This window comes from Aquarana catesbeiana, linkage group LG04, assembly GCF_042186555.1.
Source record: "Aquarana catesbeiana isolate 2022-GZ linkage group LG04, ASM4218655v1, whole genome shotgun sequence".
Taxonomy (NCBI): domain Eukaryota; kingdom Metazoa; phylum Chordata; class Amphibia; order Anura; family Ranidae; genus Aquarana; species Aquarana catesbeiana.
The window spans coordinates 85,082,444-85,154,532 of NC_133327.1; the positions used below are offsets into that span (position 1 = coordinate 85,082,444).

Here is a 72,089-nt window from a genome sequence, read left to right on the forward strand (position 1 = left end):
TGGAAGAGAGTTCCACATCCTTACCACCCTGACAGTGAAAACCCCCAATGCAGCTTAACCTCATGCCAACCAGCGCACAATGATGTACGTTGGCACAATGGCAGGGCTGGGCAATTGGGCGTACAAATACATCCCCTTTATATTGCGGCATTGTGGGTGCGCGCCGCGTGCTCCGTGACCGTGCCCGTGGGTCCCGTGGACTCGATGTCCACCAGGGGCCCGCGATCGTGTCACGGAGCGGAAGAACGGGGAGATGTAAACAGGGCATTTCCCCGTTCTGCATAGTGACATGACAGAGATCAACGTTCCCTGTCATCGGAAGCAGTGATCTGTCACGTCAGTGGAAGCCCATCCCCCCACAGTTACAATCACTCCCTAGGACACACTTAACCCTTTGATCGCCCCCTAGTGGTTAACACCTTCCCTGCCAATGTCATTTACACAGTAATAAGTGCATTTTTATAGCACTGAACGCTGTATAAATGTCAATGGTCCCAAAATGGTGTCAAAAGTGTCCAATATGTCCGCCATAATGTCACAGACACAATAAAAAAAAATCACAGATCGCCGCCATTACTAGTAAAAAAAAAAAAAAAATTATAATAAAAATGCTATAAATCTATCCCCTATTTTGTAGACGCTATAAATTTTGCGCAAACCAATAAATAAACGCTTATTGCAATTTTTTTAACCAAAAATATGTAGAAGAATACATATCGGACTAAACTGAGAAAAAAATTATTTTTTTTATGTAGCGCTTACCCCCGAAGGAGCGGCTGATTAATTATTATATCCGTAATTCACGTTTACCACCTGACTCATCGCAGCCCATACAATCAGAAACAGTCCATATTGCGTTTTTCTCTTGCTTTTATTAAAGTAACATGAACTGGGATAGGAGAAGGGTTTCTTTTGAGATGCTCTTCTGTTGCTTTGTAATCTTTTCTTTGCCTCTCATGCAAAGACCTAGCATCATTGCGGATAATAGGAAATCACTCTATGTGATTTCTTCATCAGGGAAGATGGAAGTAGATTTGATAGAGAATAATCGATAAAGAGTCACTCTGAATAACTTCTTCATCTGCAGAACTTTTCAAGAACAGTCTGTATCTCTATATGTGTGCTTGCAGCTTTACTGCTACCTTTTTACCACTACTTCCCATCTGCATGGTACTTCCAAGTTGAGCTAAAGAAAAGTCACTCTGAATAAACTCCTCCCGCTTGACTGATTGGAATCCCGGGGCATTGCTGAACCCAAAGTCACAGGTCATCATCACCTCTCACTGACTTGCGTACCAACATCCCTCAGCCTCTGGCAGTACAATTTGGTTTTCACTCATGTGATCAATAGTCCATGTGCCACTCATAAACGATTGATCACCCAGTTTCCTTCCGCTTAGTTGCTACTTCTTCTGCAATGATTCTTTGTTCCCATTTCTCCTTTCTGGCACACTCCCTTCCCCGCAGGGGCGGCCAACGACACCAGCGACTACATGCTGTACGGTGTCATCTACTCCTCTACAGATGCCGGTTCCCCACCCTCCTCGCAGGGGGCTCCGTTGGCTCCCCGGAGGGGGAACCTCTCCTCTCCGGGAACCAGGCTGGGCTTCTCTCCAAACTCGAACCCCTCACTCACCATGTGACCCGTCTTTTTATATGAGAGTCCCGCCTCCTGCCAAACAAATTAATAATTGGCCAGAACTCGCACTCAAACTACCTGTCACTTAAATCCCAAATAAACAAACAGGCCTGCTATAATGGTACAAGCCTGCCTAAATTTACCTGAAACTCTAAACTAGCAAAAAGGTCACATACTCAAAAGTAGGTGCCCGCTACATTTATATATTTTTTGGGGGATATTTATTATAGCAAAAAGGTAAAAAAAATTGCTTTTTTTTCAAATTTGTCGCTCTTTTTTGTTTATAGCGCAAAAAATAAAAACCGCAGAGATGATCAAATACCACCAAAAGAAAGCTCTATTTGTTGGAAAAAAGGACATCAGTTTTGTTTGAGTGCAACATCGCACGACCGCGCAATTGTCAACTAAGGCGTCGCAGTGCCAAATCGCAAAAAAGGGCCTGGTCAGGAAGGGGGTAAAATGGTTAAACTGCATCTCCTCCAGTCTCATTGTGTGGCCCCGTGTCCTCTTACACTCCCTGGGACTAAAACGTTTCATACTTATAGAGCATAAAACACATCAATATATCCGTGTATATACTGTATATATATATATATATATATATATATATATATACACACACACACATACATAGAATCTCGTATGGTAATAATATTTCCCCACGCGGGTCACCCTATGCCCCTCCCCCTTCTGTACCTGGCAATACCTGAACCCATGTAGGGGGTATCAATCCCGGTTACAGCCCCCTTGATGTCCAGGTGCCCTGAATTCTTCCTGAACCCCCGAGATGTGACATACCTGTACATATTCTGCCTGGTCTCATCCTGGTACCCATATGTCACCTTTGACAGCTTCTATCCATGCATTAGCCTGCGATAAATGCACAGACCCCACCACAGCCCTCCCAGGCACCCCTCCAGTCCACACCTTATAACATAAAATATATGGAAGGATTGGGGCTGATATGTGTAGAGACCAGCAACCAGAAGGATTGGGGCTGGTATGTGTAGAGACCAGCAACCAGAAGGATTAGGGCTGATATGTGTAGAGACCAGCAACCAGAAGAATTGGGGCTGATATGTGTAGAGACCAGCAACCATAAGGATTGGGGCTGATATGAGTAGAGACCAGCAACCAGAAGGATTGGGGCTAATATGAGTAGAGACAGGCAACCAGAAGGATTGGGGCTCATATAAGTAGAGACCATCAACCAGAAGGATTGGGGCTGATATGAGTAGAGACCAGCAACCAGAAAGATTGGGGCTCATATGAGTAGAGACCAGCAACCAGAAGGATTGGGGCTGATATGTGTAGAGACCAGCAACCAGAAGGATTGGGGCTCATATGTGTAGAGACCAGCAACCAGAAGGATTAGGGCTGATATGTGTAGAGACCAGCAACCAAAAGGATTGGGGCTGATATGTGTAGAGACCAGCAACCAGAAGGTTTGTGGCTGATATGAGTACAGACCAGTAACCAGAAGGATTGGGGCTAATATGAGTAGAGACAGGCAACCAGAAGGATTGGGGCTCATATAAGTAGAGACCAGCAACCAGAAGGATTGGGGCTGATATGAGTAGAGACCAGCAACCAGAAAGATTGGGGCTCATATGAGTAGAGACCAGCAACCAGAAGGACTGGGGCTGATATATGTAGAGACCAGCAACCAGAAGGATTGGGGCTGATATGTGTAGAGATCAGCAACCAGAAGGATTTGGGCTCATATGAGTAGAGACCAGCAACCAGAAGGATTGGGGCTTATATGAGTAGAGACCAGCAACCAGAAGGATTTGGGCTCATATGAGTAGAGACCAGCAACCAGAAGGATTGGGGCTTCAGCACACATGAGCTCTAGGCACAGGACCTGACCAGGGTGTATTTTTGCAAAGACTGGGCAGCGCTGGGCGGGGGCAGAGTGGAGAATTTGGGGGGCAGAGCAGGAGGTATTTTAGTATGCAAGTAACACCGAGGTCAGAATATTTATTACATTTTCTCAGATCTCTTCCATGGCATTTTATCCTCTTTTTCTTTTTTTTTACTTCTTTGAATTTCTGCATTTCTCAAAGCAACGTCTACATGACATATCTGATAGAATTTGGCATTGTTCAAGTCTCTTTCTGGTCATTAATGAGTGTGTGATTTGTAGCGGGGTGTCGGGGAAACGCATTGGAATGGCAGGAAAAGTTATTGATGGGATATATGTTCCTCCACGAATTCTTAGATTTGCAATGTAAAGTAATGCCAGCAAAGATGTCATGGTAAAGAAAGTTCGTTCTTATTCCTGTATTAGTAAAGTTCCTTCCAGGTCTGGATTTACTGGGAGTCTGATAGAGCTCTGGGTGGGACAGACTCCTAATTCCATGGACCACATTTTAATGTCTTCTCCCTAAGCTTTGATTAGAGCCGCTGGTCCTAGATCTCCGAGAGAGTCTCCATGTGAGGAGGTGACTTATGGCGGCTTTTCCCTGAACTTGGATACAATTATTTGCGGTTGTAAAGCACACTTACCTTCAACCAAGGACTACGGACACAGTAAGGCTCAGTAGAGCAAGATGTTTACTTTCGTTTGATTTATGGCAAGATGCCCGTTTCTTCTGTTTATGAATATCCTGTGGATTAAATATGAGTTTTTTTTCTGAAGAAACTAAGTTTGTCCCTGCATTGAGTCCAGTGGCAGCTGATGCTCCACATTTTTGGGGGGCGCACACAAACTGAAAAATGAATTCTGAAAAAACCCATCAACTGCAGCCTCACTGTGCCCATCAAACGCAGCCACTGTGCCCATCAATTGCAGCCACTGTGCCCATCAATTGCAGCCTCACTGTGCCCATCAAACACAGCCACTCTGCCCATCAGTTGCAGCCACTGTGCCCATCAATTGCAGCCTCTCTGTGTCCATCAAACACAGCCACTGTACCCATCAAATGCAGCCACTGTGCCCATCAATTGCAGCCTCACTGTGCCCATCAAACACAGCCACTGTACCCATCAAAGGCAGCCACTGTGCCCATCAAACGTAGCCACTGTGACCATCAATTGCAGCCACTGTGCCCCTTCAAATGCTGCCACTGTGCCCCATTAAATGCTGCCATTGTGCCCATCAAATGCTGCCACTGTGCCCCATCAAATGCGGCCACTGTGCCCAATCAAATGCTGCCACTGTGCCCATCAAATGCAGCCACTGTGTCCCATTAAATGCTACCACTGTGCCCATCAACTGCTGCCACTGTGCTCCATCAAATGCTGCCACTGTGCCCAATAAAATGCTGCCACTGTGCCCATCAAATGCAGCCACTGTGTCCCATCAAATGGTACCACTGTGCCCCATCAAATGCTGCCACTGGCCCCATCAAATGCTGCCATTTTGCCCATGAAATGCTGTCACTGTGACCCCTCCCCTGCCCGCTGTCTGCCTGGCACTTACCCTGTCTCGGTGGCGGGTCAAGCATGTGGGTGACGGCGACGAGCAGTGGGACCTTGCAACGGGTCAGACAGCGGCTCCTTTGTCCTCCATGCATCTCTTCCCCTCTTCCTGATTGGCTGAAAGGACAGGCTCTGCGATTGGCGGTTCAGTGTTAGGAAAGCGAATGAATAATCGCTTTCTTAACACACCTTTTTTAAACCAATATAATGCTGCGCTATCCAAATATAATCATACGGTAACCGTATTAAATCATAATATGACTGGTTGCACTTAAATAGTGGTGGTGAGATATTCTAATCCTATATAAAAAAAAATCTAGTGAATCTAGTAAAGCAATCTTATGCGATTATAAGTTGCGATCATGAACAATTAAAAATTTCAATCCTATGCGATCCTCCCAATGACAACCTGTATAGCATGCACACCTCTATATACACATGTAGCATTCATATGCAATACAGAAATTTGCAACCCTGTGCGATAATTGCGATACTGCAATAATTGCAGTGACAACCTGTAATTTACATCGATCTATATAAAAGTGCATCAATATACAATAATCAATATAGAAATAAAGTGAACCGTGTTTAAAGTGCTCTTGTGTCAAAATAATTCATGCATTAATCTGTGTCCATAAAATCGCAACATAAAGTCCATTCATAACTCCTCCATTCTTCTGGTGCTCATTGCAGATGATATAACAGTAAAGTGCTCGTGTCCTCTCTTGTGCTCCCCTTTGGTGTATGCGCTCACCTCGGAGCGTGTGACCTCGCACCTAAGCTTGGTCAAAACACACTTTTAAACCACCTCTGGGTTTATGGTCAGCATTTAGATCCTTGGATGGTTGCTTGCAACAATATTCATATGGAAAACAAAGGAAACTGGATAGTGTGTTACCGTTTTAAAGTTTTATTTAAAATGACAATATTACCTATATTAGGGTACTCACATTTTTTTTTAACAGTAATTAGGGTACTCACATATAATAGGTGCTATGAGCACACCACTCTGTATCAAGCCAAACATATAAAAAGACTCTGTGCTGATGTGTCCTCTCCCACTCTGAGAACACTCCACTGTCTCACAAACCATCCTGTCCCCTCCCCAACATGTGTCGATACCTGGAAATGTCATATCTTCCTCAGGGGGAAGCCTATTAGAACCTGTGGCTCTAATCAGCTGCTACAGAAACACCCCCCTCTGCTGTAATTCAGGTGCCCGGCGTCCAAAAAGGGTCCAGACGCCTGAATAGGTGGTGGCTACAGCGGCCATGGATAGATTCATGCAATGCATGAATCTATCCACTAGTCATAGAGGGGGTGGCTGGAGAGAGGAGGAGGCGCCTGTGTGCCCTTAATGGACGCACCGCCACTGATTGAGTCTGATACCCTACAGATCCTACATTGGCCATGTCTTCTTCTGTTCATTAATGAGTGTGTGATCTTACATTGGCCAAGTCTTCTTCTGGCACAGCACTATCGGCGCGATTACATGCAAATATGCGGCCGCTCTGTGCCAAGGCCCGACCGCATATTTGTGTGTACTCAGCGCCAAGTGCTTAATGAGTGTATGATCCTACATTGGCCATGTCTCCTTCTGGTCATCACTGAGTGTGTGATCTTCCGTTGGCCAAATCTTCTTCTAGTCATTAATGAGTGTGTGATCTTCCATTCAACATGTCTTCTTCTGGTCATTAATGAGTGTGTGATGTTACATTGGCCAAGTTTTCTTCTGGTCATTAATGAGAGTATTATCTTACATTGGCCAAGTCTTCTTCTGGTCATTAATGAGTGTGTGATCTTACATTGGCCATGTCTTCTTCTGGTCATTAATGAGAGTGTGATCTTACATTGGCCAAGTCTTCTTCTGGTCATTAATGAGTGTGTGATCTTACATTGGCCATGTCTTCTTCTGGTCATTAATGAGTGTGTGATCTTACATTGGCCAAGTCTGCTTCTGGTCATTAATGAGTGTGTGATCTTACATTGGCCAAGTCTTCTTCTGGTCATTAATGAGAGTGTGATTACATTGGCCATGTCTTCTTCTGGTCATTAATGAGTGTGTGATCTTACACGTCGATGTGCCGATGTAAGACTCATTACCCCGAATGACTAGTTTTTCTTGAACTGTAATATATTCTTTCCCAAAGGCATCCATGACGCACTCCATATGTGATTATATCATAAGAAATATAACTCGCAGCATGACAGCAGAAGCTTCTCCATTATTTCAGTATCATTTCCATGTGCAGTCATATGTTATGCTGTGTTGGGAAAGTATACTGTTGGCACATATCTGTTGGTTTCTCTTAGTAATATGGGGAAATTTGTCTAGTTTTATTCTATTTTTGTTCTTTTTTCCTGTTGCTCGTGCACACAAAGCCGCAGGTGGATGTTGCCCAATTATCTGACCGCTGGAGTTGTCCACGTGATATCTTCATACTCCAAACAATCTTCTGCGATACGGACAATGGACTGATAGGTTGCGTATCTCTACCAGACGAGTTAATGTGAATGAGAAGCTCTGGGATGAGTTTTCACCCACCAGTGCTGCACATTTCCAGGACATCTAATACCGGGCCCTTCTCCAATCAGAGGTGCTTTATATCCTCCTTATATTTACTATAATCTAATTCAGTTGCGGCTGGTGCTCCAATATTTTGGGGGGCAAACAAACCTGCCCCCCCCTCACTCGCACCGCTGCCAACGCCCCCCTCCTCACTTGCACTGACACCCATATGGAGAAGCCACCACTGATCTAATCCATCCAAGCCATTGTCCTCCTACCACCATCCCAAAATGTCTACATACAACTTGGACCTCGAGGGATTTTGAGGGATAGGAAAGCTGCCCACCTCCCGCTGCATAGCCTGCACCGATCTTCCCTGCAAACTGCCGCCAAATTACCAAGCTACTAAGGAGTGGCTTGGTAATTTGGCGGCGGTTTGCAGGGAAGATCGGGCTTGGCAATTTGGCGGCAGTTTGCAGGGAAGATCGGTGCAGGCTATGCAGCGGGAGGTGGGCAGCTTTCCTATCACTCCATCCATCAGAGCGAGATTGGTGGCTGCAGGCTTCCATACACTGCACGATATCATAGACTTGGCAGTCAGTGAAGTGGCTGGAGGGGTTTAACAAGGATCACTCCCGTTCTACCTAGAGGTAGAGGAACGCTTTGGGAACAGTCACAGCAGACACCGTGGTGAACTGATCGCATTGTCTATATCTGCATGCGTGTTGCCCCTGTTGGGGTGATTGAATTAGGTGAGTGGGGACCCTTGAGGGGGCGCACAAAAGTCACCTGAGGACACTGCGAGCACTCAAATCACCCATAGGTTTTCTGCCTCACAACAGAGCATTACCAGACTTAGACTTTATACGAACTGTTTTTTACTCATTTATATGAGGACTGATTCTGTATCATGCATACGGGTGCTTTATGCCTTTGCAGTGTGGTTTAACCCTTTCAGACTGTACTACATGCTTATAATGGGGTTAACACACCCGTGACCATCTGACACAAACAAAAATGTTTTCCTTTGGATGTGCTTTCACTTACTAATATGTATTTTGACTATTTTTTATTTTTCACTTTGACAGTTGGATTAATATCACTTAGAATCAACTTTTATATTTATTGTACTATATGTATCACCTGTCATGCACTTGTGGTATGTAGTTGTTAAGATGTACATACTACTCTTTAGTTTTCAGGCCTGCACTTACACAGGTACTAGGTAATTTTGGATCGTGGTTTTTACCTTCCACATTAGGGGTGTACCTGCACTGCAGTTCATGTACACACCTGACAGTGTGTATGCCCTTCACTACTATACTTATATATATCACACAGGGATACCTATACATGAGGTATTGATTTTTTATTTATTTATTTTTTATTTTTGTTTGGGGTTTCAGGAGAAGCACGTCAGTGAGGCTTTTACAACCTTTTCTCTCCTACCCTTATCCTAAGCGCGGTTGATTTCTCTATAACGTGATCAAAGGGCCACATCTGGCCCCTGGGCCACAGTTTGGAGACCACTGCTCTAATCTGTTCTTGTGCCCCCATCGACCTCGTTATTTTATGTGTTTTCACAGAAAAGAGAAAAACTGATAATGAAAAAAATAAAATGAGAAAGAAAATCCAAAGTGACGGTTCATCAATAATCATCAATAATCATCAAAAACACAAATAAGGACAAAATACGAAATTAAATAATAACTAAACTTCCCAAAATACACCCCCCACCCCCCTCCCCTCTAAATAAAGGGAGAAAAGGGTCGACTTTTTTAAAGCCAATGTTGCCAGTGCAGCTCAGCAAGAAATACGGAGAAAGCTCTTTTTGCCAAATTTAGTTGAAATTGGTAATTTCATGGAAAACCAGTTTTGCGGAAATCCCTAATCCCTCCGCCCTTATTATAACAAAAACACATTTCTGTGATACGGATTGCGGGAAGGGCAGACGACACGATGAAGTGACCGCCATTGGCGATGGGCCAGTCAGTTTCCATGAGTCTTTGCCGGGACACCGGGCTGCGGTGTGGTTATAGATGAGTAATGACCGCACACAAAGGATGAACCTTCTGCATGACCTGAAGAGCAAATAATGAGATGCGAAGGGGGGGTCTGATTTTATACTCGGCTTCTTCCTTCACCTGAACATTACATATGATGACCTCCTAATAGCTCAGCTCTAGGAAAAGGTCCTCCACCACCCATCCTGAAGGTGCCCCACCCCCACCATTGGTGTATTTCCCTGTTGAGGAGGGAGAGGACACACAGGGAGTGGAACTTTTAATTATGAATTTAATGTTGTGCTCAGTGCAGTCCTATAAACCGTTCTTCCTGCAAATAGACAGGAAAACAGTAGCAGATTCTGGACCTCAGCAGGGAGACGGATCGGAGCTCATATCCTCCCGGGTTGGGAGCGTTAGCGTGCTTTGCAGCCCATTCATTTTATATGGATGACCGATGCATCCCGGTATGAGAGGACACACAGAGAGTGGAACTTTTATTTATGAATTTAATGTTGTGCTCAGTGCAGTCCTATAAACCATTCTTCCTGCAAATAGACAGGAAAACAGTAGCAGATTCTGGACCTCAGCAGGGAGACAGATCAGGGCTCATATCCTCCCGGGTTGGGAACATTAGCGTGTTTTGCAGCCCACTCATTTTATATGGATGACCGATGCATCCCGGTATGTCTAAAACCACAACCAACCACAGCGCACTACCATGCATTACAGGGCACTGCAGCACAGGGATGTTGTGTTGGGGGATGGGAAGCGAACAGCCTCTGCTGCTTTAGTAAATAAACCTCTTTCAGTCAATAATCAAAGCCATTGATTACAAGGTAAGTCCGGACTTAGTGATTATATTGGTCATTAAAAAAGCCATGTGATGTTTTCCCCATGACAAAGCTCCCACCATGATACATTGTGTGCCTGGCCAAAGTGCCCACCATGACAAAGCTCCCACAAAGATACATTGCCTGCCTGGCCAAAGTGCCCACCATGACAAAGCTCCCCACCATAATACATTGCCAGCCTGGCCAAAGCTCCCACCATGAAAAGTACCTACTAGTACTATTGGTCATAGTTAGTCTTTCTATGGTGTGTGATTGGTCAGTTATAGTCTATCTATGGAGTGTGATTGGTCAGAGTTATAGTCTGTCTATGGTGTGTGATTGGTCAGAGTTATAGTCTGTCTATGGTGTGTGATTGGTCAGAGTTATAGTCTGTCTATGGTGTGTGATTGGTCAGATTTATAGTCTGTCTATGGTGTGTGATTGGTCATAGTTATAGTCTGTCCATGGAGTGTGATTGGTCAGAGTGATAGTCTGTCTAAGGTGTGTGATTGGTCAGAGTTATAGTCTTTCCATGGTGTGTGATTGGTCAGAGTTATAGTCTGTCTATGGTGTGTGATTGGTCAGAGTTATAGTCTGTCTATGGTGTGTGATCCTAGCTTGGCCTCATAGCATCATCTCCCAACTTTCTGAGATGGGAATGAGGGACACCTATTAGGAAAATGATGTAGGCATAAGATACACACCTTGCCACGCCCCCCTTAAAGGAGAATTGTACAAAAAAAATTATTGGTTAAACCCACAATTTTGTATTTTACCACTACGATTCCTTTATATTGGCTCTTGGAGTTTAGAAGTGCAGCAGTTTAGAAATTGGAAAGGTTTAGCATTGGGAAACACTTTTTGGTAGATAAGTAGTGTATTTTATATACAGCTATATAGATCAGACCAAAATGAGGGACAAATGATGAGGAAAGAGGGACAGAAGGACTTTGTCCCGAATGAGGGACAATCCCTCCAAACCAGGGACAGTTGGGAGCTATGCTCATAGACACGGTGCATACAGCAGTGTCCACCCATGCAGGGCACACACAGGGATGTACAGGTGATCCATACAACCCCGTTCAGGCAGTCCCATTCTTATCAATTAGGATGCAGTGGCTGAACGGACATGGCCATTGTGTTGGGACATAGTGGGGTACGCCATTGGTGTGGGTTCGGGTCCCGAGATGCAGATGGTGGGCATTCAGGGCCGTGGTGGAATATAAATTCTCTATATAGATAAATCTCTCTTCTCTGCCGGTGTTGTCTGTGTAAACGTTGTGCAGAGCCGGTCGCAGTCCACCATGGACAACACCTAACAATGGCGCCTCCAACTTCTCACTGGAGATTCACCCCATTCATCATTACACATCTTCCCCCGATGTAGAGGAGACACAGAATCCCAGAACGTGATTGTAATAGTCTACTAAAACATCTTTGAATAAGAACCAATTGCCCATTTTCTCTGTTATTGGGCTTGGTCCCTCTGGATTGAAGTAGGGTATTTTGCTGTACCGTAATTTACTTTCCACTATATAAAGGCCCCTTTGGGCCATCACTTCTGTGTATGTGAGCAGTTCATATCTTGTCATACATGACGGGTCTGGTTTTTCCCCAAACTTTTCTTTTCCTTGAAGCACTAAAAATGATAGTGCTGATGTAACCAAATATTCTGCACACCACCCCACCCTCCCCCACCAGGTAACAAAGGTATCTTTATATGTGACATTGTATCCTCATCATCTCACAGGAACCTTCATCATCACAATGTAAGGAGGTCACGGTGCATGGCTCAGAATTACAGCAGAATTTTTATAAATAGATTCTGAATTGTGGTAGAATCTCCTTCCGTGTATTTCATGTCTATTTTTATTTCTTATCTTTATTTGTATTGAACACTCAGACAATGACACTATGTATATCTATGTTTGTTGAGTATTGGGAGATTATGTCCTATCTTTGTATTATAACGGCTGTTTATTGCGGCAGTTAGAAGTCTGGTAAATAGATGGTGGATGTCATGCAGACTATGAACACAAAGAATTCTTGGTTGGATATGGAGGAAGAGGTTTACTTCAAATACCAAAAGGAAAACCCCAGCTAAAGCTTCCGTCATATCACATAATATAAATCTGTATTACCCCCTACAATGGTAAATGTAAATCCCCAGGGAGGCATCTACATGTTGTCACCAACAGTCAGGTCATCTATGGGGCAGGTTTGATTTCTATGTGATGATCCATCACAACACCCCCCCCCCCCATCAATGGTTGGGTTGTGGGGTTCAGTAGATCCACTTGATGGTTCTGTTGTGGGGTTTAGTAGACCCAATGGTTGAGTTGTGGAGTTCAGTACACCCCATGGTTGTGTTTTATGAGTTTAAGAGACCCCATGGTTGAATTTTAGGGTTTATTAGACTCGATGGCTGAGTTGTGACGTTTAGTAGACTCAATGGTTGTGTTATGTGATTTAGTAGACCCCATGGTTTGTTGTGGGATCCAGTTGACCCAACAGTTGAGTTGTGGGGTTCAGTAGAGCCAATGGTTGAGTTGCAAGGTTTAGTAGACTCAATGGTTGTGTTGTGGGGTTCAGTAGACACCATGGTTGTATTGTGGGGTTTAGTAGACCCAACGGTTGAGTTGTGTGGTTCAGTAGACCCCAATGTTGAGTTGTTGGGTTCAGTAGACCAGATGATGGAGTTGTGGTGTTCAGTAGAAGGGATTGGAGGTTCTGGGTCATTGTGTATTGCTGTCTTTTTATTATTGTTTGTTGGTATTGGTATCTATAGCCCATCTAGCTCTGGCTAGCCCATGGTCCATCCCGTTGACTGTCCAATATTTAATATGTAAAATAACACACATTTGTGGACTGTCGCTTTAACATTATTTCTTTCTGTATAAAAACCGTATCAACAATATGCAGAACATGCAGAACCAAACAACTCAACCGTTGGGTCTACTGAGCCCTGCAGTACTACCATGGGGGTCTACTGAGCCCCACAACACAACCATGGGGTCTACTGAACCCCAAAACTCAACCTGCAAGTCTACTGAACCCCACAACTCCAAAGACATGCTAGTAGGTTAATTGGCTTCTGTCCAAAATTGGCCATAGTATAAGAATGTGGGTTGGGGACCTTGGATTGTGGGCTCCTTGAGGGTAGGGAGCGATGTATGTGTGGAGTGCTGCGTAAATTGACAGCACTATATGGGTACCCTAAATAAATAATGATATAATAGATGAGTATCTTAATGAGACACAATGTACAGGGATAGGGACAATTGTAGACACTCACTCAGGTTGAACTGGATGGACTGGTGTCTTTATTCAACCTGAACCTGCGAACGGACCGAAAATTTGCACGAACGTTAGAACCCCATTGACGTCTATGGGACTCGAACGTTCGAAATCAAAAGTGCTCATTTTAAAGGCTAATTTGCATGGTATTGTCCTAAAAAGGGTTTGGGGATCCGGGTCCTACCCCAGGGGACTTGTATCGATGCAAAAAAAACTTTTAAAAACGGCCATTTTTTCGGGAGCAGTGATTTTAATGATGCTTAAAGTAAAAAAAAAAAAAGTAAAATATTCCTTTAAATATCGTACCTGGGGTGTGTCTATAGTATGCCTGTAAAGTGGCGCGTGTTTCCCGTGTTTAGAACAGTCCCTGCACAAAATGTCATTTTTAAAGGAAAAAATCTTGTTTAAAACTGTTTGCGGGTTTAATGAAATGTCGGGTCCTGGCAATATGGATGAAAATCAGTGAGACAAACGGCATGGGTACCCCCCAGACCATTACCAGTCCCTTTGGGTCTTGTATGGATATTAAGGGGAACCCCGCACCCAAATTAAAATAAGGAAAGGTGTGGGGCCACCAGGCCCTATATACTCCTAACAGCAGTATACAGGCGGTGCAAACAAGACAGGGACTGTAGGTTTGTTGTTAAGTAGAATCTGTTTGTAATTTTTAACAGGTACATTTTTAACGTGTTTAGCTCCAGCCAAAAAATCTTTTTTAAGCTTTTTGGAAAACATAGGGAAGGGTTATCACCCCGTGACATTTGTTTTGCTGTCTTTCCTCCTCTTCAGAAGATTTCACCTCACTTTTTGTCCCAATGATAAATGTTTTTTGAAAATTTGGGGTTTTTTGTGGAACAAGGATTGGAAAGCATCAGTGGAAAGGAGAAATGTTTTTCCCATATTAACTCTTACAGGAGAGAATTTCCCTTCCTAGGGGTAGATTTCATCTCACTTCCTGTTGTCTCCTTCCGTTTGCAAGTAGGAGTCGTTTGTAAGTAAGATGTTTGAAAGTAGGGGCCTGCCCTATATACTCAGCAGAAATTTGGGCCTTAGGTGTTGTTGTGGCCACAACACTGTAAGCCCTCACAGGGCCCTGCTGTGAAATATTAGATCAAGAATTGAAATTACATGCCCCTGTTGAACAAGGGCAGAAAAATTGGGCCTTTGGTGGTGGTGGTGGTGGTGCTGGTGCCACAACACTGTAAGTCCTCACTCGCTCTTGGTGGGTGCAGAAATGGGCCCTGCTGTGAAATATTAGATCAAGAATTGTAATTACATGCCCCTGTTAAACAGGGGCTGAAAAATTAGGCCTTAGGCACTGGTGCTGGTGCCAAAACACTGCAACCTCTCACAGATACTCTAGTTGGAACGCAGAAATGAGCCCTGCTGCAAAGTATTGCATCAAAAATTGTAATGACACGCCCCTGTTAAACAGGGGCTGAAAAATTGGGCCTTAGGCACTGGTGCTGGTGCCTCAACACTGCAACCCCTCACAGATACTCTAGTTGGAACGCAGAAATGAGCCCTGCTGCAAAGTATTGCATCAAAAATTGTAATTACACGCCCCTGTTAAACAGGGGCTGAAAAATTGGGCCTTAGGCACTGGTGGTGGCGCCCAGAACCAAAAATGTTCTTACAAGCTATCAGCGTGATGATTGAGGAGGAAGAGGATAATTACTCAGGGATAGTCACTCAGCATCAGCATAGGCAGTCTTTGAAGGGATCTGAGATTTCAAAAAAATTATTCGGTTACATCAGCATCAGGTGCTTGGTAGCTGGTGGTGATCCAAGACTGATCCATTTTTATGAAGGTCAGTCGATCGACTGAGTCGGTGGACAGACGCACCCTGTGATCGGTTACAAAGCCTCCAGCAGCACTGAATGTGCGTTCCGAAAGAACGCTGGATGCAGGACAGGCCAGTAGCTCAATTGCATACTGTGCAAGCTCTAGCCAGTGATCCATCCTCAAGACCCAGTAACCCAGAGAATTTTCAGTGGGAAAGGTGTCCAAGTCAGATCTTGCCCCTAGGTATTCCTGCACCATGTAAAACAGACGCTGGCGATGGTTGCTGGAACCGACCATACCTTGGGGCTGCGGACCAAATAATTGTCTGAACGCATCGGTCAGACGGCCACCTTCTCCACCGCTCCTTCTTTGACTGACCGAAGCCTCATCAACACGTTGTCCAGAAACAGGGGTTTGTAACCTCCCAGTCTCTGGGAACGCGTTGCACAGACCTTTCTGCAAGGCCTCCCAAAGATGTTTCATCCTCTGCTCCCTCTGCGATGGCAAGATAAGGTCCGCAACCTTACCCTTGTAACGTGGATCAAGGAGGGTTGCCAGCCAGTATTGGTCCTTCTCCTTGATACCACGAATACGAGGATCCTTCCGCAGGCTTTGCAGGATCAGGGAGGCCATGCAGCGTAGGTTTGCTGAGGCATTCGGTCTGGAGTCCTCTGGGCCACTAAGGACGACATGGTCCGCAGCCACCTCCTCCCAGCCACGTACAAGTCCATGTGTTTCTTGGGACTGATCCCTTAAAGACTGCTGCTGATGCTGAGTGCCAGGCTCCACCTCCATACTGACACAATCTTCCTCCTCCTCCTTCTCCTCTTCCTGTGTGATCGGCGGGCATGCAGGAACACTGTCTGGATAAAGGGGGCCTTGAGAGCTAAGGAAGTCCTCCTCTTCCTGCCTCTGTTCTGCCTCAAGTGCCCTGTCCATTATTCCACGCAGCGTGTGCTCCAACAGGTGGACAAGGGGGACAGTGTCACTGATACATGCACTGTCACTACTCACCATCCTCGTGGCCTCCTCAAATGGTAACAGGAGAGTGCATGCATCCCTGATCATGGCCCACTGGCGTGGGGAAAAAAACCAAGCTCCCCTGACCCTGTCCTGGTGCCATAGTCGCACAGGTACTCATTGATAGCCCTCTGCTGCGTGTGCAGCCGCTGCAGCATGGCCAACGTTGAGTTCCACCTGGTGGGCATGTCACAGATTAGGCGGTTCTTGGGCAGGTTAAACTCCTTTTGGAGGTCCGTCAGCCGAGCACTGGCATTATATGACCGGCGGAAATGCACACAGACTTTCCTGGCCTGCCTCAGGACATCCTGTAAGCCCGGGTACCTGCCCAAGAACCGCTGCACCACCAAGTTAATGACGTGAGCCAAACAGGGCACATGGGTCATTTGTCCCTGTCGGAGGGCAGAGAGGAGGTTGGTGCCATTGTCACAAACCACCATTCCTGCCTTAAGTTGGCGTGGCGTCAACCACCTCTGAACCTGCCCCTGCAGAGCTGACAGAACCTCTGCCCCAGTGTGGCTCCTGTCCCCCAAGCACACCAGCTCAAGTACCGCATGGCATCTTTTGGCCTGTGTACTTGCGTAGCCCCTTGAACGGCTACGGAGCACCGCTGGTTCCAAGGACAAAGCACAGGAAGAGGCCATGGAGGAAGAAGAAGAGGAGGGGGTGGAGGAGAGAGGTGTGTCACAATCATTAGCATTTTGGAGGCGTGGTGGTGGAACAACCTCCAACACTACTGCACCTTGTCCTGCATCCTTCCCAGCTGCCAGCAGAGTCACCCAATGCGCTGTGAAACTTAGGTAATGTCCCTGTCCATGCCTGCTGGACTATGAGTCAGCGGTAATATGCACCTTACCGCTGACCGCCCTGTCCAGCGAGGCATGGACATTGCCTTCCACATGCCAGTAGAGAGCCAGAATCGCCTTCCGTGAGAAAAAGTGGCGTTTGGGTACCTGCCACTGAGGAACCGCACATTCCACAAACTCACGGAAGGGGGCAGAGTCTACCAACTGAAAAGGCAGCAGTTGAAGTGCTAGCAATTTTGCCAAGCTAGCATTCAACCGCTGGGCATGTGGATGGCTGGGAGCAAACTTCTTTCGGCGGTGCAGCAGCTGGGGCAGGGAAATTTGCCTGGTACAATCTGACGTCGGTGTACCAAAAGCAGATTGCCCACAAGTACTTGGCTGTGACACACCTAATTCTACACCTTCATTCCTCTCAGTGCAGGTCTCAGAGAGGACTGAAGGTATAGTGGGGTTGGAGATCTCAGCTGATGAGGAGCAAGGAGAGGTCCTCTTTGTTCTTTGGTGTGGGTCTTTTAGATACACTTGCCAATGAACTGCATGGCAGGTCAACATATGTCTGGTCAAGCATGTGGTACCCAAGTGGGAGATGTTTTGGCCTACGCTCAAGGTGCTGCCCTTAGGCTGGCCCCTGGAGGGCATCCTGCCTCGTTGGTGATGTGCCGCCTCCTCCTCCTCCTCTCTCCTATCAGGCACCCACGTTGAGTCAGTGACCTCATCATCCCCTCCCTCCTCATCACTGGAGCAAACCTGGCAGTATACTGCAGCAGGGGGAGCATGACTGCCAGATTGCTGTCCTTCTTGGGCACCCCCTCTGTCCGTGCTCACGTTACTGCCTTCATCGAGCTCAGTATCATCATCAGAGCCTTCCAAACGCTGGGCATCCTCCTAGAGCATGTACCCAACACTGTGGTCAAACAGTTCGAGGGAATCCTCAGGAGGACATGGTGGGGCTAGGGAAGGAGTCACTGATGACATTGAGCCAAGGGAAGAGGCCGCTGCTTTGCCAGACAAAGTACCCTGGGCATGGGTGAGAGAGGATGAGGAGGATGAGGACGGCTTGGTCATCCACTCGACCAAGTCTTCCGCATGTTGCAGCTCAACACGGCCAGCTGCCAAAAAAAAGGCCAAGCGTGTCCCACGGCCACATGCTGATGAGGATGCACCGTCTCCACGACCAGCACTAGACACAGAGCCTGCTTGCCCTCTCTTATTGGCTTGTGACTGTCTGCCTCTCCTTCTTGGCCTTCCAGACATACTAATGGCCTGTATATATGTACTGATACTGCAGCTAGCAAAATCAACTGCCTGCCTGTAGTATGAGAACACCACCAACCTTCTACAGGTAGCTTTAGCTGAACACTGTGCAGAGCTCGCAAAAAACTAACTTGTAGCTTTTTTAGCTGCCTGCGGTAGTGATAGGATCAGGAAAACACCACCAACCTTCTACAGGTAGCTTTAGCTGAACACTGTGCAGAGCTCGCAAAAAAATAACTTGTAGGTTTAGCTGGACACTGTGAGGAGGACCCACCACACTAACTTGTAGTTTTAGCTGAACACTGTGAGCAGGACGCACCGCAGTAACTTGTAGGTTTAGCTGAACACTGTGAGGTGGACGCACCGCACTAACTTGTAGTTTTAGCTGAACACTGTGAGGTGGACGCACCACACTAACTTGTAGTTTTAGCTGAACACTGTGAGCAGGACGCACAGCACTAACTTGTAGTTTTAGCTGTACACTGTGAGCAGGACGCACCGCACTAACTTGTAGGTTTAGCTGAATACTGTGAGGTGGACGCACCACACTAACTTGTAGGTTTAGCTGAACACTGTGAGCAGGACGCACTGCACTAACTGTAAATAGTCTAGCTGCCTGACTGTGGTACTAATAGGATCAAAAGAACACCTCGGCTTTGGCCAATTACAGCTCTCTGTTCAGACGGCGCTGTGATTGGCCAAGCATGCTTGGCCAATCATCAGCCAGCAATGCACTGCGATGCCGCAGTGAATTATGGGCCGTGACGCGCCACACGAATTTGGCGCAAACGGCCCATATCGTTCGCAATTCAGCGAACGGGCGAACAGACGATGTTCGAGTCGAACATGGGTTCAACTCGAACACGAAGCTCATCCCTACCGCTGTGTATACCATGTCATATATGTCTTCTATTATTTCTATACCCGCTGTATATACCATGTCTTATATGTCTTCTATTATTTCTATACCCTCTGTATATACCATGTCATATATGTCTTCTATTATTTCTATACCCTCTGTGTATACCATGTCATATATGTCTTCTATTATCTCTATACCCTCTGTGTATACCATGTCATATATGTCTTCTATTATTTCTATACCCTCTGTATATGCCATGTCATATATGTCTTCTATTATTTCTATACCCTCTGTATATACCTTGTCATTTATGTCTTCTATTATTTCTATACCCGCTGTATATACCATGTCATATATGCCTTCTATTATTTCTATACCCTCTGTGTATACCATGTCATATATGTCTTCTATTATCTCTATACCCTCTGTATATACCATGTCATATATGTCTTCTATTATTTCTATACCCTCTGTATATACCTTGTCATTTATGTCTTCTATTATTTCTATACCCGCTGTGTATACCATGTCATATATGCCTTCTATTATTTCTATACCCTCTGTGTATACCATGTCATATATGTCTTCTATTATTTCTATACCCGCTGTATATACCATGTCATATATGTCTTCTATTATTTCTATACCCTCTGTATATACCATGTCATATATGTCTTCTATTATCTCTATACCCTCTGTGTATACCATGTCATATATGTCTTCTATTATTTCTATACCCTCTGTATATACCATGTTGTTGTCGGTGAAGGAGTTGAGTTTCTCTTCCACACCCGGTGACGGGGAAGTGAGGAAATCAGACTGGCAGAGTTGGTTCTTGGAGGGCGTGGTACCGGTAATAAAACTACAAACTATAATTACCTGACACACAATTCATGGCGACTTTCAGGAGTTTTCATCTCGGCCACTTTCATCATTCCAGAAATGTGAATATTGAGATAATGATTTCTTCATAGATCACATTACAATCATGGAAGCTGCTCTATCATTGTAGGTGTCTGTATAGACGGGTCATGTTAGGTGATCGGAGGTCACAGATAGAACGTTTTCCTGTCTCTAAACCAAACCCCGGACTTACTGTGTATAGATACACTATATTGTCAAAAGTATTGGGACGCCTGCCTTTACACACACATGAACTTTAATGACATCCCAGTCTTATGCCCCGTACACACGGTCGGATTTTCCGACGGAAAATGTGTGATAGGACCTTGTTGTCGGAAATTCTGACCGTGTGTAGGCTCCATCACACATTTTCCATCGGATTTTCCAACACACAAAGTTTGAGAGCTTGCTATAAAATTTTCCGACAACAAAATCCGTTGTCGGAATTTCCAATCTTGTGTACACAAATCCGACGCACAAAGTGCCACGCATGCTCAGAATAAATAAAGAGATGAAAGCTATTGGCTACTGCCCCGTTTATAGTCCCGACGTACGTGTTTTACGTCACCGCGTTCAGAATGATCGACAACTTTGTTTGACCGTGTGTATGCAAGACAAGTTTGAGCCAACATCCGTTGGAAAAATCCTAGGATTTTGTTGTCGAATGTCCGATCAATGTCCGACCGTGTGTACGGGGCATAAGTCCATAGGGTTTAATATTGAGTTGGCCCGCCCTTTGCAGCTATAACAGCTTCAACCCTTCTGGGAAGGCTGTCCACAAGGTTTAGGAGTGTGTCTATGGGAGTGTTTGACCATTCTTCCAGAAGAGCATTTGTGAGGTCAGTCACTGATGTTGGACAAGAAGGCGTGGCTCGCAGTCTCCACTCTAATTCATCCCTAAGGGGTTCTGTTGGGTTGAGGTCAGGACTCTGTGCAGGCCAGTCAAGTTCCTCAACCCCAAACTCGCTCATCCATGTCTTTATGGATCTTGCTTTGTGCACTGGTGAGCAGTCATGTTGGAACAGAAAGGGGTCATCCCCAAACTGTTCCCACAAAGTTTGGAGCATGAAATTGTCCAAAATGTCTTGGTATGCTGGCGCCTTAAGAGTTCCCTTCACTGGAACTATCCAAACCCAACCCCTGAAAAACAACCCCACACCATAACCCCCCCCCACACACACACACCATAATCCCCCTCCCCCTCCCCCACACCATAATCCCCCCTCCACGAAATGATATGGGCCAATGCACAAAGCAAGGTCCATAAAGACATGGATGAGCAAGTTTGGGGTGGAGGAACTTGACTGGCCTGCACAGAGTCCTGACCTCAACCCGATATAAGACCTTTGGGATGAATTAGAGCGAGTCAGGCCTTCTCGTCCAACATCAGTGCCTGACCTCACAAATGCTCTTCTTGAAGAATGGTCAAACATTCCCATAGACACACTCCTAAACCTTATGGACAGCCTTCCCAGAAGAGGTGAAGCTGTTATAGCTGCAAGGGGTGGGCCAACTCAATATTGAACCCTACGGACTAATGCTGGCCATACACTATACGAAAAATCGGCCGAACACATTTTCGAAAAACGAACGTTCGACCGTGACTGCAAACGATCGTGCCATCATGTATTGACCGATAAATTGTTCAGTGGACATGAATAAATAATTTTTTGTTCGTTTTTTTACATATACCTAGTGCAGACAGTTCGGACGGGAAACACATTAACCTTGCAATTTATGGTACGTTCGGCAGAAATTTTCCCGTTTGTTTTTTTTCCACAAAAACGTCACAAACGATTATCGATTTGTGCCCATTAACTTGCCGAAAAACGAACGAAGTGTCTATATGAACGATTTTTCGGCCGATTTTTCGTATAGTGTATGGCCAGCATAAGACTGGGATGTCATTAAAGTTCATGTGCGTGTAAAGGCAGGCATCCCAATACTTTTGGTAATATAGAGTATATATAATGGTAATACTATATTGTATATTGAATTGTATTTTATGGTATCTCACTACTTGTTATCAGCAGTACAATCCTTCCACTCATATTTATTAGGATTACATTTGTGTGTTGAAGGAACATAACCGGCAGATTATTTGGTAGTGTCGGGTAAACAGTAGAGCTGCACGATTCTGGCCAAAATGAGAATCACGATTTTTTTTGCTTAGAATAAAAAGATCACGATTCTCTCGCGATTCTTATGGCGTAAAATCTTTCACATTATACAAAAAAAAAAAAAAAAATGGGCTGACTTTACTGGTTAGTTGTTTTTTTTTTAATTCATTAAAGTATTTTTTTCCAAAAAATACTGAAAGACCGCTGTGCAAATACAGAGTGACATAACATATTGAAACAACCACCATTTTATTCTCTAGGGTGTCTACTAAAAATATATAATTTTCTAGCAAAAAAAAAAAAAAAAAGATTTTGACTTTAAACCAACAAATGTCAGAAAAAGGTTAAGCCCTGGTTCACACAGGGGCGACTTGTCAGACGGCTTAGCCGCCTGACAAGTCACGTTCCGTTCTGTACTATGGAACCGTTCTAATAGAAACGACTTAGAAAAAGGTTCCCGTACTACTTCCGGATGACTTCAGGGCGACTTGCATTGACTTCTATACAGAGTCGTGCTGCCCCTGTGTGAACCGGGGCTTAGTGTTTAAGTGGTTAAACTTTCCTCACTTACACAGAAGTCTATTCCATTGACAAATTCTTTGCATAGAAAAAAATCGGGAAACACTTTAGTCAAGATCGCAACAGGGAAAAAATCACGATAACGATTCTTGACGATTAATCGTGCTTCTCTCGTTGATTTCTATGATCTCTTGGGGAGTTCTGTGACCTTCATTTCCTGGAGAATGATCTCCCCAATGTGTGATTGTGTCTCTCCATGTAGACCCCTGGTGGCCGGTACTACACCCTCCATGCAGACCCCAGGTGGTCAATACTACACCCTCCATGCAGACCCCAGGTGGTCAATACTACACCCTCCATGCAGACCCCAGGTGGTCAATACTACACCCTCCATGCAGACCCCAGGTGGTCAATACTACACCCTCCATGCAGACCCCTGGCGGCCATTACTACACCTTCCATGCAAACAAGATATTTGGGGGGGGCACACCCTAAAAGATGCATTAAAGCTGGTGCAGCCATAAGACCATACAACAGAACAAAATATTACAGCGCACACATGCAGAAAAGACATTTACCTCCTGCAAGGCTTATTAAAACACCTGAACATTTTCAAATAATATGGTGCTTGTCTAAAGGACTCCACCTATAACACAGGTGGACACTAATGAGAGGCAATGATGGGGGAGGGGGAGTCCTTTATTTCTCCCATATAGAGGAGTGTATGTCTCCCATGGTTCTGAGAAGAAGGATCCTCCATTCTATGGATAGTGGAGGACCCCCTCATAATGGGGTACTTTGTTGCAGTAAGTGGTCTTAAGCACCATATAGCAATATAGTGTGAATAAATCCCCATATTTTTTGAAAATATTCAGGTGTTTTAAATAGCCTTGCAGGATGTAAATTTCTTTTTTGCATGTGTGCGCTGTAATATTTTGTTCTATGCCCCCCATGCAGACCCTTGATGGCCGGCACGGCTCCCTCCATGCAGACCCTGGTGGCCGGCACTACTCTCTCCATGCAGACCCCTGGTGGCCGGCCCTGCTCCCTCCATGCAGACCCCTGGTGGCCGGCCCTGCTCCCTCCATGCAGACCCCTGGTGGCCGGGACTGCGTTCTCCATGTGACGGTGGGATCACCTCTCGATGGATTTGGCACACAAGGGATGGGCGAGGTGGAGAACAGATATCACCTCTGAGGATTTTCTGTTTCCTTCTTCCTTCTGATTCCAGACATGAAATCTTTTTATTGGCACAATTTTCATCTCCCAGAATAATGACAGTGGAATTCACAACGCCGGATTTTCCCGTCACCCAGACAGCAGAAATTTAATGAAAGAGAATGAGAAATATAAAGAATTTCCTCCTCGGATTCCTCACAGATCTGACTGCCCAGGAAATCGGTATTTTCAGGGTGATAAGTCTAAATACTCCAATATTATTACCCCCCTCCCAGAAGATTTACCCCCCTTCGTGACCAGGCCATTTTTTTGTGATGCGGCACAGCGTTCCTTTAACTGACAATTGCGCAGTCGTGTGACGTTCTATCCAAATAAAATTTATGTCTTTTTTCCCCACAAATAGAGATTTCTTTTGGTGGGATTTGATCATCTCTGCGCTTTTTATTTTTTTGCGCTATAAACAAAAAAACTCAAATTTTGAAGAAAAAACAATTTTTTTACTTTCTGCTATAAAACCTCCAATAAAAAATCTAATTTCCTCCTCAATTTATTCCAATATCTATTGTTACATGTTGTTGGTAAACAAAATCCCAATAAGTGTATATTGATTGGTTTACAGAAATGTTATCTACAAACTATGGGAGATTTTTATGGAATATTTATTTAGTTTACTAGTAATAGCGGGACTGCGACATTGCAGCGGACACTAACTGACACTTTGGGGACCAGTGACACCAATAAAGTGATCAGTGCTAAAAATATGCACTGTCACTGTACTAATGACACTGGCAGGAAAGGGGTTAACATCAGGAGCGATCAAAGGGTTACCTGTGTGCCTAGCCAGTGTTTGTGTACTGTGGGGGAGGGGCTTGTACTAGGGGAAGAGATGGATTTTATTCTAATGATCGGAAGGTGCCGGCAGACATCGGGTGCCGTGCATGCGCCGATCAGCTCCCGCTGTGTGTAATCGCAGAAGAAGTGAGCAGTAAAACTGCTTTAGGTCCGACCTTAAGTGCTTTAACAGCTACTGGCTTCATGGCACATTGATCACGGCTGTAAAACAGCTATGGTGCCGGCTATGCGGGGGGGGGGCACATGAAAAGATATGTCCACCGTGGTATTTGAAATATTTGATCGAGGTCATCAATGGATTCTATCATTGGCCCCTTTTATGTATCCAGGTCAGGATGTTGGATGTATGAGGAACGCCCTAAGAAGCTTCAAAAATCTACACTATATTCCCAAAAGTATTGGGACGTGTATGTGTGTGTGTGTATATATATATATATATATATATATATAACACCTCCTCTATACATACACTATATCAGCAAAAGTATTGGGACGCCTGCCTTTACACACACATGAACTTTAATGACCTCCTAGTCTTAAGCCTTGTACACACGATCGGATTGTTGGCCAACAAAAATCGTGGACTGTTGTCCGAAGGGCGTTGGCCCAAACTTGTCTTGCATACACACGGCACACAAATGTTGGCCAACGATCACAAACGTAGTGACGTATTACATGGTTTTTCAGCTCTTTAGCGCCACACTTTGGGCTCCTTCTGCTAATTTCGTGTTAGTAGAAGTTTGGTGAGTGTTTGATTTGCACTTTTCAGTTCGTTTCTGAACTTCCGTCCCTCAACCAAACATGTTGCGGAATCGGAGGTGATAACATGTTATTTATTATTGGCCTTGGAGTTATTGCTTTGACATTATTTTGTTGGTTGAATAATGATTTGATTTGTTATATTTTTGGATGTATAGAATGCACTTTTTGGTTAAGTTCTATTGGCAGATAGAATGTCTAATTTTATTTGTTTTCTTTTTTTTTTAATGCACAATAAAAAAAATTGTGTAGAATAATACTTGGCTATGTGTTTTACTTCAAATGACAGTTTGGGAGTAGGCAGATACATTTTATAAAATACAATGTAACATTATAAGGGACACCAACATAGTTGTATCTTTGTTCTTATAAACTCTGGGATAATGGTGTTGTGGTAACTTGACCAAAAAAATTTAAAAAAGCATAATATTATTCTTTATCACTAGAAAAAAAAAAACATCTAAAAAATACATTTGGCAGAACTCCATCAGTATCACCAGCAAAGCAGCTTCATTATTATCCCATTAAAGAAGAAGAGAATTGTGCGCTGCATTTCCAGATTTCATAATTTTCATAATTTGCCGCATCACGAATGTTAATTCTCAATTATGAGGGATAGTTTACAAGACCGACTACTTCCGGCTCGTCCTTGCTTCCGAGCATGTGTGTTTGCACTTTGGAATTTTTTGTCCGATGGACTTGTGTACACACGATCGGAAAATCCGTCAACAGTTGTCCGATGGAGCGTACAAACGGTCGGATTTTCCACCAACAGCCTGTCATCGAACATTTCCTGTCGGAAAATCCGATCGTGTGTGTGCGACCCTAGTCCGTAGGGTTCAATATTGAGTTGGCCAGCCCTTTGCAGCTATAACAGCTTCAACTCTTCTGGGAAGGCTGTCCACAAGGTTTAGGAGTTTGTCTATGGGAATTCTTCCAGAAGAGCATTTGTGATGTTGGACAAGAAGGCCTGGCTCGCAGTCTCTGCTCTAATTTATCCCAAAGGAGTTCTATCGGGTTGAGGTCAGGACTCTGTGCAGGCTAATCAAGTTCCTCCACCCCAAACTTGCTCATCCATGTCTTTTATGGATCTTGCTTTGTGCACTGGTCCAAATCATTTGGTGGAGAGGATTATGGTGTGGGGGGGATTATGGTGTGGGGGGAGGGGGGATTATGGTGTGGGGTTGTTTTTTAGGGGTTGGGATTGGCCCCTTAGTTCCAGTGAAGGGAACTCTTAAGTCGGCAGCATACCAAGACATTTTGGACAATTTCATACTCTCAGCTTTGTGGGAACAGTTTGGGGATGGCCCCTTCCTGTTCCAACATGACTGCTCACCAGTGCACAAAGCAAGGTCCATAAAGACATGGATGAGCGAGTTTGGGGTGGAGGAACTTGACTGGCCTGCACAGAGTCCTGACCTCAACCTGATAGAACACCTTTAGGATGAATTGGACTGGAGAGTGCGAACCAGTCTTCTCGTCCAACATCAGTGCACAAAGCAAGGTCCATAAGTGATGATGGCAATCTTATCTCCAATCAATGGGCCCATGATGGCAGTAATGTGACCCTCGCTCTGGTCTATGGGGGGGGAGGGGGATTAACAGGTGAAGGAGCTTGAGGGGTTAAATCATCTTCTGAAAATCCCGGAACTCCCCCAGGGAGAAAATCCAATCATTTCCCTTTTGGATGATCACTCGATCGATCCGCCCACATACACAATATAATCAACTGTATTTCTAGTTTAAAGTGAAACATTAACAGTTCAGATTTATGAAATCCATAAAGTTGTAATGTATTTTTTTTTATCTGTATTGGGCTGTAAAATGTAAAAGTCAATGTTTGTGTGACATAAAAAGATTTGATTGTTGTTAGAAAAAAGAGAGATTGGGGCTATAAATGAGGAAGGTCTGGCATGGCTAAAAGATGACTCAATGTAAGAAAACGTTTTATTAAATACATGAGATGGCAAAATATTATTGTTACAATGAGTCAATCTTTTCCTCGCCACATTCTCTTCTCTTCCAAAAATTCCCAACAAATATACATCTTTTGTTTCCTGGGTGTCAGAGGACCGCCCACTTCCTGAGGATGATGTCAGGACTGCTAAATAAATATTCGCACTTCTAACCCACAGCCAACAATCAGCTGAGATATCGATCACACCATGTTCTCCACCGCCATACAGGTGACTTCTATTATTCCAGGGTGTTCAGTCTGCAGGAGATTGGATTCAAACATTATTATTATTATTATTATTATTATTTTGTTATCAATATTTGTAGCATTGTTATTAGTGGTAGTATTCTTCCCTTCTTTTTTTTTTTTTTTTTTTTTTTTTTTTTTGCTTCTTCATAATAATAGCAATATTTGTAGTATTTCTATTAGTAGTGGTGGTCAATTTTTTTGTTGTGATTTATTATTTGTTATGATTCTTCTTCTTCATAATAATAATAATAATAATAATATTTATTATTATTATTAGACAAGTCACGCTCCATTCAGTGCAATGAAACGGTTCTAATCGGAGCGACTCAAGACACTTCGTCCTAGAAAAAAGGTTCCAGTACCCTTTGGGGGCGACTTCAGAGCGACTTGTATTGACTTACAGAAGTCTATTGCAAGCCACACTGAAGTTACGCTGTACGGGGCGGCTTCAGAGTCGGGTGACTTTGAAGCCGCCTCATTGTCAAACGAGACTTGTTGTTGTTATTATTTGTAGTATTGTTTTTAATATTATTTGTAGTAGTGTTTTTTTAATATGTAGTATGGTTATTAATTCCATTTTTGTTATCTTACATAGTTAGTCAGGTTGAAAAAAGACACAAGTCCATCCTGTTTAACTAACAACCAACATCTTCTATTCATTTTTAAAATGCAAACCCATCTATTCAATTTATCTGTATCACAAAAGTCATTATAAATGGTCACTTTGTAAGAAAAAAAAATGTGAGCAGAAAATATTAATAGATGAAATGAAGTTGCATGTTTTTGTTTTGTACATAAAACTTCAGAAATGGCCAATTCCAACTAAAACTCACTGACTTATATTAGGCTGGCGGTTGGACTTTAATAAGGTGATAAAGAAACTTCCTCGCCTCCAGCAGTCCCAAAATAATTTCAAAACCTAAAAAAATTTTTTTGAAAAACGCAAAGTTTATGGGGAAAATGGAATAAGTATGATGTTAACTTGTATTAGTTTATTAAGTGGAGATGAGTGAACTTCAGTGATTTCACATTGATGAAACTTTACCAAAATTCTTGACAAAAATGTTGCGAATTTATACAAAATAAAACGAAGGAAATTTTAAGGCTGGAATGAGCTTTAGTGTTTCTGAGTAAGAGGGGGAAAAAAAAAAACAGCAAAAAAAAAAAAAAAAATTAAAATAAAAAATAAAAAAAAGGAACTTGAAATATTTGAAGTGTGTGGGTTGTGTGGGGTTTTTTTTTTTTTTTCCCTTTTTGTACTTTTATTGTTATGTAATATTTTAATAACAGTAACTTGCACAAAAAACTAAGAGGGGGGGAAAAAAGACAACTGATTGTATTGTCACATTAATGTATTCTTCAAGTTGTTGTTGTTGTTATTATTATTATTATTATTATTATTATTATTATTATTATTTTTTTTTTTTTTTTAAGCAAAGGAAGAAAAAAGAACAAAATTTACCAAAATATAAGCATTAAAACAACACAAAGGAAAGAATATTTTAAACTTTTTTATTTGTTTCTTGATGGTGATTATGTTGCAGTGCTGAATGACAAAATTTTAAAGGCTAATTTTACAAAAATTTCGCCAAGTGTGAAATCTGTCATTTCACCTGAAAATCTCTGAAATGCGTTGCTGATCCTCACAACCCAGAAACAAATTTGACTGTGTGTGTGTGTGTGTGTGTGGGGGGGGGGGGGTTCATGCAAATAATAATCCATCTCCTGGCCAAAAGTTGTAATATTGGCATGAAAAGGATAAGACTAGCTTTAGAAATACAAACTTATTACCGATACATGTGATCACATAAAGTCACAAAGTGAACGCAATGCTGAGCGCAAGCGGCAGGACCGCCGCTAGCCAAGAGCCTAGGTTTGGGTGACTAATATAAATTTGGACATGCATCTTACAATCTGATTGTATGAACCAAGGACTAAGCGCTGTGAGGGTTCACCTGAAGCAGTGATGGCGGACCTCGGATGTTTTGGAACTACATTTCCCATGATGCTCAGTGTAGTTGAAACATCAGGGGGGGCCAAGGTCCGCCATCACTGTCCTAAACCATTCATTCCATTTTTTTTTTTTTTTTATTTTCGGCGATTTGTTTGTAAATATGGAAAAGTTGTTTCCACTTTAATCACCCAATCAGGTGTGAGAAAAATTGAATAATTTTTTTGTTGCACCTTCATCTCACTCGCTAAGCTCTGTAAACATTCAGTCTGCACAGTGATTGTTCGCCTCCCACATGTATCCAATCAGAAAAGGTCTTGTACTCCCATGGTGGTTGGTGAATGTAGAGAAGATTCTACAATCAGATCGTGACATTCGGGGGGAGGGGCGGCTCTGGAAGGCAGAACGACGGATGAACTTCCATAAACTTCCAAACGTTAAAAAGAAAATCACTTCACTGCAGAACTGAAATAATTTCCCAGATGGTGAAAAGTTGGTGAAATCTGAATGTACTTTTCTGTTTTATTCCTCCAGAACACGAAGAAGATCCACCGTCTGTCCAGACACATCCACAAATCAGCCATGAAAGGTAAGGATGGAAAAGAATATTCTGAGTCCGGACAACATCGGACTGTCCACGACAACCAATCACACTTCATTACACAAGAGATAAACACTGATTGGTCACTTTGGACCTTTCCCATTGGGAACGTTGGCCTGTTCCCGTTTTCTTGCTCTGGGTTTTCCCATGTGATATGAAGATATCAGAGGAAGAGTCTTCACTAATAATAATCTTCTGTCTGTTTTTAGTGGCTGTCGGAAGCCAGGATGAGGAGACGGTCACCAACAGCTTTGCATCGTTTATCCACGGGATACGCCCCAGGGATCTCCCCGATATAGTGCGCCACAGAAGTAAGCGCATGATGCTGGACAGCATTGGCGTTGGATTAATCGGAAGCACAACACACGTCTCCAATATCATCCTGAAATATTGTCAGGTATGTACAATATCACTGCCCACCCCGCCCCCCACCCATGACCTAAATACAATAGAGTATTGATGCACACTGTATGATCTGTCATACATTTTATGCACACCATGGGGGTTATTTACTAAAGGAAAATCCACTTTGCACTGCAAGTGCACTTGAGAGTGCACTTGGAAGTAAAGTCGCTGTAGATCCGAGGGGGACATGCAAGCAAAATAGAAAACAGCATTTTAGCTTGCACATGATTGGATGATAAAATCAGCAGCGCTTCCCCTCATTTATTTATTTATTTTATTTCAGGTACTTATATAGCGCTGTCAATTTACGCAGCGCTTTACATATACATTGTACATTCACATCAGTCCCTACACTCAAGGAGCTTACAATCTAAGGTCCCTAACTCACGTTCATACATACTAGGGACAATTTAGACAGGATCCAATTAACCTACCAGCATGTCTTTGGAGTGTGGGAGGAAACCGGAGTACCCGGAGGAAACCCACGCAGGCACAGGGAGAACATGCAAACTCCAGGCAGGTAGTGTCGTGGTTGGGATTCGAACCAGTGACCCTTCTTACTGCTAGGTGAGAGTGCTACCCACTACACCACTGTGCCGCCCTAGCCCTTAGATTTAAAGCGACTGCATTTTTCAAGTGCACTTGCAGTGCAAAGTGGATTTGCCTTTTGTAAATAACCCCCACTGTATCAATGTTTTGTAGGCCATTGTGTTTGTCTTCCATTTACAGTATGATATTTTATCTCCGAGCCCCGATGAAGGGATTTGTGAAATGCCTTGGTTATATTTTCTGATCTTTTGCTGTAAATAACAAATGTTCCCAGGACTAAATCTTGATTTATGGGAATCTCATCCTTCTATAAAGACCTTCACATTGCTCTGGGGATCTCATCCTTCTATAAAGACCTTCACAAGAAGTCTATATTAAAGAAATGTCCCCATTTTCCAATGATTATCGATTATTTCTGGTCTTTTTGAGAATACAGATTTTGCAGTTTTTATCCAGGTGTTCAGTGTCATACCTGGAGGAGAAGGTCACAGGAAATATTCATCCTTCATTTTGATTCTTTTTCAGGATCTGCATTTTTGCACGTACGGAAATGCTTCTCTTTGCTCAGTTTATGGACAGAAAGGTTTGAAGGTCTCCCCCACCCTGGCCGCGTATGCTAATGGAGTGGCTGTAAGTATAGCCAACCACCAGTAACAAACCCCAGAGACCAGAAGACTGTGTCTAATAATAATAATAATAATAATGTCTTTTTGGCTCAGGTTCACTCCATGGATTTTGATGACACGTGGCACCCCGCCACCCACCCATCCGGTGCCGTCCTTCCAGCTTTATTGGCACTGACACAGATGGTCTCCCAAGAAAGGCGAGTCACTGGAGAGGAGCTTCTGGTGGCTTTCAATGTTGGAATTGAGATTCAAGGAAGATTGATGGGCTTTTCCAAGGAAGCAAATAACATTCCTAAAAAGTGAGTTGTTACAAAAGTCATCATTTTTATAATTGTATTCATTGCTGTTCTGTTACAATATAATATATGGATACATCTACACCCAGGCATTGTCTTATCCTACTTAGTTTCAGACCAGATTAGTCACCAGGGGGTCTTTTTTTTTTTTTTTTTTTTTTTAATGCCACAGTTACATTATATAGCAGAAATGACATCACACCTGCTGTATATGGACTTGTTAGACAACCCACAATCCTCCACTAGTCTAGGAAGACTTTCCACAAGATATTTGAGGGTGCTGTGGGCATTTGTGTCCATTTGTGAGGTCAAGTACTAATGTTGGAGGAGAAGACCTGGCTCACCATCGGCATTCCAATTTATCCCAAAGGTGATGATTAGTAGGGATGTGGTCAGGGCTCTGTACAGAACACTCGAGTTCCTCCTCTCATCAAATCTCTATGGGCTTGTTGGTCATCCCATTCCAAAACCATGGCCATTGATATGGAGTTGCCCTCCTTTGTGGCTATAACATCCCCCAATCTTTTGGGAAGATATTCTACAAAAGTTTGGAGGGTGTCTGTAGGATTTTTTTTTTTTTTTTTTTTTTTTTGCACATTTGTGCGGTCAAGCACAATATTCCCAAAGCACACATTTCTGTGAATGTAAATGGGTGCTGCAGCAACTACCGGATGGAAACCAAAGACAGTCAAGGTAAGAAGTATGTCGCCAGTACTACATTCCGGAGATCCTTGGTATGCTGGTGACAACATTTTTTCATTTGTGAGGTCAGGAACTGATGTTGGATTAGACCTGGTTCACAATCCAATTCATCCTGAAGGTGTTTAGTAGGGATGAGGTCGGGGCTCTGTACAGGACACACCAAACTGGTCACACCATGTCTTTATGGAGTTGTCTCCATTTTGTGGCTATAACTTCCTCCATTTTTTTTTCTGGGAAGACTTTCCACAAGATTTTGGAGGGTTTCAGTGGGAATGTGTGCCTATTTGTGAGGTCAGGTACTGATATTGGATGAGAACACCTGGCGCACCATCAGTGCTCCAGTTCATCCCAAAGGTGTTCAGTAGGGATGAGGTCAGGGCTCTGTGTAGGACACTCGCGTTCCTCCACACAAAACTGGTCACACCATGTCTTTATGGAGCTGGCTTTGTACACAGGGGGGCACAGTCATGCTGGAACAGAAAAGGGTGTTTAGTAGGATAGAGGTCCAAAGGTGTTCAGTAGGGTTAAGATCAGGGCTCTGTGCAGGACACTTGTGTTCCTCCATGACCTCACTCCATGACCTCAAACCTACTGATCACCTTTTGGATGAGATCTGAACCCAAAAGTATTCAGTAGGGTTGAGGGCATGTACTGATAGTGGATGAGAAGACTCGATCCCAAAGGTCTTCCAACAGTAGGGATGAGGTCAGGGCTTTCCAGTGTCCTACACAAACTGGTCACATTATGTCTTTATAGAGCTGGCTTTGTAAACTGGGGGGGGCACAGTCATGGTGGAATAGAATATAAGATCCTTCCTTAGACTGTTATTTTATACACCCCAAAGAAGAAATAAAACCTCAGCCCTTCTCTACTCAGTTCTATTGCTTTTGTATCTTGTATTATTTAATACATAATAATTGGAAATGTTTGCTCATTACAGATTTCATCCACCTTCGGTAGTTGGAACCATGGGAAGTGCTGCCGCCTCTGCCAAGCTTCTTTTATTAGATAAGGAACAATGTATGCACGCCCTGGCAATCGCTGCCTCTCTTGCTGGTGCCCCAATGGCCAATGCCGCTACTCTAGCCAAGCCTTTACACATTGGCAATGCTACGAGGTTAGGCCTGGAAGCTGCTATTCTGGCTGCTAAAGGAATGGAGGCCAATTCCCTCATACTGGATGATGTCCCAGGTTGCGCTGGTTTTAGTGCATTTTATGGTGACTACCAACCTAAGTCACTGGCATTCCCTGGTAAAAACTATGAGTTCCTTCTAGCAAAGCAAGACATTGCCTTTAAGTCTTTCCCGGCACATCTTGGGATGCACTGGGTAGCCGATGCTGCGGTCTCAGTCAGAAATAGATATATGGAGCACTATGGTTCTTTTGACCCATCTGCTATCCAATCTATAGTTCTCAGAGTCCCGATCTCCAAATACATCAATAGGCCTTATCCAGAGTCAGAGCACCAGGCCCGTCACTCCTTCCAGTTCAACGCATGCACAGCTCTCCTGGATGGTGAAGTTACCATCGCTTCCTTCAATGATGATCACATGTTTCGAAAAGACCTTCAGCTTCTTCTGAGCAAGGTGGTGGTGGAGCATCCTCAGGACAATAAGGCCAACTTTGACAAGATGTACGGTGAAGTGTCTTTGCTGCTGAAGAACGGGGATGTGATGGTCGGTAAATGTGACACTTTCTACGGCCACTGGAGAAAGCCCCTGAGCAGAGAGTCCCTGCTGAAGAAATTTGTGACCAATGCCAGAACCGTCCTCCAGGATGATCAGATCCAAGCTGTCGTCCAGATGGTCGACGACCTGGAGAGTGTCACAGACAGTTCACAGCTACCTCTGCTGCTTCAATAATTCTGTGTGGCCAACAAGAAAATCAGGAAAAGGACACTCATTAAACATTCAACTGTTTGTTTTATATGGAGTGGGGAATGGTTGAACCTCCGTCAGGTTTTCATTCATCCATCAGCATCTCAATGGGGGGGGGTTACTTTTCCTGTAGGCACAACAGAAAGTGAGATAAAATCCTTCCACAATCAGGGGACTTCCCTCCTAGACAGTTGACACCAGAACAATTGTCCTCATTGGAAGATTTCCCCTCTTCCTTTTCTGGTGACAAATCTAAATTTTGGATTTCCCATCATTTACAGTCCCAGTGACAATGGTCACCAGGACAAGTGGAGAGGGAGAATCTCCATAGTGGGAAACCAAGACAGCACTAAAAACCTGACAGGATTAACCCTTCCACACTCCACCCAAAACTTCCAAAAAATTGGTTATACAATTTAGGAGCAAAAACATCCATTAGCTTCAGCTTCATTATGGTTTAAAAAACGTGAACGGTTCTTCTGTTGGCAGTTAAAAATTCTAAAGCTGGACTTTGGGATGACATTTCATTATTCAATGTAAAAGTCGCATTGACAAATTCACTTTTCTAGTTAATTGATAAGAAATAAACAATCCAATATTTTTTTTTAAATGAATGGGAACCAGAATGTTAAGAGTGGTGTAGGGCCAAATGTTTATAGGGAAGTACAGCCCATTTGTCTTCTATATTTATTATATATTGTGTATTTATATTTAAATATATTTTTATAGATTCCTGCCTGTCAGCCATTGAAAATCTTTATTCTTAATGTAAATGTACTGTAACAGAATGGTGAGTGATCAGTGCTTGGGGGTGGGGTGATGTCTGGTCTGAACCACCACAATCTGCAAAAACAACCCCCCCCCCCCCCCCCCAGAACTATGACCTCTGATAGTTGTAAAGAACACAATGCAATGTACAACTCTTCAATAATTATATGTTTGTTGAATCAAAGCAAATCGTGTTTGTGTTTTTTTTTTTTTTTTTTTTTATTACCTGGAAGCTACAGACAGTCTTGGTTCATGGTGGGTGAGGACTGGGGTCATGGTGGGGGAGGATTGGGTTCATGGTGGGGGAGGATTGGGTTCATAGTGGGTGTCTGGGAAATTTTAAGCTTCTCCTTATAAGCAAATCATTTCTTTGTGCAAAAAACAGCTTTCTTGTATAATGCCAGGAAAGCACGCTTGTATTTCTCCAAGTAACGCAGACAGATGCATGAGTGTATTACAGCAAAACTGACACTGGGGGACATCTGACAACATACATTAATAAAAATTTCCACAACAGCTACTCCTCTTTGTCATATGCTCCCATGTGTCCCCTCGATGAATCTTGATCTTCTTCTTACACCTGGAAATTAGTCAGTCCTTACAGTCCATACAAGTTCATAACACGGCTTGACTTGTAGACTCTGTTCTTCAGGAGGGATGACTTATAGGGAGGACATGACATGGTGAGCTGTAGTAATAGCCGGTCAGTCTGGGATCCTCTGTTTTGTACGTGGGCTGGGCTTCGGAGCGTCTCATCTCGGTGAGGAAGGTGTGGTCATCTGCTCGGGCTCTGTTCACTCGTCCAATCAGGCAGCAGGAGCACCTCATCAAGACATATAGAAGGCATAGAAATAAAAACAACATGAGTGTATATATACCCCTACTTCCTTCAACTATGATCCGCTGCAAAATAAAAAAAATCCCCAAAGTTTCCCCAACCCTTAAAAGAATTCCAACCTTCACTAGGTATAGCTCTGGATTTGCCTTGCACGGATCTAAAACTTATCCATATGGGCCTGAACTTTGTCACTAGTATCCCTGATCCAGGTATAACAATCTTTTCCTATGAATTCACAGAAACCCCCCTTGGATGCCAACAGATAATCATGGACCATCTTTTAATAAAAAGGTCTTGATTTGCCGTTATTCCTGTGGGAACTTCCTTGTGGCTTCAACAGTTGCATTAAACATCCCATCCCCAATGGATGAGAAATTTGTTCAATCGTTTCATAAGCTCAAGCCCCCACTGTGTACAATCAGAAAACCATGCCCAGACCTGGTTGGGGTTGGTAAACAATTTTCTTCCAGCTGTCCCTGCCATTCTTACCTTATCTCACGCCATAAGATCCTCACGATCGACCGCGACATAAGATGCTGGGGTGAGTTTCACCAGCGCACATGAACCTCTTGCATTAGGGGGAATTACTTATAAGCCGTAGATCCGCATTAATACCAAACTAAAGTTGAAGCACACTTGTGGGCTACCTAGTTGTCCCGATACCAAAGCTGTCAAGAACCAGAGCTATTGTTAAAATTATAACTAATTTTACCCTCTAGAAATGTATCGTTAAATTCTATTGACAAGTTTCTGTTTGGATTTTACTAATTTGTCAAAACTCCTCATACCAATATGAACATCATATATATCTTGTACCGCTGTCATCGCTGGGGTACTAAAGCTCAGTGGATACTCAAAGTAGACCCAGCAATTGGTCCTGTTCGCTTTCTTAGCTAGTTGGAAAATACACTTTTAAAATATAAATAAACAAAGATACTCCGCATCCTTTGGTGTAGTTGAGCAGCTTCTTGCAGTGGCTGGCATGGATCCAGTTGTCTTGTCCCTCAAGCTTCTTTACAACGACCCAGTCACCTGGTTGAAAAGAATGTAAACCAGTTATTGTGTCAGGGTCCCTGTGGTGGACCTTACAGTGACTGCACCCACCCCATCAGCTGAGAATGTCGACAGCTGCTGAGGAAAGTACAACCCTGTTTTTGGTTGGCCTCCAAACAAACCTAACTCAAAGACTGTGGTCACTGCGTGACTTACCATCTGGGGTGTAATACCTGGAACCTGGGAGCCTCCTTCACCAGACCACTCCTTGCTGATTCAAATTCCATCAAACGAAGACAGTTGTGGAACATGTCATCCTACTAGGTCACAAACTTGGCTAGAATTAGAGTGGTTAGTATTATTGGTTTGAAAATTGTCATTCTCACCACTATCAAACCCCCCCCCCCCCCCCATTTTCTTCCTCATTACAAACTGGAGGAAGACACAGGGTTTAGAATGGTGCAGAAAAAAAAAAAACAATGAAACAGTGAAATAGCCTATGATACCTTTTCCTTCTCAGGCGTATGTATTTATACATGTGTACAGCTATCTACATACACCTGCTTTCTATGTACATACACTTTCAGAAACTCCTTGGACCTGAAAAGATACTTATAAACAAAAGTTATTACTCTATACTTCATATTTAACCTGCAAAGAATGGTAAACAATACAACGTTTGTGTACATTGGTAAATTGTCACTGACATTCCTCAAAACCAACAATAACTAAACCCTCTGTAACCCTTACTTTCACGTTCTTACTTAAATACAACCCCCGCGACACGTAAAAGGGCTGTCGTGGTAGGTTCAAACATATTCTTGTTACTACATACAAACAATGAGAAGACTAAACCATGAGACAAACATTTAGATATAAACGTAGGGGAGATTTTTCAAAGGTTCCAAAACAAGCAAATAAAAAACGAAAACAACCGGACGGAATGCTGCCTTCACTCTTTTCGCGATAGAAAAAAATACAATGAGAAAAACACAAGAGCAGCTTGAAAACTTGCATGGGCCAGCCACACGAAGTTCAAAAACAGGCATGAGAATTTTAACCACACAAATGTGTACTACACATGCATCAACTCACTCATCATTACAGATTTCTAAAGCCACAGCTGAACTACTTCCAAGGTATTTTTTTTCTGGGGTCTCATACCTCCAGACATCAAAAGTACCTTCCAAAGGAATACACCTTACTGTACCCTCTGACCATATATGCCAAACTTTAAGGGGTCTAATGGCCTTAGCCCCATACCCATATTTCATGTATTGTGCAGCTGTCTGACTGGTGTGCATGGACGGCCCATTACCCATGACGTTTCTAATCCCTTTTTTGGCGGACTCTGCGTCCAGAGAACCCTGCGCTTTACTTTCGGAGCGGTTATTGTTTGTGCCTTTTTCACTATAAACGGCCCCCACTTTCTGATTATTATACACGGCCTGATCGGGGCTGCTAGAATACTACTCCTCACGTTTATGCTAATTACAATCGGAATTCTGACTATTATACACAGCCCGACCGGTCTCATGATATACGGCCTTCTAAACGTGTTTGTCCGACAACGATGAAATCATCCGATATTCAAAACAATCTTATGGCTTCTATCTGTACCTAGATGTTACAACAATAACTTGGATGCCTCCCGTTTGCTCTCTACCCAAAACTGTATTACAGTAAAAAACTTCACAAAACAACTGGAATTAAATTTAAAAACCAAAGTGATTCTACTGGAAATGGAATTCAGCACAAAAAGACACAATATATTTTATTCAAGAATAAACTCAGCAGAAACAAAATGGCAGTTGCAACAATGAAATCCAGACTAGAGCAAAATGGCTGAAGTTAACAAATGAAAAATAAAGGTAGCTGATCCCGCCAAAACCAACACAAACCAAGATTTCTCCCTACAAAAACTGACTATACAATTGAGACACCAAATTAACGCTTATCCCTAGACAAACACTTTAAGCTACATCAATTAGGGCTCATAGGAGTACTAAACTATAGGCATATTTAACTAAACAATATATCCAAAAACACCAAAGTTACATAAAACATGAAATAGCACGCCTTAAACATACACTCTTGTTTCCAAATACAAAACAATACTTTGTTCTGAAAGTTAGAAGGTCAACAGAACTCCCCCCATGCTACTACCTAATAACCTGAAACCACCCACAGGGCGCAGCCTATTCAAGAAACAGCTCCCATTGTAAGTGTTTCTAGCAATGCATGGCCGCCCTTCTCCCTCTCAGCCACATGGCACTTGAATATGCAGCAGCCATTTTCAAACCAAAAGCTTTCTACAATATTATTTCAAAATGACTTCAATATTGTTATTATTATTATTATTATACAGGATTTATATAGCGCCAACAGTTTGTGCCTGTGGGGATGAAGTGTGAAGTGTGGAGGGTATCGGAACAGTAGAGATCTCCTCATGAATTGTATCAATCTTCTGTTTGAAGTGATTGGCAATCTCCTGGGCAGTGAGTGAGTTGGCGGTGGAGGCCCTGGAGGACAAAGTAGAGAGTTGAAGGTAGAGAAAAGTTGATGTGGACGGGATGATCATTTTCTAATGAGTAATAAAATAGGTCTGCTTGGCAGTGAGGAGGCCGGAATTGTATTTTTGGAGGGCAGATTTATATTGGTTGAAATCTCTCTGAGACTTAGTCTTGTGCTCAGTTTTAGAGACATTTAGTTTAAGGAAGTGGTGCGACATCCATGCTGATATGTCATTTAGTAAGTTAGTAATGCGAGAGGAGACTGAAGGAGTGAGGTGAGGAGTAGAGGAGTTCCCCAATTAACTGCTTGCCGACCGCCGCATGTACATTTACGTTGGCAGAATGGCACGGCTGGGCAAACGGGCGTACCTGTATGTCCCTTTGAATTTCCCGCCTTGCCGGCATGCGCGTGCTCCGTGATCGTGCCCGCGGGTCCTGCGGACTCGATGGCTCCGGTAGAGGTAGAACGGGGGGATGCTTTTGTAAACAAAGCATTCCCTGTTCTGCCTAGTGAGAGGACAGAGATCACACCTCCCTGTCATCGAGAGCAGTGATCACTGTCCTGTGTGTTCAAGCCCCTTCCCTCTCACAGTTAGAATCACTCTCTAGGACACACTTAACCCCTTCACTGCCCCCTAGTGGTTAACCCCTTCACTATCAGTGTCATTTACACAGTAATCAATGCATTTTTATAGCACTGATCGCTGTATAAATGACAATGGTCCCAAAATAGTGTCAAAAATGTCTGCCATAATGTCGCAGTCACAATAAAAATCGCAGATCGCTGCCATTACTAATAATAAAAAAAAAATAATAAAAATAAATCTATCACCTATTTTGTAGACGCTATAACTTTTGCGCAAACCAATCAATATATGCTTATTGCGATTTTCTTTACTAAAAATATGTGGAAGAATACGTATCGGCCTAAACTGAGAAAAAAAAAAAATTTATATATTTTTGGGGGATATTTATTACAGCAAAAAGTAAAAAATATTGCTTTTTTTCAAAATTGTTGCTCTTTTTTGTTTATAGCGCAAAAAATAAAAATCGCAGAGATGATCAAATACCACCAAAAGAAAGCTCTATTTCTTTTGGTGAAATGATGATGGGATGCTCCCGCTGTGTGACGCTTCTCTTCTTCTGACAGGTCCTAAATAATGGAGGGCGGGGCCACCCGGTAACCCCGCCCCCCTCTGACGCATGGGGACTTGACGGGGACTTCCCTGTGGCATTCCCCGTGACATCAGAGGGGGGTGGGGTCACCCGTTACATTACCAACCTGACGTCACAGGGAATGCCACAGGGAAGTCTCCATCAAGTACCCGTGCGTAAGAGGGGGCGGGGTCACCGGGGGGCCCCGCCCTCCGTTATTTAAGAACCGTCAGAAGACCAGAAGTGTTACACAGTGGGAGCCTCCCATCATGGATGCGGAGCGGCCCGAGAAGAAGAAGGGAAGAAGACGCCGCGGAGAAAGATGCCGGACGAGAACACCAGAGGAAGAACCAGAAGAACCAGAAGAAGATGGAGGAAGAAACCGAAGGAAGATAGAAGAAAGAAGATAGAAGAAAGAAGATGGAAAAAAGAAGACTTTAAATAAAGGAATTGTCAAAAACTGTCTCTTGTCATTTTTAACATTTTTGACAGTTTTTTTGTGAAATGGTAGGGGTACAAACCGTTACCATTTCACACAGGGGGGGGGCTGGGAGGTCCTCTTGTTAAAGGGGGGGTCCCCTTGTTAAAGGGTGCTTCCAGATTCCGATAAGCCCCCCGCCCGTAGACCCCCACAACCACCGGGCAAGGGTTGAGGGGATGAGGTCCTTGTCCCCATCAACATGGGGACAAGGTGCTTTGGGGGGCTACCCCAAAGCACCCTCCCAATGTTGAGGGCATGTGGCCTGGTACGGTTCAGTAGGGGGCGCTCTTTCGCCCCCCCCTCTTTTCCTGCGGCCTGCCAGGTTGCCTGCTCGGATAAGAGTCTGGTATGGATTTTTGGGGGGAGCAACGTGCTGGTATCACGTTGAGCTCAGCTGAATCTTCTAGAGAATAGCCAGGCTCCTTTTGTTTATTTTGTCAATATGAATAACAAAGGAAGGTGGTGGCTTCAGAATCAGCCAATCAGACACTTGTATCATTTTAAAAGAACCAATAACACACACATGTATATATTCAAATAGAAATACAGTAGTGACGTGTGCAGACGGTCATGTGCAGAGCCATGCGGCCAGCGTTTTGTGAAACACAAAGGACATGGCTCTGAACATGATCATCTGCACATTCCCACCGCTACCAATGACGCAAGCCATACTCTATCATGGCGCAGTGGGGCATAACTCTGTATGCTATGGTTCCCATGTACGCAGATCTGCCTACTTAGGAGTGTAGATGCGATCACCATGGAGTGGCCAGTCCCTTGGTGAGGCATAAACAAACATCCTTAAAAGAGCAAACAGATCTGCCGTGTCCACAGGAAGGTTTCCGCAGCCAATGGTCTTCCACCAACGTCTGTATGTGCGAATACCCAGATATGAGCGTATTACAGCAAAACTGACACTGGGGACATCTGGCAACATACATTAGTAAAAATTTCCACAACAGAGGAGTCTGTGATACTTATGTACATGGGAGAAGCCTGTGATACTTATGTACATGGGAGAAGCCTGTGATACTTATGTACATGGGAGGAGCCTGTGATACTTATGTACATGGTGGGAGGAGTCTGTGATACTTATGTACATGGGAGGAGCCTGTGATACTTATGTACATGGGAGGAGCCTGTGATACTTATGTACATGGGAGGAGCCTGTGATACTTATGTACATGGGAGGAGTCTGTGATACTTATGTACATGGGAGGAGCCTGTGATACTTATGTACATGGGAGGAGCCTGTGATACTTATGTACATGGGAGGAGTCTGTGATACTTATGTACATGGGAGGAGCCTGTGATACTTATGTACATGGGAGGAGTCTGTGATACTTATGTACATGGGAGGAGTCTGTGATACTTATGTACATGGGAGGAGTCTGTATGTACATGGGAGGAGGCTGTGATACTTATGTACATGGGAGGAGCCTGTGATACTTATGTACATGGGAGGAGCCTGTGATACTTATGTACATAGTGGGAGCAGTCTGTGATACTTCTGTACATGGGAGTAGCATGTGATACTTATGTACATATGAGGAGCCTGTAATACTTATGTACATGGGAGGAGCCTGTGATACTTATGTACATGGGAGGAGCCTGTGATACCTATGTACATGGTGGGAGGAGTCTGTGATACTTATGTACATGGGTGGAGTCTGTGATACTTATGTACATGGGTGGAGTCTGTGATACTTATGTACATGGGAGCAGTCTGTATGTACATGGGAGGAGCCTGTGATACTTATGTACATGGGAGGAGCCTGTGATACTTATGTACATGGGAGGAGTCTGTGATACTTATGTACATGGGAGGAGCCTGTGATACTTATGTACATGGTGGGAGGAGTCTGTGATACTTATGTACATGGGAGGAGCCTGTGATACTTATGTACATGGGAGGAGTCTGTGATACTTATGAGAGGAGTCTGTGATACTTATGTACATGGGAGGAGCCTGTGATACTTATGTACATGGGAGGAGTCTGTGATACTTATGAGAGGAGCCTGTGATACTTATGTACATGAGAGGAGGCTGTGATACTTATGTACATGGGAGGAGCCTGTGATACTTATTTACATGGGAGGAGTCTGTGATACTTATGTACATGGGAGGAGTCTGTGATACTTATGTACATGGGAGGAGTCTGCGATACTTATGTACATAGGAGGAGTCTGTATGTACATGGGAGGAGCCTGTTATACTTATGTACATGGGAGGAGCCTGTGATACTTATGTACATGGGAGGAGCCTGTGATACTTATGTACACGGTGGGAGGAGTCTGTGATACTTATGTACATGGGAGGAGCCTGTGATACTTATGTACATGGAAGGAGTCTGTGATACTTATGAGAGGAGTCTGTGATACCTATGTACATGGGATTTTTTTTACTTTTTTATTTGTAATAAATTTGCAAAAATTTCAAACAAACTTCTCTCATGTTGTCATTATGGGGGATTGTTTGTAGAATTTTGGGTAAAATAATGAATTTAATCCATTTTGTAATAAGGCTGTAACATAACAAAATGTGGGAAAAGTGAAGCACTGTGAGTACTTTCCGGATTCACTGTATGCATTCTGCCCATGTATAATGTTACATTGTGAATTTTATGAATCAAGATGGAGCTGATGGCATTCAAACAAAAGAATGTCATCGATGAAATGTACAATTTGTTGGGGAATAAATCCTGACAAGGAATCCGGCAGCATCCCATTATTTTATCCCGACCCGGAGACCCCTCCCCCGACATAGATCGGTTCTGTACAAAACACAATCCTGTCCTAGACTAGAGCTGGAAATGCTTCCTATAAAGAGTTTGGGTCCCGGGAGGTCCAGGAAGGGGTCGGCCATCTTTATGTGGATTCTCGGGGGGGAACATACACTGATAGAGATTGGGGGATGAGAGACAGATCGTCCGATATTCACACGGGAGTCTCCCTCTTTATTTATATTCATCCTCCACTCATATTCCTGACCCATTCAATAGATCCGAATGAAATCCCATTTCACAATAATTTGTGTTTGATTATCTCTGCAATCCTCCGATTCCAGCAGCAGATGGCGCTCCTCGTGTACACAACCAGCCAATCCCCCCCCCCCAGAGAATAAAACGGCGGTCGTTACAATACTTTCTGTCACACCGTATTTGTGCAGTGGTCTTACAAGCACAATTTTTGGTGAAAGAATTACATTTTTTAAATTAAAAAATAAGACAGCAGTAAAGTTAGAACCATTTTTTTCTATATTGTGAAATATGTTACGTCGAGTAAATTGATACCCAACATGTCACGCTTCAAAATTGCGCCCGCTCGTGGAATGGCGACAAGCTTTGACCCATAAAAATCTCCATAGTGGATTTTAAAAATCTTTACAGGTTACCAGTTCAGAGTTACAGAGGAGATCTGGGGGTAGAATTATTGCTCTCGCTCTACCGATCGCGGTGATACCTCACATGTGTGTTTTGAACAACGTTTACACATACGGGAGCTGCTCACGCATGCACTCTCTTCAGCACATGAGCTCGGCGGGACGGGGTGCTTTAAAAAATGTTTTTTCTCATTTATTTTACTTTTTATTTTTAATTTTTACACTGTGATCATTGAGCGCCCCCCGAATGTACGCTGTCAGTGTTCAGGGTGGAGGGGGCCATACATCTGTATCCTCTCATCTTAGGAGCTGCGGCTGTGTTCATCCCTCATAGAGTAACACAGGCTGCCTGCACACAGCTGCAGACACACCCAATTCACACTATACAGACAGCGCCCCTCCCCCACACTGTACAGACAGCGCCCCTCCCCCCACACTGTACAGACAGCGCCCCCTCCCCCTGGAGGCGGCCAACATCCACAGAAGATCTGTGCCTAGTTCTCCAAGGTGTACATAGAAGAACCTACCTACCATAGAGCAACCTATCTGCCATAGGACAACCTACCTGTCACAGAACCACCTATCTGCCATAGAACAACCTACCTGCCCTAGAACCACCTACCTCCCAGAGAACAACCTACCTGCCACAGAACAACCTTCCTGCCATAGAACAACCTACCTGCCGGTAGAACCACCTACCTTCCATAGAACAACCTACCCGTCATAGAACAACCTACCTGCCACAGAACAACCTACCTGCCATAGAGCAACCAACCTGCAATAGAACCACCTACCTGTCATAGAACAACGTACCTGCCACAGAACAACCTACCTGCCACAGAACCACCTACCTGTCACAGAACAACCTACCTGCCATAGAACAACCTACCTGCCATAGAACCACCTACCTGTCATAGAACAACGTACCTGCCACAGAACAACCTACCTGTCACAGAACTACTTACCTGTCATAGAACAACCTACCTGCCATAGAACAACGTACCTTCCACAGAACCACCTACCTGCCACAGAACAACCTACCTGCCACAGAACAACCTACCTGCCATAGAACAACCTACCTGCCACAGAACAACCTACCTGCCATAGAACAACCTACCTGCCATAGAACCACCTACCTGCCGATCTCCTTCACCAACTGTCTGCAAGTCTACCAAGGTGGGGGGGGCACCCCAAATATTGATTGGATTTCTCTATTTCATTTTCTTCATTGATACAAATAAACTATTAACACTTTGATGCCTGGAAGCTTTCTTCATTCACAGCATCACACCTGCCTAAGACTTTTGCACAGTAGGGTATATGTGGTGTAATTCCTGAGCCCCGGGATGATGGAGGGTGTCAGCTCCGCCTCTCGCTGTAAATGATGAGGACGGAGGTGTCACTGAACAGGCTGTAAGTCGGGAATCCCCACAGATGGTGAAATCTGATAATTCCAGGAACCGGCATTGTTCTCATTATGTACTATGACATCACAGAGAGCAACGCCCTTCCCCCTTCTATCAATCCTTTATATCCCATCAACGCTCCATATCACCTAGAATAGTTTATATTCATCTTCTCTTAATATATATCTTTGTAGAATGTTTTCCCTTTAACCACTTCAGCCCCTGAAGATTTACCCCCCTTCATGACCAGGCCCTTTTTTGTGATATGGCACAGCGTTACTTTAACTAAAGTGATAAATGGTGAAGCAGCGCTAAATATCACTTCAAAAATCATAATAATAAAGTGCTAATACTATTCCTAAGTACCTCTGAATCAATCTTAGCAATATAAAGTGCTAATGATAAAGTGCTAATAGCAAAATGTAATAATTAATGTGCAAACTGGTGCAATATTCGACCTTAGAAGGGAACACATACCATAATGGAAGGAAAGTCCGCATGGCTGCACACCGATCTGAGATCCAAATGTCTTCATCCACATAAAACCATAAAGAACACGAGGAGCGCTACATGTATTATTGGGGTGGGCAACTACATGGCAAATGAGGTTCAATGTAGAAAAATGTAAAATAATGCATTTGGGTGGCAAAAATCTGAATGCAATCTATAGACTGGGGGGAGAACCTCTGGGCAGTGGTGTATTTAGGTTTTGTGCTGCCCTAGGCCTGACTAAACTCATGCACCCCCTAATTTAAATACGACCCACCCCTTCCTGATTAAGACCCGCCCTATCAGTGCAGCTTATGAGTGCCGTCTCATCTGTGCCCAACAGTGCAGCCTCACTAGAGGCCACCAGTGCAGCCTCATCAGTTTCATAATATAACAGCTTATTAGTGTATACGAGTTATGTTTTGATTATAGCATGGAGCACTTTGCACATGCTGAAATCAATGCAAACTCATTAAACAGTCCACATTAAGTGAAAGTTCATGTACTGCAAAGTCTGCATTGATTTTAGCATGCATGGAGCACTTTGCAGTACATGAACTTTCACTGGATGTGGACTGTTTAATGAGTTTGTAGCACGCATGGAGCACTTAATTGCAATATGATTTTTATGTAATATTCACGTTGAGCACTTTGTACTTAGCACACGCACAGTAAAGTAATCTCCCTCAGAGATCACTCCGCAGCAGGAGTCAGGAGGGGGGCGGCGCCGCGGCCCAGCCGGACGGAATACAGAGACCTGTACAGCCTAGGAGGAGAGACTCCAGTTATCATCGAATAAAAAAAAAGTCTGCGGCGGCCGCGAACACTGCAAGGGGGGCTGTATTTGTGCGGGAGGTGGCCACAGTAGCCGGGACTCGGGGGGAGCTTTTTTGTGTTTGGGGGGGCGGCTTTTGCCACCCCCCCCGCAAAGTGCCACCCTAGGCCTAGGCCTTGTTGGCCTAGGCCAAGACACAGCACTGCCTCTGGGGGGGGATCTAGGATGGAAAAGGACCTGGGGGTCCTAGTAGATGCAATGCCAAGCTGCTGCTAACAAAGCAAACAGAATATTGGCATGCATTAAAAAGTCCATCAATCACCACCAAAAATCTTCAATCAAGTGAAAGTGAAAGTGAAGTAATTCCCGTTTCTGTGAAGAATAAAGTGCCGTCTTCCACCGATTAACGGGCAAAACATCCTACTCACCAAACCGACATGACACCCATTACAGGTAGTCAAATGAGCATGGGTGACAAAGGAGATGTATCCTCCAATGGAAACGGCCCCCAAATGAAAGATCCACCAATGAAGGTTAAATCTTATATCAAAGAGAAAACTCCTCATGGTGCAGCTTGTAACTATTTATTACTCATAAAAAAGTATACACTTACAGTTTAGTAAACTTTTAAAAGCCCATGAAACCAGGCAGGCACGCCGATCGACCTGCGCTGCAAAAGAATAGCGGAAGTGGCGTGTTACACTCTTGACGTCCAGACACGTTTCGTCAGCACCGTCTGACGTCATCAGGGGTCATACAAAAGTCTCGCCTTTTGAATAATTCTCCCCCTCCCTGAAAGTGAGAAAATTACAGTGTTTATGAATGTTTGTTTCTGTATCTACTTGTAAATTATGTCATTTCGTCTCCCTGTGGAATCTCAGACCTATCAGTGAGGACAGACGTCCATAGTGTATGTACTAACCAGAATCTAGACTAACAACACTGAGGTTTCCTCTTGTCTCAACGCAACCTGACCCCCAACACTGACCAAGGCTGCATGATAAGTAAAATCTGAGGGGTGGATTTCAGATATCTATCAGAGGGCAGACGTCCATAGTGTGTATGCACAGCCATATCCAGGCTAACAACATTGAGGTTCCATTCCATCTCACTAGAACTGAACCCCCCACACACTGATCTACCGTAAAAGTAAGTACACCCTTCAGTCACATTTGTGTAAATCTTTTCTTCTATCTTTTCATGTGACAACACTGAAGAAATGACACTTTGCTACAATGTAAAGTAGTGAGTGTACAGCTTGTATAACAGTATACATTTGCTGTCCCCTCAAAATAATTCAACACACAGCCATTAATGTCTAAATCGCTGGCAACAAAAGTCAGTACACCCCTAAGTGAAAATGACCAAATTGGGCCCAATTAGCCATTTTCCCTTCCCGGTGTCATGTGACTTGTTAGTGTTACAAGGTCTCAGGTGTGAATGGGAAGCAGGTGTGTTAAATTTGGTGTTATCGTTCTCACTCTCTCATACTGGTCACTGGAAGTTCAACATGACACCTCATGGCAAAGAACTCTCTGAGGATCTGAAAAAAAGAATTGTTGCTCTACATAAAGATGGCCTAGGCTATAAGAAGATTGCCAAGACAGTGAAACTGAGCTGCAGCACGGTGGCCAAGAACATACAGCGGTATAACAGGACAGGTTCCACTCAGAACAGGCCTTGCCATGGTCCACCAAAGAAGTTCAGTGAACATGCTCAGCTTCATATCCAGAGGTTGTCTTTGGGAAATAGACATATGAGCGTTGCCAGCATTGCTGCAGAGGTTGTAGGTGTGGGGGGTCAGCCTGTCAGTGCTCAGACCATACGCTGCACACTGCATCAAATTGGTCTGCATGGCTGTCATCCCAGAAGGAAGCCTCTTCTAAAGATGATGCACAAGAAAGCCTGCAAACAGTTTGCTGAAGACAAGCAGACTAAGGACATGGGTTACTGGAACCATGTCCTGTGGTCTGATGAGACCAAGATAAACTTATTTAGTTCAGATGGTGTCAAGCGTGTGTGGCGGTAACCAGGTGAGGAGTACAAAGACAAGTGTGTCTTGTCTACAGTCAAGCATGGTGGTGGGAGTGTCATAGTCTGGGGCTGCATGAGTGCTGCCGGCACTGGGGAGCTACAGTTCATTGAGGGAACCATGAATGGCAAGATGTACTGTGACATACTGAAGCAGAGCATGATCCCCTCCCTTCGGAGACTGGTCCGCAGGGCAGTATTCCAACATGATAACGACCCCAAACACACCTCCAAGATGACCACTGCCTTGCTAAAGAAGCTGAGGGTAAAGTTGATGGACTGGCCAAGCATGTCTCCAGACCTAAACCCTATTGATCATCTGTGGGACATCCTCAAACGAAAGGTGGAGGAGTGCAAGGTCTCTAACATCCACTAGCTCCGTGATGTCGTCATAGAGGAGTGGAAGAGGACCTCAGTGGCAACCTGTGAAGCTCTGGTGAACTTCATGCCCAAGAGGGTTGAGGCAGTGCTGGAAAAAAATGGTGGCCACACAAAATATTGATACTTTGGGCCCAATTTGGACATTTTCACTTAAGTGTGTACTCACTTTTGTGAGATACTGTATACAAATTTTCAGTATTGCCTGCACTTCATTATAATTCACGATTGTGGTCTGCATGTGAACCCGGGTGTGGTGTGCATTTTACAGCAACGTTGTCTTATGTTTTACCTGTATATTGCCCAGTCTGCATTACTGTATCTGTCCAATTTTGATATGTAATAAGGTTCATAACCATAGGTAAGACTACTGTTCACCTCATTCCCCTCCTCCCTTTTGAACTCCTCGGAGTATCTTCCCCATTTTGTGTCTTCATTATCCTTTATGTTCAGGAGTTGACGGGAAAGGCACCACCCAAACCGGTAAGTCGGCATACCTATCAGTGCTGACCAACGCATAGACCCAGCACTCCTGATCCTACGGTACTTAACCCCGTGTTTTATTATTTGTTAGGGCTAAGTAATGCAGAGTACAGGGGTCAGGAGTAAGTAATGCAGAGTGCAGGGGTCAGGAGTAAGTAATGCAGAGTACAGGGGTCAGGAGTAAGTAATGCAGAGTACAGGAGTCTGGAGTAAGTTATGCAGAGTACAGGGGTCAGGAGTAAGTTATGCAGAGTACAGGGGTCAGGAGTAAGTAATGCAGAGTACAGGAGTCTGGAGTAAGTAATGCCGAGTACAGGGGTCAGGAGTAAGTAATGCAGAGTACAGGAGTCTGGAGTAAGTAATGCCAAGTACAGGGGTCAGGAGTAAGTAATGCAGAGTACAGGGGTCAGGAGTAAGTTATGCAGAGTACAGGGGTCAGGAGTAAGTTATGCAGAGTACAGGGGTTAGGAGTAAGTAATGCAGAGTACAGGGGTCAGGAGTAAGTAATGCAGAATACAGGGGTTAGGAGTAAGTAATGCAGAGTACAGGGGTCAGTAGTAAGTAATGCAGAATACAGGGATCAGGTTGGAGGTTGGAGAAGTTACGAAACATCTTTATCATTAAAGAAAAAGTCCAGATGAGTCAGACTAATCACTACTAACTGCTAATTACAGGCGGTAAGGAAATGGTGTACTGGGTGGGAGTTTCTCTTCCTTGTTATGACTTTGCAGATAAAGAGGAAGTGCTGACTGTGTTTGTTCACTGGCAGGCGTGGCTCCCAGACACTCCTCTGTGCCGTGTATATAAAGGCGAGTCTCACCTGTCTGTCTGCAGAGTCTCACCTGTCTCAGTCCTCGGAGTCTCACCTGTCTCAGTCCTCGGAGTCTCACCTGTCTCAGTCCTCAGTGTCAGCTTGGCTCCTGTAAGGTGACCTTTGTATCTTCCTCCCATTCATCATGTCTAAGAAGGTGGCGGTGATCCTCTCGGGATGTGGGGTGTACGATGGCAGTGAGATCCACGAATCCTCCGCTGTGATGGTTCACCTGAGCCGGGCCAGAGTCCAGGTAAGTGACGGAAATTCTCATATGTGTTAGTAGTGGATCTGGGAAGTTTGATGTATGAATGTATTTCCTACACACTATATACAGTATATATATATATATATATATATATAGAGAGAGAGAGAGAGAGAGAGAGAGAGAGAGAGAGAGAGAGGGGGGGAATACATACAATAGCGCTGTCAATTTCACACAGTTACATATATATTGTACAGTCACATCAGTCCCTGTCCTCAGGAGCTTACAATCTAATGTCCCTAACTCACATACAGTGCATACATACACATACTAGGGAGAACATACAAACTCCATGCAGGTAGTGCTGTCAGGGCCGTCTTTAAGGCAGGGCAAAAGGGGCAGCTGCCCTGGGCCCCATCATTGTTGTGGAGCCCAAAGCAGCTGCCTCATACTCATGTCAACTATCCCAGTTTAAATTCCCTTATCCCTTGAAGTTTCAGTCTCATGCTGTGTTGGAGCACAGGACTGTGAATGTCTCAGTTACATTGCTGGTCAGTGTAAATATTCCATTACATTGGGGCTTGGTGTAGAATCCTTTCATTCACACTAGTGGCCAGTGTGAAGACCTACCTTACATTGGTGGTCAGGGTAAATCCCTCCTTACATTGGTGGTTACTCTTAATGCTTTTATTATATTAGTGGTCAGTGTAAATCCCCATTACATTAGTGGTTAGTGTAAATCCCCATTACATTAGTGGTCAGTGTAAATCCACATTACAATGGTGGCCAGTGTAGAAACTCCTCTTTCGGTTAAAAAAAATCCAAACTTGCATTTGTGGTCGAATCCTCCCTTACATTGGTTGTCCATGTAGAAGTGCCCTTTAAATTGGTGGTGAGTGTAAATCCCCCCCTTACATTGGTGGCCAGTGTAGAAATCCCCCTTTGTTGGCTGTTGATTTAAAATCCCGCATTACATTGGTGATCAGTGTACATTTCTCTTTACATTGGTGGTAAGTGCATAATTGCCCTTACACTGGTGGTCAGCGTAAATCCCTCTTTACATTGGTGGTCAGTGTAAATCCCCCCTAACATTGGTAGTCGGTGTAGAAGTGTCACCTTACATTGGTGGTCAGTACAAATCTAGACAATAGTTGTCAGTGTAAATTCCCCCTTACATGGAGGTCATTGTATATCCCCCTTACACCAGTGGTTGGTGTAAATGCTATTATTATATTGGTGTCAGTGTAGAAATCCCTCTTTATATTGGTGGATGGTGTAAAAGCCCCCGTTACATGATGATCAGTGCAAATTTCCCCTCACATTGGTGGTCAGTGTAAATTCCCCCTCACATTGGTGGTAATTGTAAATTCCCCATTACATTGGTGGTCAATATAGAATCCCCCACTATATACTTGCTAAAGATTCCCAGCTTTGCTCTTCATAATTCAGAATACTGCCTCCTAAGTAATTCCATCCCCCACCACTGCTACTGATCCCATCAACCCCTCAGCATTACCACTGATCCCAGGAGTTCTAGGATCCCTAGGAGTTTTATGTCTATTGATGGGTCCCCTCACCTCCCCAGTCTATGGTGTGCAGGCAGTGAGGCCATGATGTGCTGTAACCTTTAACAACCAATCAGTGAGCAGTAATGATGTGCACTAACCTCTTGCAACCAATCACTGAGCGGTAAGGATATGTAGTAACCTCTATGAACCAATCAGTGAGCAGTAATATTGTGCAGTCAGTAACCTCTAGCAACCAATTAGTGAGTGGTATAGATGTCCAGTAACCTCTAGCAACCAATGAGTGATCAGTATTGATGTACAGTAATCTCTAGCAACCAATCAACAAGCAGAAGTCATGTGCTGTAACCTCTAGCAAATAATTAGTGAGTCATAATGTGTGCTGTAACCTCTGGCAACCAGTCAGTGAGCCAGATACACTGTAACCCCTGGCAAGCAATTGCAATTGCTACCTGATCTGATTCAGTAAACTGATTTTGAGTCTAGCTGCTAATTATTGTATGTCTTAAAGCATGTGGAGAGCAAAATTGCATGGAGGAGGGCAAGAAAATGTGTGCCTGGGGTCCAACCAATATTAAAGACGGCCCTGAGTGCTGTGGATGGGATTGGAACAATGTATCGGCTACTTTGCTAATAAGATTACAGTAGAATCTTTCCATTCCCACACATTATCCTCCATCAGAGTCCTGCGGGGTGTAAAATGAGGATGATGATGATGATATTGATGAGGATGATGAGGATGATAATAATGAGGATGATAATGATGGTTATAATGAGGATGATTTTAATGATGAGGATGATATTAATGGTGATGATGATATTGATGATGATGATTATAATGATGATGATGAGGATGATGATGATGATGATATTGATGAGTATGATGAGGATGATTTTGATGACGATGATGAGTATGATGAGGATGATTTTGATGATGATTAAATGATGATGAGGATGATGATGAGGATATTGAGGATGATGATGATGATGAGGATGAGGATGATGATGATGATGATTCCATTCCTCTGTGTATTTCGGGGGGAGTCATTTCCTGGTATTGGAATCTCAGGTCTCTATGTACTAACAGTCGGTGGTATTCTCCTCCCCCGCAGTATGCGATCTTCGCCCCGGACATCGATCAGATGCATGTGGTGGACCATGTGAAGGGACAGCCCACCGAGGAGAAGCGCAATGTCCTGACAGAGAGCGCCCGCATCGCCCGAGGAAAGATCTCCGACCTGAAAGATCTGAAAGTCAGCGAATATGACGCACTAATCATACCGGGTACGGCAGCCAATCAATACACCCGGAAATTTCCACATTACATGGAAAGTGTGACTCCGGACAAAACTTCTTTGTTGCTGGGGAGACCCAATCTCCCTCCATGTCCTGATTGTCATTGGCAGAGAATGTGATGGATAAACTAATATATTATAGTTGTCCCCAGAACAGGAAGTGAGAGGAAATCCAATATATTACAGTTGTCCCCAGAACAGGAAGTGAGGGGAAATCCAATATATTACAGTTGTCCCCAGAACAGGAAGTGAGGGGAAATCCAAAATATTAAAAGTTGTCCCCAGAACAGGAAGTGAGGGTGGTCTCCCCATGGGGTCACTTACACTAGAAAAACAAACCCTTCTCTACTCCCAAACCTACATTGGATACAATCTTTTTTTTTTTTTTTTTTTTGCTTGTGAAACTTGCTTTATTTACTGAAAAATATTTAACTTTTTCAAATTATCTAAAAGTTTGAAATGCTTTGCAAATTCAATTTCATGGTTGTTTTTTCATGCATTCTCATCACTGCAAGTTTCCCATAATATTAACAATACTGTCATTGTTGCTATTAGAGTATTTACAGCTACTTGTTGGAAATAATATTAAAAAAGACTTTGCCAGGACTATATATATATATATATATATATATATATATATATATATATATATATATATATATATGTAGCACATAACAACATTCCAGTTCCATACTTTCAATAACAAAAGTCATTTTGCAGGTAAAAGTGTTGGGCCTGATTCATTGAAACAAAAACAAAAAAAAGGAGTAGAAAAACAAACCCTTCTCTACCCCCAAACCTACAAAGGATACACTCTTTGGTTTTATTATAAAATTATATAATCATGTGATCAGAAAGCTGATTGGTGCCTATTTTTTGTCCTTCAGGTGGTTTTGGGGTCGCTAAGAATTTGTCTACTTGGGCTGTGCAGGGGAAGGACTGCTCCGTCCTGAAACCCATCGAGGAGACGATTAAATCTTTCCATGCCAGCCATAAGCCAATCGGTCTGTGCTGCATCTCCCCGGTGCTGGCCGCAAAACTCATCCCAGGATGTGAGGTCACCGTGGGCTGTGACACTGAGTGTGAGAAGTAAGTCACCCTCTTCTTTCTCTACCTCTATGATCATTCATCGTTCTCTATCTCTATGATCGCTCATCATTCTCTATTTCTATGATCATTCATCGTTCTCTATCTCTATGATCATTCATTGTTCTCTACCTCTATGATCATTCATCATTCTCTATCTCTATGTTCATTCATTGTTCTCTATCTCTATGATCATTCATCGTTCTCTATTTCTATAATCATTCATCTTTGTCTATTTCTATGACCATTCATCGTTCTCTATCTCTATGATCGTTGATCGTTCTCTATCTCTATGATTGTTGATCTCTCTATATCTCTATGATCATTCATCGTTCTCTATCTCTATGATCATTCATCACTCTCTGTCTCTATGATCAGTCATCGCTCTCTATCTCTATGATCATTTATCATTCTCTATCTCTATGATCATTCATCGTTCTCTATCTCTATGATCATTCATCATTCTCTATCTCTATGATCATTCATCGCTCTCTATCTCTATGATCATTCATCGTTCTCTATCTTTTATATGTAGGTGGCCGCATGCCGGGACCGCCGGAGCCATTAAAGAACTCGGCTGTAAACACATCAACAAGCAGGTGAATGAGGTTCACGTGGACACCAAAAATAAACTGGTCACCAACTGTGCCTTCATGAGCAACAGTCCACTGGACCAGATCTACGATGGTGTCGGGGAAATGGTCAAAGCTCTACTAAAGCTTCTCTAACCTAAAACTATAAACCTGGAGCCAGAAATTTCACTGATTGTCAGTATTGTGATAACATTGTCATATGTTCAGTGTGAAGAGAGACGTCTATTTATTAATCTGAAATAAAGTGTGATATTATATATGTAGTATATAACGCTCTAATGTCTGTTGTTTGTTCTCTGAGGCCTCACCCTCGGTGCTTAGGGGGGAACTGGGACAGTAATCAGATATATGTGGGGAAGAAGATGGAAATTTTACTTCAAACATATAAACAAGAAAAGTCATTTTTATTGATAAAGCCAGAAATCCATCTGGGTCTCATTGGGGGATCTGCCTATCATTCATGTCCTGAACATGAGGGGACATCAGTGAAGAGACGTCTCCCAAAAGGAGGGGACATCTCCCAAAGTGGGGGGGACATCTCTCAAAGTGAGGAAACATCTCCCAAAGTGAGGGGACATCCATTTAAGTGAGGAGATGTCTCCCAAAAGTAAGGGAACATCTCCCAAAGTGAAGGGACATCTCCCAAAGAGAGGGAGGGGACACTTCCCAAAGTGAGGGGATGTCTCCCAAAGTGAGGGGAAGCCTTCCAAAATGAGGGGACATCTTCCAAATTTAGAGGACATATCCCAAAGTGGGGAGACATCTTCCAATGTGCACACCAAAGTCATGGGACATCTCTCAAAGTGAGGAGACATCTCCCAAAGTGAGGAGACATCTCCCACAGTGAACGGACATCTCCCAAAGTGAGGCGACACCTCCCAAAGTGGAGAGATGTCTTCCAAAGTCAAAGGACATTTCTCACAGTGAGGAGACATCTCCCAAAGTGAGGGGGCATCTTCCAAAGTGAAGGGATATTTCCCAACGTTAGCGGAAGCATCCGAAAAGTCAGAGGACATCTCCCAAAGTGAGGACTAAGGAGACCTCTCCCAAAGTCAAAGGACATCGCCCAAAGCAAGGGGACATCTCCCACAGTGAGAGGACATCTCCCAAAGTGAGGAGATATCTCCCAAAGTCAGGGGACATCTCCCAAAGTGAGAGGACATCTCCCAAAGTGAGGAGACATCTCCCAATGTCAGGGGACATCTTCCAGAATGAGAAGACATCTCCCAAAGTGAGGGGAAACACATCAACATGCAGGTGAATGAGGTCAAAGTGCCCTTATGAGCAACTGTCCACTGGCCAGATCTTCGATGACATCAGGGAAATGGTTAACGCTCTTCTGAAGCTTCCTTAACCTAAGGGGAAATCTGAAGCCAAAAATGTCACAAATTGTCAGTATTGTGATAACATTGTCACCTGTTCAGTGTACTAGGAATCTACTCCACTGGGATCACTGGGAATATACTCCACTGGGGATCACAAGGAATCTACTCCACTAGGTCACTAGGAATATACTCCACTGGGAATATACTCCACTGGGGATCACAAGGAATCTACTCCACTGGGGGTCACTAGGAATCTATTCACTGGGTCACTAGGAATCTATTCCACTTGGGTCACTGGGAATCTACTCCACTGGGGGTCACTAGCAATCTACTCCACTGGGGGTCAATAGGAATTCACTCTACTAGGGATCACTAGAAATCTACTCCACTGGGGTCACTGGGAATTTAATGCACTGGGGTCACTAGGAATCTACTCCAATGGGATCACTGGGAATCTACTCCACTGGGGGTCACTGGGAATCTACTCCACTGGGGGTCACTAGTAATCTATTCCACTGGGGGTCACTAGGAATTCACTCCACTAGGGATCACTAGGAATCTACTCCACTGGGGTCCCTGGGCATTTACTGCACTGGGGATCACTAGGAATCTACTCTACTGGGGGTCACTAAGAATTCATTCCACTAGGGATCACTAGGAATCTACTGCACTGGGGCCACTAGGAATCTACTCCACTGGAGATCACTAAGAATTGACTCCACTTGTTGTCACTGGGAATCTACTCCACTTGGTGTCACTGGGAATCTACTCCACTGGGGTCACTATGAATCTACTCCACTGGGGTCACTAGGAATCTACTGCACGGGGGCCACTAGGAATCTACTCCACTGGAGATCACTAAGAAATTACTCCGCTTGGTGTCACTGGGAATCTACTCCACTTGGTGTCACTGGGAATCTACTCCACTGGGGTCACTGTGAATCTACTGCACTGGGTCACTAGGAATCTACTCTACTGGAGATCACTAAGAATTTACTCCACTTATTGTCACTGGGAATCTACTCCACTTGGTGTCACTGGGAATCTACTCCACTGGGAACACTAGGAATCTACTGCACTGAAGATCACTAAGAATTGACTCCACTTGGTGTCACTGGGAATCTATTGCACTTGGTGTCATCCAGGAAATGGTTAAAGCTCTTCTGAAGCTTCCTTAACCTTAAAGGTGAAATATGAAGCCAACAATGTCACAGATTGTCAGTATTGTGATAATATTGTCACCTGTTCAGTGTACTAGGAATCTACTCCACTGGGATCACTGGGAATATACTCCACTGGGTCACTAGGAATCTACTCCACTGGGGGTCACTAGGAATATACTCCACTGGGTCACTAGGAATCTACTCCACTGGGGGTCACTAGGAATCTACTCCACTGGGGTCACTGGGAAGATATTCCACTGAGGATCACAAGGAATCTACTCTACTGGGGATTACTGGGAATCTACTCCACTGGGGGTCAATAGGAATTCATTCCACTAGGGATCACTAGGAATCTGCTCCACTGGGGTCAATGAGAATTTACTGCACTGGGGAACACTAGAAATCTACTCCACTAGGGATCACTAGGAATCTACTCCACTGGGGTCACTGGAAATCTACTGCACTGGGGCCACTAGGAATCTACTCCACTGGAGATCACTAAGAATTTACTCCACTTGGTGTCATCCGGGAAATGGTTAAAGCTCTTCTGAAGCTTCCTTAACCTAAAAGGGGAAATCTGAAGCCAAAAATGTCACAGATTGTTAGTATTGTCATAACATTGTCATCTGTTCAGTGTACTAGGAATCTACTTCATTGGGATCACTAGGAATAAACTCCACTGGGAATATACTCCACTGGGGTTCACTAGGAATATACTCCACTGGGGATCACAAGGAATCTACTCCACTGGGTCACTAGGAATCTACTCCACCGAGGGGGGGGGTCACTAGGAATCTACTCTACTTGGGTCACTAGGAATCTACTCCACTGGGGTCACTGGGAATATACTCCACTGGGATCACAAGGAATCTACTCCACTGGGTGTCACTAGGAATCAACTCTACTAGGTCACTAGGAATCTACTCCACTGGGGTCACTGGGCAGATACTCCACTGAGGATCACAAGGAATCTACTCCACTGGGGATCACTAGGAATCTACTCCACTGGGTCACTAGGGATCTACTCCACTGGGGTCACTGGGTAGATACTCCACTGAGGATCACAAGGAATCTACTCTACTGGGGATCACTGGGAATCTACTTCACTGGGGGTCAATAGGAATTCACTCCACTAGGGATCACTAGGTATCTACTCCACTATTGTCACTGGGAATTTACTGCACTGAGGTCACTAGGAATCTACTCCAATGGGGTCACTGGGAATCTACTCCACTGGGGGTCACTAGTAATCTACACCACTGGGGGTCACTAGAAATTCACTCCACTAGGGATCACTAGGAATCTACTCCACTCGGGTCACTGGGAATTTACTGCACTGAGGTCACTAGGAAACAACTCCAATGGGATCACTGGGAATATACTCCACTGGGGGTCACTAGTAATCTACTCCACTGGGGTTACTAGAAATTCACTCCACTAGGGATCAGTAGGAATCTACTCCACTGGGGTCACTGGGAATCTACTCCACTGGGGGTCATTAGTAATCTACACCACTAGGGGGGTCACTAGAAATTCACTCTACTGGGGTCACTGGGAATCTACTCCACTGGGGTCACTATGAATCTACTCTACTGGTGTCACTAGGAATCTACTCCACTTGGGGTCACTAGGAATCTACTCTACTGGGGTCATTAGGAATCTACTTCACTGGAGATCACTAAGAATTTACTCCACTTGATGTCACTGGGAATCTACTCCACTTGGGGTCACTAGGAATCTACTCCACTGGAGGTCACTAGGAATTCACTCCACTAGGGATCATTAGGAATCTACTCCACTGGGGTCACCGGAAATCTACTGCACTGGGGCCACTAGGAATCTGCTCCACTGGAGATCACTAAGAATTCACTCCACTTGGGGTCACTGGGAATCTACTCCACTGGGGGTCACTAGTAATCTACTCCAATGGGGTCACTGGGAATCTACTCCACTGGGGGTCACTAGTAATCTACTCCACTAGGGGTAACTAGGAATTCATTCCACTGGGATCACTAGGAATCTACTCCACTGGGGTCACTGGAAATCTACTCCACTGGGGGTCACTAGGAATATACTCCACTGGGGGTCACTAGGAGTCTACTGCAATGGGTTCACTGGGAATCTACTCCACTGGGGGTCACTAGGAATCTACTCCACTGGGGGTCACTAGGAATTCACTCCACTGGGATCACTAGGAATCTACTCCACTGGGGTCACTAGGAATCTACTCCACTGGGGTCACTAAGAATCTACTCCACTGGGGTCACTAGGCTGATGAGCTCGTACCCCACCACTCTGTACAATAGAACTCATCAATATCTCCTAGAAAATGTAACATGTTCACTTTATCTCATAAATCATTATTATAGATCTGCAGCTTTCATTATAATAATCCCTGGTGATCCCGCCATGGAGGTCCTTTCTCAGGCACTTCCTGTTATAGGGTGACAATGCTCGGTCCCCTCGGTAGCTATTTTGGAAGCTATTTGTTAGATCCAGTAAGATCAAGTGGTTTTAACGTTAGATCTCACATAATTAGAGACTTATTAAGTGATTAATGAGGGGGGCTGGCCCCCCCCTTATCAAATTTTCTGGCCAAACATCATTCAGGCTAATAGATATTCGTTAGATCCGGTAAGATCAAGTGGTTTTAACGTTAGATCTCACATCATTTCAGAGATATTCCACATCAAAATAGAGATATTAGGTGGTACATATGGACGGGTTAGCCCCCCATTATCAAATTTTCTGGCCAAAAATCATTCAGGCTAATAGATATTCGTTAGATCTGGTAAGATCTAGTGGTTTTAACATTAGATCTCACATCATTTCACAGATATTCCACATCAAAATAGAGATATTAGGTGGTACATATGGATGGGTTAGCCCACCATTATCAAATTTTCTGGCCAAAAATCATTTAGGTTAATAGATATTCGTTAGATCCGGTAAGATCTAGTGGTTTTAACATTAGATCTCACATTATTTCAGAGATATTCCACATCAAAATAGAGATATTAGGTGGTACGTAAGGACAGGTTAGCCACCCTTATTATATTTTCTGGCCAAAAATCATTCAGGCTAATAGATATTTGTTAGATCCGGTAAGATCAAGTGGTTTTAACGTTAGATCTCACATCCTTTCAGAGATATTCCACATCAAAATAGAGATATTAGGTGGCACATAAGGACAGGTTAGTCACCCTTATTATATTTTCTGGCCAAAAATCATTCAGGCTAATAGATATTTGTTAGATCCGGTAAGATCAAGTGGTTTTAATGTTAGATCTTACATCATTTCACAGATATTCCACATCAAAATAGAGATATTAGGTGGTACATATGGATGGGTTAGCCCCCCACATGCAATTTTCTGACCAAAAATCAATCAGGCTAATAGATATTCGTTAGATCCAGTAAGATCAAGTGGTTTTAACATAAGATCTCACATCATTTCAGAGATATTCCACATCAAAATAGAGATATTAGGTGGTACATATGTACGAGTTAGCCCCCCCCACATACAATTTTCTGGCCAAAAATCATTCAGGCTAATAGATATTCGTTAGGTCCGGTAAGATCAAGTGGTTTTAACGTTAGATCTCACATCATTTCAGAGATATTCCACATCAAAATAAAGATATTAGGTGGTACATAAGGACGGGTTAGCCCCCCTTATCAAATTTTCTGGCCAAAAATCATTCAGGCTAATAGATATTCATTAGATCCGGCAAGATTAAGTGGTTTTAACGTTAGATCTCACATCATTTCAGAGATATTCCACATCAAAATAGAGATATTAGGTGGTACATATGGACGGGTTAGCCGCCCTTATCAAGTTTTCTGGCCAAAAATCATTCAGCCTAATAGATATTTGTTAGATCCGGTAAGATCAAGTGGTTTTAACGTTAGATCTCACATCATTTCAGAGATATTCCACATCAAAATAGAGATATTAGGTGGTACATAAGGATGGGTTAGCCCCCCTTATCAAATTTTCTGGCCAAAAATCATTTAGTATAATAGATATTCATTAGATCCGGTAAGATCAAGTGGTTTTAATGTTAGATCTCACATCATTTCCGAGATATTCCACATCAAAATAGAGATATTAAGTGGTACATATGGACGAGTTAGCCCCCCCCCCATGCAATTTTCTGGCCAAAAATCATTCAGGCTAATAGATATTCGTTAGATCCGGTAAAATCAAGTGGTTTTAACGTTAGATCTCACATCATTTCCGAGATATTCCACATAAAAATAGAGATATTAGGTGGTACATATGGACGGTTAGCCCCCCCACATGCAATATTCTGGCCAAAAATCATTCAGGCTAATAGCTATTAATTAGATCCGGTAAGATCAAGTGGTTTTAACTTTAGATCTCACATAATTTCAGAGATATTCCATAAAAAATAGAAATATTAGGTGGTATAGAAGGTACATCCATCTTCAACTGTCTCTGGATGGTCTCTGGAACCTTCTTTGTATGGTTCTCAGCGAGTGCCTGTAGTCTCTCCTCACACCTCCGTTCACCTCCCTGCCTCATGGTGATCTCTCCTCAGACCAACAATCTTAAGTCTTTAGCCAGCCCCCCCTTCTTGCAAAGCAGGCTGGGCATGGCAGTTCCACCCCCTGTAGAAATCAATGGGGCTGTACTGTGGGCCGTGGTCCTGCTGCTTGATTGGCTCCCTCTCCCTGCCAATAGGGACACAGGAAGAGGAGAGGGAGGGGGAGGAATCCCCCACAGGGACTGACAGGCATGCTCACCCTCAGTGAGTGCCTGTGTCAGTGTCTATTCAGTCCGGCGGTCGCTGGCAAGAATGGCGGGAGGTGCGGGTCCATGGGTAATAGAGTAGCCTCTGCTACACACTCCCCCCACCAAAGAACCTTTGGTCCGCCAAAGGAGGTAAAGACTCTATGACCTGTTACATGCTTTTGATATACACACGGAAAAAAAAACAGGTTAGTGTGCACAGCAAACCATACAATTTACATCTGCATAAAACCCTGGCAGAGGAACATCCCACCAATTAGCATAGGAGGGGAGGTTGTCCTGCCTACAGGCCACCTTAAAGCGGGATTCCGTCCCTGAAAAAAAAAATTAAAAGTCAGCAGCTACAAACACTGTAGCTGCTGACTTTAAATAAGTACTTACCTATTCTGTGTGCCCACAATGTCGGGCGCCCGAGGCTTCACTGCCAGTTTCCTACTGCGCACGCGTGAGTGGCGTGGCGCTCTGTGAATGGCCCCGTGGTGTTCTGGGAACACACACAGTTCCCAGAAGGCAATGGGGCTGCTCACCGAGGAGCAGAACACGCCGCGGAATAGGAAGAGGCAGATTAAGAAGACCGCCTAGCAACAAGGGTTTAGGTAAGTTTAAAAAAACTTTTCAAATTTTTTTTTTTATAGGATTTTTCTATGCAATTTTTTTTTTTAGGGTGGCCCTCCACTTTAACTGGAATGGCTCAGCTAGATGTGCCAGGGGGTAAGTGTCAGAAACCAAGAAATCAGGCCGAGACAGAAGTACAGTTAAGTCACACTTGTTTAATAATAAAAGTAAAAAGAACAAACGCAGTCAAAACATAGCCAGAGTTCAGTAACCGGAACGGATAGTCGGCCAAGCTAGAAGTCAGGGATCAATGTAGTGGAACAGCAAGCAGGATCTGCAGCCAGCAGGGATGTCAGCAAAGCAAGTCTTGAACAGGATCGCAGGAGATTGTTTCTGTGATGTTGACCAAGGCAAAGGCAGAGATCCTCTGGACTGGACGGCTTAAGTAGGCAGGACTGACGAGGCACACTGGTCTCTTTTTCTTCCTGCATATCAGCTTCAGCTTCCTCAATGAAGGATGGAAAGTCTTAGAGGTCTGTTGTCAGCAGGGAAGATTGAGGGTCTTCCAACTCTTCAAAAGGTGGACTTTGAGGTACAAACTCAGGAGCCTCTGGCCTGAGAGTCACCTCAGTCACCTTGGGAGGAGAAGAAAGGGGGGGGTGGCAGGCCCTGGCATTTGAGATAACCACAGACAATCTTTCTCTTCATCCTTGCTGTTTTCATCTTCAGCAAGGGGTACAGAGTGAGATCTAGTCACTGGCCCGGATCTTTGAGAGGCCGTGGGTGTGGACTGTAAATCTGACTGTGGTGGCACATGAACTGCTTCTGACAGAGGCAACAGATGATTGTGATGCCAAGTCTTCAGCAGGCCTGTGCTTCCCTCTGGCCGGATTTGATATACTGGGTGTCCTGGCAGATGCTTGCAAACAACATAGGGCTGCGACTTTCAGTGGTTAGCCAACCTATGCTTTCCAGGGACACCCAGGTTTCTCAGCAGTACCTTGTCATCTGGCTGTAGGTCCTGCACTCGTACCCTGAGGTCAAAGTTTATTTTGTTTCTCTGTCCTTGGGCATATGAGGCAGCTTGAGCCTTATCATAGGCGGTTTTCAGACGTCTCTACAGGCAATCCACATACCCTCTGTGGAAAGTTGCTGAGGTATGGTCGAGGGATGTGTCTACTGGCAGCGGGGCCTACAGTCCAAACATCAAACTATAGGGAGAGTAACCTGTGGCATCATTGGCAGTGCTGTATTAAGCATGCACAATAGCCACTATATGCTTGCTCCAGTGCTGCTTTTGTTCTCAATTTAGAGTTCCAAGCATATCCAGGAGGGTTCGGTTGAATATCTCTGGTTGAGGATCTACTTGAGGATGATACGGGGTGGTTTTAGACTTCCTGATGCCCAACAGGTCTAAAAGTCTCTTGATGAGACTACTCTTGAAATCCCTCTCTTGATCAGAGTGGATGCATTGGGACAGACCATAGTGCACAAAGAATTTCTCCGCGAAGATCTTGGCCACCATGAATGCTTTTTGGACCCTCGTGGAAAATGCCTGGGCATACCGAGTGAAATGGTCAGTCACTACCAGGATATTTCCCTGCCCGCTCAGATCAGGCCTCAAGCACAGAATGTGAATGCACACCAGCTCCATGGGTCCTTGACTCTGAAGATGGTCCATTGGGGCAGCTCGGTGAGGCAAAGTCTGCAGCTTCAGTCTGCATGCAGGGCCAGTAGAACCGGTCCCTCACCAGGAGAAAAGTCCGATTGGGCCCTAGGTGGCCATGGTTGTCATGTAGGTGTCAGGGCTGGGCTCAGCCCTTCCTTCTCTGAGCTGGCCGCTCAGCTGTCGGCTAATTGCCAGCTCCCATTTCTCTCCACAGTTACCCAGCTGTTGTTGATTCTGCTCGACAGTCCTGCCTACATAAGCAGTCCAGCTCACTTGATCTATGCCATGGTTCCTGATAGTAGGGCAGTTAATACTGTCTCCGTATGTTTTTCAGCTAGGAATAGCTGCCATTTTTCTTCAGAATCGTCAGAGGGGCCCCTTCGGTGGACCAACCCTCTGTGCACCTGAAACCGATCCCACTCTCGGTGCAGCAGATGGGTTTCCTTCAAGAGTCAGTAAGGAGCAAGTCAGGGCGTTGGCTCTCCAAGGCCTTCAATGCCAAGCTACAGGGAGGGTCCTCCAACTGGTCCCTCCGCAGGTCTTTGACAGCTTGGGCAGACCTTCATCCCCGACTTGGGCGAAACTGCAATAACATCTGGGGACACCAGCAGCTGACACTCCAACCTCTTCCGTCCTGGATCCTACTCCAGGTTGATGTTCTGCTTCTTCACATAAGGCTCGTACCCTTCAGGTGTCAGCTGGGCCTATTCTTCTGGAGGGTCTCTGGAACAATGGGGCCTTCTTGACAAAGCATCCGCGTCTTGTTTCCTGACCTCGGTCGATACTTCAGGCTGAAAATAAACCCTGATAGAGCAGCCAACAATCTGTGACCCATGGCGTCCAACTTGGTGGTAGTGAGGATGTAGGTGAGAGCATTGTTGTTGGTCTTGATCACGAACTCCGCTCCATACAGGTAATCCCTCAGCTTATCCACCACCCACTTCAAGGCCAGGAACTCAAGTTTGTGCATGAGATAGTTCTTTTCGGCGGGGGCCAAGTTCAGACTCACGTAGGCAACAGGCCATAGATGGCAGTCATGCTCTTGATATAGCAGACCACCTAACCCATCTCGACTGGTATCAAAGTGTAGCTTGTATGGCTTGGTTGGATCTGCATAGGCCACGACTGGAGCGGTTGTTAGGCTTCACTTCAGCTGCCTAAAACCTCTTCACACTTCGGAGTCCATTGTTCCTGAATGGACTCTCTGGGTTTTCTGGGCCTTCCAGCTGGTCTGACAGGCTTCGCCAGATCTGGGTCAGAGTCTTAGCAAATCCCTTGACAAATCTTCTGTAATAAGAGCAAAATCCCAGAAATGACCTAAGCTCAGTCACGTTGGTAGGCCTCGGCCAGGAGGTGACAGCTTCCAGCTTCTGGAGGTCAGTGGGCACTTCATCAGCAGACACAATGTGAGCAAGGTAGTTGATCGAGGGTTGATAAAACTGGCACTTTTCCAGAGACAGCTTCAACCCCCTCATCGTGGAGTCTCTTCAGGACCTTCTGCAGAAACTCTTAGTGCTCTTTCAGGGTCTTGCTGAATACGATGATGTTGTCTATGTACACCAACACCTCAATCAGTTTCATGTCACCCACGGTCTTCTCCATTAGCCTTTGGAAGGTGGCTGGGGCACCAGACAGGCCTTGATACATATGGTCAAATCTAAAGCTCCCTCCAGGGTAATGAAAATTATCTTCTCCCAATCCTCAGGGTGCATGGGGATTTGGTAATACCCACTCTTCAAATCCAGCATGCTAAACCACTTTGCTCCTGACAGGCCGGGAATGGTCCTTCGGTTCAGCGTCTGGTAGTCAATACCCAGCCTCAGTGACCCATTCTTCTTCCGTACCACCACTATTGGGGAAGCGTATAGACTCTGGGACTCTCGGATGATACCTGCCCTCTTCAACTCTGCCAGTTGTTCATGCAGATCCTCCAAGTCCCCTAAAGGAATCCATCAAACTCTTTCCCTGAATGGCTTATGCACTCGAAGAGATGGATCCAGTATTGGGCACTTTTTTGCACACCCCACATCAAATTAACTCAGAGAATGCAGCCTGACATCTCAGGAGCTGAGTCTTGGCCCTTTCTTTCCATTCAGGCAAAAGGGGAGTATTCTTCGGATAGAGCTCCTCCACAGAGATCCCATCCTTTGCTCCCCCCACCAAATCAGAGGGCGGGACTGGGGTGGACAGATTCACTTGTCCCAGCAACATCTGAGCCGGCATCTTTACTGGCGAGGCTGTTATGTTGCGGACACTAACCAAGATCTTCCAGTGACTTCTTTGCAACCCTTTGGTTGAGACCACCTTGGGAATTATCTCCACTCCCATGTCTTCTCTCAGTCCATCTGATTCAAGGACAATGAAAGGGCCTGTTTGCTTCCAATTTAGTGTGACAGATGCTCATAAATAGGCCACTCTACCAGGCTGTAACACCTTCTCACACTGGTCCAAGCGCCAGATCTTTCCCTTCTGTTTTTGTACCAGGTGCTGGTAAGCTTGTCTCAGCATGGGGTGCACACTTGTAGTTGAAGTGCCCGGCTCCAGAACAAGAGGTGTCAACAGCCTTCTGACAAGATCAGTATGGTCCCTATGATGAGAGAACTCTTACTGCCCCCTGGTGGGCGAGGACAAACCACTGCCTGATTTTCAAAAGTCTCGGCTTTCCCAGCCATGGAGGGATCGAAGGTCAGCTTGACCGGTAGATAGCCATCATAGGGGAAGTTCTGAATCACAATGCCCCATATCTGCAGCTCTTCCAACTTCTGTCATAGAAGTCTCTGTAGAGAAGGGTCACTTAAGCGCCAGTATCCAGAAGGGCCTTGGTGTAGACTCCCTTTACTTGGATGAGAACAACAGGAAAAGGTCCCACCAGCTTGTCAGGGAGCATGGAGGAAGTGGTGGCCCTGGCCTGTTCGGTGGTTTGTATCCACGCTCCTCTCTGCGAGGTTCTGATTGGGCTTAAGTCTGTGCTAAGTTCTGGGAGTCTGGTGTGCATTGACTCTCTGACACCAGGCAGCATTTGTCAAAAGAAACAGGACACTGGGTTGCTTGGAGGCAACAACGGGGGGCCCTCTGCAAGGGTTTGGACTTTCACTGCTGTCTCTTCGTGTCATTGGTTTTGAGCCAGCTACCGTAGATCCTTCACCAGAGCCCTCCGAAGTTTCCTTCTGGCTTCTGGCACTGTGCTTCAGGCTTCACTGGTCTTGGACACACCTGTCGATTAACGTCCCACATAATTTCAGCATACCTCGGTATGCTCAATGGCACTCCTCACTGGTACACGTGAAAATGCTCATCACCAGCTCTGATATAGACACTAGTATGGATATCCATGCATCGCTACCAAATATCCCTAATATCCCTGTAATTATGGATAATCAAACATTAAAATCACTTGATCTTACCGGATCTAATGAATATCAATTAGCCGGGGTGATTTTTTGGCCAGAAAATTTGATAAGAGGGGGCCAGCCCCCCTCATTAATCACTTAATAAGTCTCTAATTATGTGAGATCTAATCTCATCCTTATGTACCACCACCTAATATCTCTAATGTTAAAACCACTTGATCTAACAAATATCTATTAGCCTGAATTATTTTTGGCCAGAAAATTGCATGTGGGGGGGCCATCCTGTCCTTATGTACCACCTAATATCTCTATTTTTATGTGCAATATCTCTGAAATTATGTGTGATCTAACGTTAAAACCACTTGATCTTACCGGATCTAAGGAATATCTATTAGCCTGAATGATTTTTGGCCAGAAAATAGCATGTGGGGGGCTAACCCGTCCATATGTACCACCTAATATCTCTATTTTGATGTGGAATATCTCTGAAATGATGTGAGATCTAACGTTAAAATTCACTTGATATTACCGGATCTAACGAATATCTATAAGCCTGAATGATTTGTGGCCAGAAAATTGCATGTGGGGGGGCTAACCCGTCCATATGTACCACCTAATATTTTTATTTTGATGTGAAATATCTCTGAAATTATGTGAGATCTAACGTTAAAATCACTTGATCTTACCGGATCTAACAAATATCTATTAGCCTGAATGATTTTTGGCCAGAAAATTGCATTTGGGGGGGGCTAACCCATCCATATATATCACCTAATATCTCTATTTTGATGTGGAATATTTCTGAAATGATGTGAGATCTAACTTTAAAACCACTTGATCTTACCGGATCTAACAAATAGCTTCCAAAATAACTAACTGTTTGGTCAATTTTTTGATAAGGGGGGGCTGATGACGGGTTAGCGCCCCCAGCAAATAACTGTTAATATTGCTTCTTCTGTGTGAGATCTAACGCAAACAATGGTTGATCTAACCTGATCTAACAAAGATCTAACAAACTGCATAAGATTATTTCAAAATTTTTGACATGGGGGGGGGGGCTAACTCGGCAGAAGTCATTAGAATAGCTCAGAATGGAAACAATGCCAGGCTCTGGGCTGGCTACTGCAGGGAATTGACCAGCCCGCCTCTATCTCAGATCTTTAGGACTCATGTGATGAGATGGAGCTAAACAGTTGAATTTTTTTTATACTGGAGGTATCAGAACTAATAATAAAATCAAACTCCTTTCACATTTGTATTTGTAGACAGACACTCGAGTCAGGCGGCAGGCCACGTCATATAGACTTTATTATTTGCCATCCTGACTACACTCAGCACAGTGTGGCGGAGCGGGGAGGAGGACAGGAAGTTTGTCACCAACCAGCCACCGTACATGTCAGCGCGCACTGCCAGGAGTAAAGATGGCGGCGCCTAGTGACCAAGCAGACATGGAGAATACCGATGAAAATATCTTATACGATCTTCTGATAAACACCGAGTGGCCCCCGGAGCCCGATGTCCAGGTCAGGGGCAGCAGGGGGGCGGGGTGCAGATGCAGAATTTGGGGGTTTATGAGGACAGATCTCCCCATGTCCTGTACAGGTGAATGGCACAGGACACGTAGCAATACACAGCGCTGGGCACAGCTGTCCAGCCTCCACTATAATCATAGGGATCCAATACACCGGACAGGGAAATGCTGGTTGCCTGGCTTTGGTAGTTTCTGAATCACTGGCTCCGAACAAGCATGCTCCCAGTGAAGGCAGAATTTCTGGGCTGGCTGCTTGTTCTGGGGCTCTGGTTCTATAAAGTACAAATCCAACCAAAAACTTTTTTTCTTTAAATGTGAGATGGTGTGGGGGAGGTTTATAACTGGTGGGGTGTTTCTGATGGCCCCCCCTTTTTTCCTAGTGAACGAGGATGAGAAACCCATGCAAAATGCGTATAAAATGTACTATGGATTGCGTTGATTTTAACGCAACGCACTAAAAGCGCCATTAAAAAAAGCAACATGCATGTTCAAGAAAACACTTATTGCATTTTCTAGCACGCTGGTGTTTACAGCCCCAATGCATGGAAGCTTTGTGACCGTTTTGATGACAGCTCAGGCGTGTGCCAGATTCAGAAAGAATGATCGCCGGTTGGCAGATCTGGAAAGTGGCGGTAACATCATCATCATCATCGTACAGAGCGCATGTGCTGTTCTGTATGTCACATGTAATGCAGCCCATTCCTTTTAATTCTATGTGCGAGAAACACTCAAAAGAAGTCCCTGAACCTTTCGAAAAATTGCACCATACTAAAACGCATGGTGTGGCTTCATGCGTTTTGGTGCACATTCACGGAAGCGTGTGGGAGCCATGAAGAATTCATGGCACTGCCGCATGTTTTCAAAAGGGCAATGCGTTTCTGTGTGTTGCGGGAAAGCGAATAATATTACTCACGTTCCCACAATGCACAAATGTGAACGTAGCCTCGTGGATGTGACAGCTTCCTGCTCTAGGCTTGTAGTTGCTAGGGTGCTGGTAACTAATGACTATAGATGGGCTCTGGTGTTTCAAAATCCCACATGCCCGATCCTGCCAGGAAGCCAACACTGCACAGCACTAATTACAGGCAGTGAGACATTTCCAGGGACCAGAAAATGCCTCACTGCCTGGGATTAGCGCTGTGCAGGGTTGGCTTCCTGGTGGGATTTCTTACACGCCCGAACCCATCTCTACTAATGACACATCCCCAGCCCAATTCAGCTGTTCAGGGGCTCACACCTGAATGTAAACAAAGGTGCTGATGTCCTTACCCAAATATGAAAATGCCCATGTTTATTCAAATACAGGAATGGGGCCTCATTGGTTGCTAGGAAGCTGTTGGCTACACAGCTGCTTGCGTCTTAGCAACCAATGACACAACCCCAGCCCCATTCAGCTGCCAAACAAGAGATTCTCAGGCTCACCACTGAATGTAAACAAAGGGGCCGATGTCCTTATCCAAATATGACAATGCCCACGTTTATTCAAATACAGGAATGGGGTCTCATTGGTTGCTAGGACGCTGTTGGCTACACAG

The 72,089-nt window shown here is 44.2% G+C and overlaps 3 protein-coding genes across 4 annotated transcripts in view; all 3 read left to right on the forward strand.

Moving 5' to 3' along the window:
• Window positions 1–27,901: 27,901 nt before the first annotated feature.
• LOC141139345 (cis-aconitate decarboxylase-like) lies at window positions 27,902–35,693 on the forward strand. Its single transcript, XM_073625354.1, has 6 exons — window positions 27,902–27,950; window positions 30,456–30,510; window positions 30,732–30,919; window positions 32,002–32,106; window positions 32,196–32,401; window positions 34,041–35,693. The coding sequence occupies exons 1-6, from the start codon at window positions 27,930–27,932 to the stop codon at window positions 34,960–34,962; spliced, it is 1,497 nt and encodes a 498-aa protein (XP_073481455.1). The 5' UTR covers window positions 27,902–27,929; the 3' UTR covers window positions 34,963–35,693.
• Window positions 35,694–51,416: 15,723 nt separating this feature from the next.
• Window positions 51,417–56,455, forward strand: LOC141141392 (putative glutamine amidotransferase-like class 1 domain-containing protein 3B, mitochondrial). The gene is made up of 4 exons (XM_073629050.1): window positions 51,417–51,732; window positions 54,323–54,494; window positions 55,393–55,594; window positions 56,127–56,455. The coding sequence occupies exons 1-4, from the start codon at window positions 51,625–51,627 to the stop codon at window positions 56,317–56,319; spliced, it is 675 nt and encodes a 224-aa protein (XP_073485151.1). The 5' UTR covers window positions 51,417–51,624; the 3' UTR covers window positions 56,320–56,455.
• A 13,933-nt stretch (window positions 56,456–70,388) lies between these two features.
• NBAS (NBAS subunit of NRZ tethering complex) overlaps window positions 70,389–72,089 on the forward strand; it is a 1,128,646-nt gene continuing 1,126,945 nt past the window's right edge. The window contains exon 1 of one of the 2 annotated variants that reach the window (XM_073625355.1): window positions 70,389–70,546. In XM_073625355.1, the coding sequence (XP_073481456.1) occupies window positions 70,445–70,546 (102 nt within the window). In that variant the 5' untranslated portion in view covers window positions 70,389–70,444. The remainder of the gene's footprint in view (window positions 70,547–72,089) is intronic. The other variant, XM_073625357.1, reaches the window with a different exon arrangement.

Coding starts and splice junctions, on each gene's coding strand:
- LOC141139345 (XM_073625354.1), top strand. CDS start 27,930: ATGTTCTCCACCGCCATACAG. Junction 27,951..30,455: donor TGTTCTCCACCGCCATACAG/GTGACTTCTATT, acceptor TTATTCCTCCAG/AACACGAAGAAGATCCACCG. Junction 32,402..34,040: donor GCAAATAACATTCCTAAAAA/GTGAGTTGTTAC, acceptor TGCTCATTACAG/ATTTCATCCACCTTCGGTAG.
- LOC141141392 (XM_073629050.1), top strand. CDS start 51,625: ATGTCTAAGAAGGTGGCGGTGATCCTCTCGGGATGTGGGGTGTACGAT. Junction 54,495..55,392: donor TGACGCACTAATCATACCGG/GTACGGCAGCCA, acceptor TTTGTCCTTCAG/GTGGTTTTGGGGTCGCTAAG. Junction 55,595..56,126: donor TGTGACACTGAGTGTGAGAA/GTAAGTCACCCT, acceptor TTTTATATGTAG/GTGGCCGCATGCCGGGACCG.